We start from the raw sequence: 72,089 nt of genomic DNA on the forward strand, positions 1-72,089 counted from the left end.
GGATAAATTGATCATCACAGTAAAAACACAAGTCTTTTCTTCGACGCTCCTCCAAATCATTGGGTACAAAGATGTGTGAGATTATCTATTGGTTAGGCTGAGCCATCTATGCAAGTTGAGTCAGAGCAAATGTTGTCTCTAGTGGTCCATCGGCTTGGGCCATCTTTCTTTCTATCCTCCTTGTGGATCTAGTTCAACATCAAATTGGACTCCATTAGAACAGCTAAGGGGAAAGCCTCGTCAGAAGTAGTGAGCCTCAAAGCCTTGACCTCAACCTGAATGTCAAGCCTGAGCCCACTAATGAAGGTACTTTTTAGGGCCGAGTCAGACCAGTTAGTGACCTGGTTGCAGATCTGCTCGAACTCTTCATGGTAAGCTCGAGCTATTGTTGGCTGAGTTAGCATAGTCAACATGGCTTAAAGGTTCTCGTACTAGGTCGGACCGAACCGAGCATAAATCATATTCGCAAAGTCCTATCAAAACTCGAATGGTCGAGTCTGCTTAGCCAACTAGTACCACCTAATCGCCATGCCCTCCAAGTAGAATAAGATTAACTGGACTTTTTGGTGGTCAAGCGTGCCATGGTACATGAAAAACTGTTCCACTACATAGGTCCAATCGAGTGGGTCTACTCTAGAGAATTTTGGGAAATCAAGCTTGATAGTCCGAGCTTGTATCCCAAAATGTGGCCTATCATCGCGGGCCAAATGACTCATGGTCGAGGCTGGTCACATGGGACATGGGTCCACGAGTCCTGCTCATGTCGCCCATGGGCTACACGCGGGTTCAGCTAAGTCTGATGGCGTAGGCTCACTGGGTCATTCCACCATTCATCCTTGGGCTCATACTCGTGCTCGAGTCATGTTCATGGGTTTCAAACTTGTTCGCATGAGGTGATCGAACCGATTCTCAAAAATTTGGCCTGCCTCATAATTCATTTACTTCATCACCTTTATGTGCTTGCCCTAGCCTTAACCTTAGGGCTAAAATTGAATTTCAACCTAGGGGCGGCCCCACAAGCCGCTGTAGCCTTGGTGGTGACAAGTAGTCGCCATCCCAAAGGTCCACATGACAGCGAAACAGCAGTGATCCGCTGTGGAAGGCCAAACTCAAGCTTAGGCTTGAGTTGGTGTAGCAACAACCATGGCGGATTGCCAATGGGACGCCCAGCCCCTAGTGCTTGAGGAAGGGAGCCATGGCCCCACTACATAGGAGTGGCGACGGTGGGAAGCCGCGGCGGAGCACCCCAACATAGGGGTAGCTTCTCGTGGTGGTGGCTATCGGGTTCGATCACCCAATAGTCATCGACGGCTGTGGTGGCCACCGTTGGTCGGAGAAAGCCAGGTGTGGCCGCTAGTGGTTGTGGGAGCATCGGATCCACGGCCACCAGCCATGGGTTTGCTATTGCAATAACCGCTATCGTTGGCGGTCTTTCAGCGATTGTTGGTGTGAATGGAGGCCACATCCCGGGTGCGGTTGGTTTGAGGAAGCGAGTGGATGTGGCTATTGGGTTCGAGAGCGGCTGGATGGCTGTCGGTTGAAAGCTTGGGTTTGTGGCCCTAGTTCACACTGCGGGAATGGAAGACAACTTAGGGGCTAGGCTGTCTTTGTTGGCTGCTCCGGCATTGTTGCGGTGGCGGGCTCGGACTACAGGGACGGAAGGTGCTCCTCCTCGACTAGAAAGGGGTTTTGGCTGACGATTGGGTCTACTCTCCACCTCCCTCATGGTTTGAAGTTGATGGCCATGGTTAGGCTATTTTCGTCATGGCTAGTGATGTTGGCATTGTAGGGCCATGGAGGGCTGCCAGTAGGGCATCCGTCAAGGTTTGGATCTAGTCATTGATGGTGGTTTGGATCTCTCTTGCCTTCTTCTTTGACTCGACCAAAAGTTCTTTAAAAAATGCTTTTGTCCATGGTGGCAGCTTGTCGTCAACAGTTACTGGTGGTGGAGGGGGCGACGAAGAAACACCCACATGAACATAGATGAGTTCTTAGTCTTCCATGGTCGCTCCTTCCTTGTTCGTCTTGGATCACATGATAACCATTGTCTAAGGAACGTCGGCTCTAATACCACTGTTACAAAGCAACCAGGAGTTGCTCTTAATATGGATGGAGTGGCTGTTACCAACCACGTAATGAACATTGTCCAAAAGATTGTTTTTGACATAGGAGATAGCTTTCTAAGAGGAGTTGGCCTTGACAGTAGAGGACCAGAAGGAGGAAGACTTAAAAAAAGAAACAGGCTAGACCACATCATGAGACATTGGGTACACTGGGTCGAGCCTATTTATCTTAGTGCAGCCATTTTATATTTCACCAACTATTTTGTTGAGTCCTAAACACGGGTACCTATGAATTATGGATTCAGATTGTTAAATCGATTAATTAGTCTAGCCAAGCTGATTAAGTGGTTTAGTCAAGTTAATTGGTGTATTGAGTATGAGTCTTACTTGGTCTAGTCAAGTTACTTAAAATAGTAGGAGTCCAAGTTCGAGTTGGTTTAAAGTTAGTCTTTATATATACATGAATATTAAGGAATATTTGCATTGCCTCTATTATCTCTCCTTTCTCTATCTCTCAATTTCGTCCCCCTACCCTCCGTCATGTTCTCCTAAAGCCATTGATGCCCTTCTCAAAGAGGCCAAAGATTCTCTCCTTGATCACCGATCCACCCAATCCCTAGTTAGAACAACCCTAGCCTACTTCTCTGTCGTCTTCTCTTCTAAAGTATCGATCTATCTATTCATCACCACCATCATCAACCCTCCACTTCTCAAAGTTGTCCACCGATGGCTCAGGTGGAGGCTAGTTAGAGCAACCCCCATCTCTTGATATCTTGCTGCTGAAGTGGACAACAATGGCTCGCTTAGCGCTAGGGTATGCCTCAGTGGTAGTGGTGGACGAGCTGAATGAACAGGGGCAGCAGGACCTTTGCGATAAAGCCATTCAGATCCGTTATCTGATCTCCAAAAAAAATTGCTCACCGAGGTGATCTCGACCTTTTCTTCTTGATGTCTTTGGGAAAGGACAACGAACATGTTGGCCATGTCTCCCATGCTAGGTTGAGGTGTTGCTACCGATGGAAGAATCGGCCATGGCGGCGAGGTTAGATTGGGTGATGCCCTCGTGTCCATGACTTCTTTGGGGTCTCAACTTTGGCCTCTTGTAGGCATGGCTCTAGTCTTAATCATGATGTCAGAGGAACAATGGCTCTGATACCACTTTTTATGAGCCGTTCTCGGCTACTAGCTCAAGGTCTGGTGCAATAGTGCAGTATGCATAGTAGAAGGAGAATATTCACCAAATATTTGTCCAATGCTAAAAAATTATGAATGTAACACCCCAATTTAGATTAAAAAAAAATCCCATGATGCATGCGTCGAGCGCGTGCGTCACGGGTGCCTGCTACCCCCCCGTCCTCTCTTCTCTTTCTTCTTCCCCTCCCTTGCCGTGCACGCCACCTTCCCCATCTCCCTTATCTCCTTCCCATCACCGTAGCCATCCCGAACCCCCTCCCCCTCCCCCCCCCCCCCCCCCCCCCGCCCTATTTTCTCCTTTTCTCCTCCACCTCACTACCCCTCTCCCTCTCTCGTGGGTTGCCGACGCCGGAGCCGACGAAGCCGAGCGCGCGGATCGTGGATTAACACCGCGTGAGGGGGATTTTGGGATTTCGGAGGAGCCGGCTAGCTGACGAGATTTAGCATACTGTGGAGATCCCCCAGGCGAGTAGAGTTATACAAATCTAGAATAATCTAGTTACAGTCATTATACCTGTCATGATACTGTAGGAAGTGTCGGTATTAATACATGCATTTAGTATACCATGTTATGTCTTTACATATGCAGTTATTAATAATTTACTCATCATGATATTATGAGAATGTTAATGTAGCATAAACATTAGTGTGATGATGCTCTATATGTATATCTGTTGTGAATATAGAATGTAACGATCATGATGACTATGACATGTTTTATAAACTCATAGACACTGTACTACTTCCACCTATCATTAGTAGTCGGATTCTGATTAGGCAGTACCCTTACTCACTCAGCCCAAGGTTAAGGGTAGAGTGTATTTTATATGAATATACTATTAGCGGCCTACACCTGAGGTCGGGAGCCTTTGTGATATTCAGGTAGTTATACTACATAGTCAGGACTAGATTATGATGATAGAAAAACATGATTGTGAGGTGGGGATATAACTCTAGCAGTACCCGACGACGCAGGGTTAGGGCGTCTGTTGATAAGCTGAGGGCTCCTGATTCTCCCGCTGAGGGCGGTGATGATTTAAAAAGAGTGAGATATGGGCTTACGACCGGAGTCCTTAGTCTGATCGCCATAGACAACCGGTCACTTGTAGTGTCGCCATACGCGTGTAGGTGGCATTACCGCTAGATGTGTATATATCCCTGCTCGATTAATGAGATGATGGATCGTTATGTGATGGATGATTATTTCTTGAGAGTATTTACCGTGTGTGGTGAATAGCTCGGTGAGCGATGATAAGTATGATTAATGCTTTGATAGGCATGAGATGACTAAACTGCTCTTTTATTGCTATACATAGCATGTAAACACTATGATTGAGATGTGTACGAATAAGAGATTGTATCAAGCTTTATATCTATGTGGACTTATCTTGATACGTTAGGAACTAGCATGTTCTAGGATAGTGACTGATAATCTTTATCGATTGCATTGATTTAGTAACTCATGTTAAGCTATCTCAGCAAGCATATTGTTATTGCTAGCAAATATAGAGATATAATGTATATATACATGCGATTTCATTATTTTAGATGGTATGGATCCTACTCGCTGGGCTGTAAGCTCATCATCTCCTGGTGGCATTATTTCAGAGCTAGGGGACACACGTGCGGGTAGCGAGGAGTAGCTGCCTTTCTTTTTCAGTATGTCTATTAGTTGTATTAAGCCCCTACGAGGGTGTTATGATTGATGATGTATTTTGGACTTTAGCATTGTATTTTGGATGTATATTTGGAAAGCTTGTTGTGGCCTGTGGAACTTGTATCCGGACTCTTATGATTGAGTTTATTTATGGTGAATTTTTGTTGTTGTGTGCCTTATGAAATCCTTGTATTGACAGGTCATGTGATGCACCGCATGGGGGGATTTACCCACGCGGTTTACACGTGTATTTGAAGGTTTTGGTGTTTCAACTTGGTATCAGAGCCTAGGTTCACCATAAATCCGGCATGTCTTTCTAGATATCATCCAAATACATAGGAAATAGATAATAATAATGAATAACTAGGAGTAATGAATAATAGAGTCACTCACGACTTTTGATATACTTGTGAATTAAGATCTAAGCTACGCTGAACTGACCAGGAAAGCCGCCTAGACGTCCTCTATCTATTCGTGCGACTGGTCATGGACAGGCTTCAGGCCCCGTTGACGAACTAGCTACCGGTACTTCAACTAGCATTGAGGCTCTGGGACAGCTTGTCAGACAGCAAGAGAGGCTCATCGAAGAGTTAGTTCGGGAGCGCACGACGGCCATGTCTAGGATGCACATATCGAGGGAGCCGTCAGGGCATTTTACTCTAGCCGAGCAGACTAGAGGTGGGTCCGCGTGGTCACTAAACCGGTTCATGCAGCTTAGCCCCCCTTTGTTCAGCGGCACGATAGACCCCATGGAGGCTAATAGGTGGATGGTGGATGTGTGGAAGATCCTGACCGCTTTTGAGTGCCCGGAGAGTCGTTAGGTGACATTTGCCACTTTCCTTCTCCGCGGGGACGCGGAAGAGTGGTGGAGAGCAATTGAGCGCATGATGCCGGATCGCCGTGCTGGGGAGTACATCACTTGGAGGGCATTTTCGAATTCCTTCGACTAGAAATATTTCCCTGCATTCCTACGCTTCGAGCTGATGAGGGAGTTTACCTAGTTGAGGTAGGAGAATATGACAGTGGCACAGTACGAGGACAGATTCAATGCCTTGTCCCACTTCTGCCCTAGAGTTATACCTGACGATGGTGCTAGGGCTAACCAGTTCAAGATGGGCCTCCGAATTGGGATCCGTAAATAGGTGAACATGGTGAAGAACCTGACCTATGCAGAACTGGTAGAGAGTGCGGGACTTACTTGAGGAGCGCTCACAGCATCAGGGGCGGGCAATGGGTTGTACCAGCCACTTTGATGGGCGTCCATGTGGAGGCCATTCTGGTGAGACCTTCCTACGACCGAGGTGTCACCCCTATGCTGGTGGCGCAGGATCTAGTGCTACCCCGAGTAGACCCAACCCTCAAGGTTCAGGCAGGTCGAGTAGTCCTCGACCTTCTATTGGTGGTGGGAGATCAGCCGCAGTTTCGAGCAGTTCGAGCAGTGGTGGTTTTGCACGGCCACCTACCCCTGAGGGTCAAACTTGTTTTGCTTGCAGCAAGAGGGGTCACATATCTCGTGACTGCCTCAGTGCTCGCATTACTTGCTTCCAGTGTGGAGAGTCTGGGCATGTCAGCACGTAGTGTCCCTTGTTGGTCAGAGCGCCAGCCACTCCTACCACGCCTACTATATGTAGAGCATTGGGAGCCAGTACTGCTGCGAGTAGGGGTCGCGGGGGCGCACGATCGGGACCTCCTAGCAGAGGGCAGGGCGGACGTACCGGTCGGGTTTTTGCTATGACCCTACAGGATGCTGTAGTATCCAATGAGGTGGCCACAAGTAACCGAGTAAATTAATCTTGTTTTAAGTTTTACGTATGTCCTATTCATGCATAATATTAGATCCTCTTTCCTAAACCGGTGCAAATTTACATATTGTGAAAAATGTGTTTCCTATTTTAGTTAAGACTTATATACGCAATGGAACGTACTATGACTTTATTTGCACACACCGCTAGGATTTTATTTCTACATCCTTCCTAGAAAATGCGGATGTGGCGCTGGGACCTCTTGTGGAGCCCTCAGTCATAGCTACCCCACTTGGTGACTTTCTGGAAGTCCGCTATATTTATCGTTCTTGCACCTTGACTTTTGGCGAGTGGGACTTTAAGGCAGACCTCCGACCCCTCGAGATGCAGGACTTTGACCTAATCTTGGAGATGGATTGGTTAGCCGCCTACCATGCCAGTATTAACTGCTACAGCAAGGAGGTCATCTTGCAGCTTAATGATGGCATTGAGTGTCGATTGTGTAAGGATCGACAGGTGGACCGTTCATAGTTGGTGGCGATCATGTCTATCGACTCAACTGGGACCCAAACCGTGACTGACTTACTAGTGGTGTAGGAGTTCCCAGATGTTTTTCTTGAGGACATTCTGGGGCTTCCCCCAGACAGGGGAGTTGAGGTCATCATTGACCTGATTTCGGGGGCGGGACTAGTCTCCAAGGCACCTTATTGTATGGCTCCGAACGAGATGGAAGAACTGAGAGAGCAGATTGATGACCTACTAAGTAGGGGACTCATCCGGCCTAGCTCATCCCCTTGGGGCGCTCCAGTCCTGTTTGTGAAGAGGAAGGATGGCATCCTCTGTCTTTGCATTGATTATCGGCAACTGAACCAGCTGACTGTGAAGAACAAGTACCCCTTGCCTCGCATTGAGCACCTGTTTGATCAACTGCGTGGAGCGCGCGTCTTCTTAAAGATTGATATGAGATCTGGGTATCATCAATTGAGGATTAGGAAAGCGGATGTCCCAAAAACCACTTTTCGTACCCAGTACGGGTTTTATGAGTTCCTAGTTATGCCTTTCGGCTTGACCAATGCACCAGCTATCTTCATGGACTTGATGAATCGAGTCTTCCGCCCTTTCTTGGATCAGTTCGTGGTAGTCTTCAATGATGATATCTTGATTTACTCTGCCTCAGAACAGGAGCATGAAGAGCATCTTCGGTTGGTACTGTAGGTGCTAAGGAGCGAAACGTTATTTGCAAAGTTCTCCAAGTGTGAATTTTGGCTGGAGGAAGTGGTGTTCTTTGGGCATGTGGTCTCCGGAGAGGGCATCCGGGTTGATCAATCCAAGATCACCGCTGTTCTCAATTGGAGGCAACTAAGTACCGTCTCGGAGGTCCGTAGTTTCTTAGGTTTGGTCGGGTATTACCGGCGTTTTGTGGGAGGATTTTCAAAAATTGCTAGTCCCCTCACTAAGCTAACTCGGAAAGATCAGTGTTTTGAATGGACAGCTGATTGTGAGGAGAGCTTCCAAGAGCTAAAGAGGAGACTTACATCTGCACATGTCCTTATAGTTTCTCGCAGTGGAATGGGCTACCAGGTCTACTGTGATGCTTCATACTCAGGCTTGGGCTGTGTCCTCATGAAGGAGGGTGGAGTTGTCGCTTATGCATCAAGGCAGCTCAAGAACCATGAGCGAAACTACCCTACCCACGACTTGGAGCTAGCACAGTAGTGTTCTCTTTGAAGATTTGGAGACATTATCTCTACGGAGAGAAATGCGAGATCTTCACTGACTACAAGAGTTTGAAGTACCTATTCATCAAGAGAGAGTTGAACATGAGATAGTGCAAGTGGCTTGAGTTAGTGAATGATTATGACTGCATTATTAACTACCACACTGGGAAGGCAAATATGGTGGCTGATGCCTTGAGCAGGAAGTCGATAGGGAATTTGGCTAGTTTGATTACTCAGCAGCAAGACATCTTGCGAGATCTGCAGAAGATAGACATGCACATCATAGCTAAGGATGTGGGTACTGGACTGCTGGCCCAGTTAACTGTGAGGCCGACTCTAACGGAGAGGATCAGAGTTGCACAGGCAGAAGACCCACATTTACTACAAGTCCTCCAGCAAGTTCGTGACTCAGGTAAAAAGGGTTTTTGCCTTGATAGAGTGGGAACCCTAAAGTTTGGAGATATATTCTGTGTACTTGACATGGGCAGATTCCGTCGGGAGATTTTGGAGGAAGCTCACCAGACATCTTACAGTGTGCACCCTGGGGAGACGAAGATGTACCATGATGTTCGTAGATACTTCTGGTGGTCGGGATTGAAGAAGAGAATTGCAGAATTTGTAGCTCGATGCTTGATTTATCTGCATATCAAAATTGAACATCAGAGGTCGGCCGGGACACTCAGGCCCTTACCCATTCCTGAGTGGAAGTGGGAGCATATCACTGTGGACTTTGTGGTGGGTCTGCCGAAGACCTTGAAGAAAAAGGACTCTATATGGGTGCTTGTGGATTGATTGACCAAGTCAGCTCACTTCCTCCCAGTCAGTATTACTGATTGTATAAATCATCAAGCCACTTTATTCCGGGATGAGATCTTTGCTCGCCCTGGGGCACCAGTTTCTATAACTTCTGACCGTGACCCCAGGTTCACCTCTAGGCTGTGGCATCATTTTGCTACGTCACTAGGTACCAAATTGCAATTCAGCACTACCTATCATCCTCAGACTGACGGTTAGTCAGAGCGAATGATCCAGACCTTAGAGGACGTGCTACGTGCCTTAGTTGCAGACTTCAGACTTAGTTGGGACCGACACGTTTCCCTAATTGAGTTCACCTATAATAATAGTCATCACTCTAGCATTGGGATGCCCTTGTATGAAGCTTTATATGGACGAAAATGTTGGATACCTGTCAGTTGGGATGAAATGGGGGAACGAAAGATAGAGAGCTCAGAGTTAATCCAGGAGACCATGGACAAGGTATGAAAGGTACGGGAACACTTGTAGGTTGCCCAAAGTCAAGAGAAGAGCTATGTTGACCGTCAACGTCGAGATCTAGAGTTTCTGGTCGGGGACAAGGTCTTTCTCAAGGTCTCGCCGTGGAAGTGGGTATTTCGATTTGGGAAGAAGGGCAAGCTGAGCCCTCGATATATAGGCCCTTATGAGATCTTGGCACGAATAGGACCGGTTGCATACCAGGTGGAATTGCCATCAGAGCTATCTCAGATTCATAATATGTTCCATGTCTCGGTGTTGAGAAAATACCTGTATGGCCCGTCACATGTTTTAAGGGAAAAACCTATCCAGCTGAGGAATGACTTGTCCTATGAGGAGCAACCGGTACAGATCATTGACAGATGTGTGAAGACGCTACGAAGAAGAGTCGTACCTTTGGTCAAGGTCCTTTGGCGGCACCATGGAGTAGAGGAAGCTACATGGGAGCTCGAGGAGGAGATGCAGTCTACTTACCCTCATTTATTTATCGACTCAGGTGCGTAATTTCGAGGGCAAATTTTCTCCTCCACCTCACTACCTCACTACCTCTCTCGTGGGTTGCCAACGTCGGAGCCGACGAAGCCAAGCGCGCGGATTATGGATTGACACCGCGAGAGTGGGATTTTGGGATTCCGGAGGAGCCGGCTAGCTGACGAGATTTAGCATACTATGGAGACCCTCCCAAGCGAGTAAAGTTATACAAATCTAGAATAATATAGTTACAGTCATTATACATGTCATGACACTGTAGGAAGTGTCAGTATTAATACATGCATTTAGAATACTATGTTATGTCTTCACATATGCAGTTATTGATAATTTGCTCATCATGATATTATAAGAATGTTAATGTAGCATAAATATTAGTGTAATGATGCTCTATATGTATATATGTTGTGAATACAGAATGTAACGATCATGATGACTATGACATGCTTTATACACTCATAGACACTGCATCACTTCTATCTATCATTAATAGTTAAATTCTGACTAGGCAGTAGTACCCTTACTCACTTAGCCTAGGGTTAACGGTAGAGTGTATTTTATGACTATACTATTAGCGGTCTACAGCTGAGGTCGGGTGCCTATGTGGCATTCAGGTAGTTATACTACATAGTCAGGACTAGATTATGATGATAGAAGAACATGATTGTGAGGCGGGGATATAACTCTAGCGGTACCTGACGACGCAGGGTTAGGGCGTCTGTTGATGAGCCGAGGGCTCTCGATTCTCCCGCTGAGGGCAGTGATGATTTAGAGAGAGTAAGATATGGACTTACGATCGGGGTTCTTAGTTTGATGGCCACAGACAACCGGTCACTTATAGTGTCGCCATACGGATGTAGGTGGCATTACCGCTAGGTGTGTATATATCCTCCCTCGATGTATGAGATGATTGTTTCTTGAGAGTATTTACCCTGCGTGGTGAATAGCTCGGTGAGCGATGATAAGTATGATTAATGCTTTGATAGGCATGCGATGACTAAATTGCTCTTTTATTGTTATACATAACATGTAAACACTATGATTGAGATGTGTACGAATAAGAGATTGTATCAAGCTTTATATCTGTGTAGATTTATCTTGATACGTTAGGAACTAGCATGTTCCAGGATAGTGACTGATAATCTTTATCGATTGCATTGATTTAGTAACTCATGTTAAGCCATCTCAACAAGCATATTGTTATTTCTAGCAATATAAGCATACAATGTATATACAAATACGATTTCATTATTTTAGATGGTATGGATCCTACTCGCTGGGCTGTAAGCTCACCACCTCCTGGTGGCATTATTTCAGAGCTAGGGGACGTAGGTGTGAGTAGCGAGGAGTAGCTGCCTTTCTTTTTCAGTATGTCTATTAGTTGTATTAAGCCCCTACGAGGGCGTTATTATTGATGATGTATTTTGGACTTTAGCATTGTATTTTGGATGTATATTTGGAAGGCTTGTTGTGGCCTATGAAACTTGTATCCGGACTCTTATGGTTGAGTATTTACCCTGTGTGGTGAATTTGTGATGTTGTATGCCTTGTGAAATCCTTGTACTAACAGGTCATGTGATGCACTGTGTGGGAGGATTTACCCACGTGGTTTATACGTGTATTTGGAGGTTTGGGTATTTCAATGAAACTAGATGGGTTTGTTCTATAGCCTCCCAAATTCAATTTTTATATTCATGACCTTCCTTAGATTCAAAATATATTAGGGGCTTCGTTGGTGGTGTTGATGGACGGTGAAAATGATTTCAGGTTAGAGGGTTAGAGGTGGACTTGTAAGTCTATAATGGAAGTTGGATGTGGGAAGGATGGTTAGGGTTGATCTGAAATGAAGGAGGAAGGTTTAGGATGATGGTAGTGGCTGGGTTGGGTGGAAGAGAGGTCAGGGATGTGGTCTCTAATGGTAGCGAGGAGGATTTCGGGATTAATTGTGGTGAGTAGTCTCTAATGGTGTCCATGACGTGGTAAAGGTTTGGTTGATGGTTTAGAGGGTAGAGATGATGGTCTAGAGTGAGAGAAATAGAGGTAGTGAAAGAGTGAGGAAAGGCTAGAGGAGACGATGGTGGCAGTAATGGAGGTGTGTGGCCAATTGGTGGCAATTTCTAGTGCGGACCTTTCGATGGTGATTTGCGAATATCTACCTGTTGTAATCTCGTGAATGTGAGGTAGGGCCTATCCAAGTAGAGGTGCTCATGGACTAGGTTAGACCTAGCTCGGACAAAATAAAATTGGGCTTGGGCTTGAACAAGGATTTGCCCCATTCTATTCCTAAACTAGTATTGGACTGGGTTCAAGGTTTTTGACCCGATCAAGTCCATGCCCATGTTATTAGGCCAATTATGAGCGGACGGGCAAACCTTGTCTAAATGAACCGAAAAATTTAGAAAGAATATTTTTATTTGGTAAAAAATTTTCTAAATGACTCGAAAGAATGTTGTTTTTATATGATTCAAAATATTCTAAATGTTCTAACTTTCATAATTATTTCCAATCTTGACCAAGTTAGTCATAATCAAATTTTGTGACTATTGCTAATGCTCTCTAATGAGTATAGTAATAGAAATATATATTTAAAATATAAGCAATTAGATAGACTTTAAGGAATTTAAATTTAAATCTAATAAACATTGGTCAAACTAATTGTGGGGGAACAAACTTAAGCTAAAAAGATGGGCCATTGTTTACGGGCCTTAGTGGATGGGCTGGGTGTTACAGGCTCGGGCCAAGTCAAGCTTGGACATGGCTTGACCCCAAGCCAATCCAATAGACTTTTGGGTTGGGTCAAGTCGGGTCCAAAGCAAGCTTGGGACGATCTATAGCTTGATTTTATTAGGTTGGACATAGATAGGCTTCGGGCCCACAGGCTTTTTGAGCATCCATATATCTAAGTGATAGCTGGACATGGTAGGAACATATGGAAGAAGGGGGGAGGTGGTCGGGGCCTAAAAGGGAGGGGAGGTCTGATGGATGAGGAGGGAGGAGGCTAGCAACCCTTACTGGCTTACTCGGCTAGGGTTGAAGGAAGGTGAGGGAGGAAGCTAGGTTGAAGAGAGAAGGAAGACTAGGTAGGATAATTCTAATTTTCTCAAATCATGACTAAACCTCATAGCACTCCACAATATATATTATTGGTTAATCGGTTAACCTAAACCACTTAGCACTTGTTCACTTCAAAAATAACAAAAATCTTAATTCAAGAATACAACCTCTTATTCCCCATATTTCAAAATATAAACACTATTTATCAAAATTACATCTTATACCACATACTAACCCAATTACCAATTTATCATTGAATTGACTACAACTTCTCTTAAATATCTTATTATAATTTATCACTTATCTCTTATATCTTTCAACCATCTTATTATAATTCATTACTTCCCTCTCATCTCTCAAATATCTTATCATAATTTAACACTTCTCTCTACTCTCTCTCCTCTCTTTTCATACATTTTTTTTTAGTTTACACTAAATATTTAAATTTCAACTTAAACAACATAAATGTCAATAATTTAATTTTTTATAAAAATAAGGAGTAAAAACTATTATTATTACTATTATTAAATATTATTTTAATTGTATATACTTAAATATAGATATAAATATTATAATTTGTTTAATAATATAGTATTTAATTGATATAAATTTTTTTAATAAATTATCTTGTTATTAAAATAAGTTTTAGATGTACGAATAACATCAAAAGTATAATATTGATAAACTAATATTATATCGAATTAAATATTTGCTCATAGAAAATAATAACATATTTACTATTTAAACTATGAGGTGTATTAGATTGGCTTGGTTAGTACGAGTTACAACACCAAATCATCCTAACTTGTCCATTGGGTCCCAAGACTCATCAAAATTAATTTTAACACAACTAGCATTCGGGGTAATCCATCTACTCGATTGTGGTTTGCTTTTGGAGGGCTTGACCACCACCACTCCTATAATAGTTTTCGGTTGCCATTTGCAGGGCTCTCCAAACTGTATGATCAATTTGATCACTTAAAACCACTACATATTCTTGGCCTTTTAAACCATCCAAATAGTGGTTGCCATACTAGCAAGAAATCTAAAGATACTATTAGTCATAGGAAATCCAATTGCAGTCGAAGGAGATGCTCATGTTTTGAGCAATGACATCTCAGACCTAAAGCGCAAATCTATAACCAAAAAAGAGATGGTCCAATGTCTCCTCCTAAGGCCACACATTGGACATGATTTAGCTGGTCCAATGTGTAGGCTATGGATGAGAACTCAGGTGGGGAGGCAATCCCAAAACACCTTTCAAAGAAAACTTTTAGCTCTCGGGTTAACGATGAGCCTCCATATTTTTTTCCTACGCAGGGCCTTCAGGATCAATTCAAGGCCTAGTGAAGGAGTAAGTGGTCTAGCTGAGGCTTGTCCTTTTAGATCAAGCCACCATACCCACTTATCCTCGCCCAGTCCTTAAGGCTAGAATAGAATTACAAAAGGTCGACCCAAAAGCTTCCCTAGCTCAGTTCTCATCCCAGCATCTATAAGTCATAAGACCTAGACTAGCATATCATTATTAGTATCAATGATATTCACAAAAGATGGTATGTAGGCAAGAGGGGTAAGAGTAACCCAAGGGTCCTCCAGAACCTTAACCTTAAGCTCATGCTTGACCACATGCTTCATGCCATCTCTTATGTTTCTAGTTGTAACCATAAGGCTTACCAAGCCCGCAAAGCAATTTTCTTAGGCTTGGTAGCCTAGTTATCAAGAGTACCATATTTATATTTCATAAATGGAGACCCAAAATGCATGATTATCATTTAAAAATTTAATAATTTTTTTTTCAAAATTCGAGGCAAGCAGATCATTTATCATAAAGAGCATTTTTGGCCAAACATAAAGTATGTTATAGCAAGGCCAACCTCAGGTAGTCTAAAACCTAGGTAGAAGCCAGCCAATAGTTACAAACGAATGTGAGGGTAGAGTTAATTAAGATCTGCTTACTCACAAAGGATAAGATATCCCTTTACCAGCAATCCAGTTTGCTGGCAACCCAATTAACTAATTCTTTCTAGTTAGCAATAGAAATGCAATTAGAAGAGATTTTAGCTCCCAAATAAATGAAAAACAATTGACTGAGACTAATGTTGAAAATGGATAGCACCAAGTCCTTGATGCCCAAAGAGACATCTTGTCTAAAATAAATACTAGACTTATATTGATCAACCCATTGGTTGGTAAGGGCACAATACCTATCAAGAGCAGTCTTGACCGCATTAGGCGAGGCTTGGGTTGCCTCTACCACAATTAGGATATCATCAGCAAAGAAGAGATGGGTCAAATCCGAGTGACCATCCCTAAGAGGGAAGCCCTTCAAGTTCATTGAGGAGAGAAGTTACGATTGGGAACACATGATAGACTAATAAGGGGATTGGGGGTCCTCTTGTGAATGCCATACTATGGAAAGATCCACCCAATGGGTGTACCATTAAAAAGTAAGGAGAATTTAGGGGACTCAATACAAGCATTAATCTACTCACACCACTTACTAAAGAATCCCATGATAGCAAAGGCAAAGAGAATTGCCTTCCAATTAAGCCTATCATAGGCCTTTTCTGTATCAATTTTAATCAGTGCCACAAGGTGGTTTTTCCTTCCTTAGACATAGAATGAGTTAACTCTTGAGCGACAAAAATATTATCAATACTAGCCACAAAAGCAGGTTGTTCTTTGCTTATAAGGTTTGGAAGAAGGGGACGCAGCCTATTGGCCAAGATTTTTGCAATAATTTTAGAAGAAACATTACACAAAGCAATAGGTTGAAAATCTTTTAACATACATATGATATACTTTTTTTAGGATAAGAGTAATATAGGTAAGACCCTATTGCATAGGAATGCTAAAAAAATATGAAATTGTATCAAAAATATTTGGACCAATAATATCCCAATAGGTACGATAAACCTCAGCTTGAAAACTATTAGGCCTAGGGGCCTTATTGGCAACCATAGCCTAGAGGGCTCCATTGATCTCATCACTAGTTATTGGTTGTTCAATAAATGTGTTCTGATCAATCCGAGGAAGAGAAGGCCAATTCGAAGGAGACCCAAGCTCACCTAACTCAGGAGCCCACACTAAGATCCTTATCATCAACCCAAACCTTATTAGCATCAAATATTCCACTGATGAAATTCTTTTTACATCTAATGGTGGTAGAGGTATGAAAGAACTTAATGTTAAGATCCCCATCATTCTCCTACCAAACCCTAGACAGTTGGCACCATAAGGTATTGGTCTATCAATTTAGGGCAATCTAAAGGTTTTACAAACTTCTAATCAACCTCCAATCATCCCAACTAGCATTATCAAAAGCATCAAGGTTTTCAAGGTCATTAATCTAGCTCTTAACCCTAGCCAAATGATTACCAAGGTTACCAATACAAGTTTTATTCCACTTACCTAAGGCTCTCCGAGATTTCAATAAAGAATGGTCGAATCGGTGAAAATGAAGACTACCATTCCAGCTAATGGCTTTGTAGTTATTAAATTCCAACCAAAAGGACTCAAATTTGAAGGGCTTTTTAACTATATTGAATAATCGGTCCAAGATAATCAAGAGAGGAGCATGATTAGAGGTTGTTCATTCAAGGTGGGTGATCTTAGTGTTAGGGAACTCTAAGAGACAAGTCGGATTTGATAAGGCTCTATCAAGCCTCACCCAAATTTGATCCGACTCCTTCTAACTATTACACCAGGTAAAAGGAGTTCCAACAAACCCTAGATCACACACCCCCACATCATTAAAAAAATTTAAGAAGGCACTAACAATATTACTAGAGCATTTCTTATTATTAATAGATAAATAAATATTGAAGTCACCCGATAAAAGCGAAGGGAGACAAGTTAACGAGCTTACATAGCTCAACCCACAAGTCCCAATGTTCATCGGTATAGTTGCTCCATACACTTTTGACCACAACCAAGGCCTACTCGAGGGGTGACAATGATGTGGGCTGCAAGACATAATTTGAAAAGCATAGTGACTTCCTTGACGAGGTCCCTCCAAGCAATGATGATACCACCTAAGGCCCCAATAATTGAGATACAATGGTTTTCAATGTCATCCTAGCCTACAAACATAGTGATGTGCCTAACGACGGACTCATGAGTTTCAAACAAAACTAAGAAATTAGGGCTATAACATTTGATCAAGTTCATGCACCTTTCATAGGCTTCTCTTCTACCACAACCTCGACAATTACGAATGATTGTATTAATCATAAAAAAAACTATTAAGAGATAGAAGACATAGGACTTAGCTATGCTCTTCTTCCCCGCTTAACCGTAAAGGCATGCTCCTTCTCCATCGCATCCACCGATTTGGTGGTGTTGATCTCCATGAGGGCTTTCCCTTTGTCTTTCAAGTCATACAAGACCAAGGACGAGCTAGCATCAATCACCCCTTCCATCGGGTCACCAACATCATTCCTCTCTAACGCCTTCTTGCACTTGTCAACTGTCTCAGAGTGGTTAGCAGACTGGCTAGGATTAGCCGAGGGCCTTCCTAGGGAGGGTTGCCTATGAGGGGCCATAGGGATGGAGGCGAGCTTGCTACCTCCCCTTCTTGCCCCCAATCGTATGCACCATAAGAGACTGTCTGGCTTTACTAGCCACGAAACTCATCTCAACTACTTCAACTCTAACCTGATCAGACACGCCACCTTATTAGTGCCTTTAGCCATCACAACACCATTCGAAGCAGCACAAGAGGATGCCCACTATCAATAGGTCCTATCAAGGGAATCACAAATCATGAGAGATCCACATCAGGACAACATGTGGCCTGATTAACTTGTTTTGCACTGCTCAAGGCCATACCTCCCTTCCTAAGGTTGGGAATAGTCACCTTACTCAAATGACTCTTTAGGGCTCGAGATAGATGGAATGACTCTTTTGATAAGAGCCATTCGTCCTCCCTTTCCACGTCCCGAGGTAGAGAAGCCTCTGGCCGAATTCGATCTAACAAGGTTATTGCGCATCTGATTTGGGTTAGCCATCTGATGACTTTTGATTTCACTAAGACTAGCCCCAATCTGAGACCAATTAGTAGGCTCAGTTTTGTCATGATTGTTGACCTGGTTACGCCTAGCTCAATTAGAGGTGATCATCAGGCGGGCTAGGGTGGGCCGAGTTTCGGGCTGGGCTTTTCAAGCCAACCAAGCTTAAATATTTATTCACGGCCCGACCCACTAATCACTTGGGCAGGGCTAGGTTCGGGCCCTACTCATTAGGTATTGGGCTTGGGTTTGAGTATAATAGTTCTAACATAATGAGTTAAATAGAAAAAATATTATATATTATTGTACCAAGTTTAATGGGCTCATATGAAGATATTTTAGTTATCTTTCATGGAAACATACTTATATATTGATATATAGTTGACTAAATATTCAATATGGGACTAAAAAATTATAGGAATATATATGCATTATGGGTTAGGCATAGATGAGAGTAGTGGGTCGGGCTTTCGGGTTGGGCTGAGTGGGCAAACGCTTAGCCCATGCCGTCCATCTAGGACTTGGATTGGGCTTGGGCCGGGCTTAGCTTGATTAAAACTAGGTAGGTTTGAGCAGGTTGGGCTTAATGATCATCTCTAAGCTTGGTAGATAGGTTGACCAAACTTAGGTCCACTAGCCCACCTTGAATCTCTTGGGACATGCCCACAGAAGGAGGTTGGCCAAACACCACTGCCCCACTAAACATTCACCCAAGGGTCGTAAGTATTGTGAGCTTCCTTTTGATCCTTTTGATTGCTAAGCCGAGGGTGCTCTTTGGCCCCAACCCCATCCTTTACTAGTCATTCCCCCTACTTTACTGACGTTAGGGTCTTCGGTTTCTAGGCTGCCTTGTGCGACCTTCTTATCCGATAAGTAGAAAGAGCACTGGTCTAGCCGGTGCCCAATTACCCCATATTTATAGTAAAGTATATGAACACTTTCATAGATAGCCCTTTGATGCACTTTCCTATCCTTATAGAATAGATCATCCTCATGAAAAAACTGGAAGACATAATATCCTTCAGCCATATCCGAGACTAAGAAACTTGCTATACTAGACCGTATCTTGGCCAAAACTAGTCTAAGACTCTCAAGAGGTGGGGCTTTACCTAAGAACTGGCCAAATATGGTGAGCTTCCACCTTGTCCGACAACACTCCAAGACCTCTGACTTTAAGACCGCACAAATATCAGTCTCCTCTTTTTATCTTCTTAAGAACCTCCTTAGGAATGGTCCCCATTCCTCCTTTCAGCTTGTTTTCCATAGACTACCGAGGCCCATCTTCTCCCTTTTGATTGCATTTTAGGTGCCTAGTTGAGATCAAGTAAGTCCCCCAGAACCTCACTCACTTCTTGTGTTCCGATACAAAAGTAACTTAATCTTGACCATTAAAATATTCAATCTAAGTGGATGCCGCAACTGAGTGCAAGAATTTAGCTTCTTTTAGATTTAAATACTTTTCTTGTATTATTTTTCTACTCTTTTTCTTTTTCCTTTTCTCAGTGTTTGAATTTTAGGGGAAGTTGCATAGCAAAACATTATGCCATCATCTAATATAAAACAGAAGAGTCAATAGAAAGAAGTGAGGAAAGAAAAAAATAGAGGATAGATCTTCTTGCAATAAATCTCTTCTCAACTTGAGAGGATAATTAGAATTTTTACTATGGCCTATGTTGTAAGGCATTATTCACATGTGGAATAAGACCTATTTTAGAATAAGTATTCTAATTTCTAATACGAGAAGAAAGAGCTAATACCAATATAAACTATTATATTATTTAGTTAAATACTAGTATAAAGAGTAATAATTATATTTGATGCGACATAAAGTTAATATTAAAATATTAGAAAATAGTTGGAAATTTGTGATGTTTTATAAATGACAAAAATACCCTTGATTAAATATAAAGTAGTAGTAATAATATATATTTTCTAAAATTATAATAGTTTTTATTACAAATGTGGGCTTATAATACTCTATATATGCATTAGAACAAATGTAGACTTACAAATATATGACAATGTAAAAATATATATATCTAGCATATAATAGTGCAGACATATAGCCATGTAATGCAAGATATTGCAGACACATAACCATATAGTGCGTAATAGTGTTGACATATAGCTATGTAGGGTTCGCAGTGCGGACTTATAGCCATTTAGTGCATCACAATATGAACATATAGCTATTCAATGCATGGCATTGTGTTGCTATGCAGTGTATGATAATGTGTAGCTATGTAGTGTGTACCATTGCATAACAGTGCGTGGTAGTGTGGACTTGTTCTTTGTGCTATATTGTCGTACAAATATCATAATGTATTTATATAATATGACTGCTTTTCAAAGAAAGAGAAGAGAGAAGAAATCTCACTTGTAGCTGAAGTAATATGTAATTAAGTAATGTCTAATCTAGGAGCAGGAGCAATATAATAATTGTGAGTTATTATTAAATTATTTTTTAAAAGTTATATGAAATAAGATGAGAGAAAATAATGAATCAGTATATTAGATGAAGTTAAGTTGTTGCTTAGTTATGTACTATACTAAAATAATAAGGTCTATTATCGAACAAGGCTATTCTTATTCCACAAGTGAATAAAGAATAGGGGCCAAGTGCTTCATGCCTAGTCGATCTGTCTATATTTTCCTTAAACATCGGATAAAGTATATGGTTTGAGATTTGCTATCAATGCAACTATTCCGAAACAATTCTGCTCGCCAGTCGGGTCGGTCTGTGAACAAGGTGCGAGATCGTGCTTAAGAATTTGAAGCGGAGATGATGGTTGAGTTCTCGCATGTATGAGAATTACAACTTCCTATGTAAGGGATGGCGAGAGTTCTCTATGGCAGATAACATCAAAGTAGGAGAATTGCATCTTTGAGCTTGTACAAAGAATGTTTTGTGTGTCAAGTGGTTAAAGATTTGTGACTGTTTTATATGCAATAATCTTGGGGTTAGAAGTCGGACAGACTTTAATATCTTGCATTGTATCTGGTTATATGTTGATGCCTTTCAAAAATTTGCCAAGTTGTCAACTTGTGTCTCCTATCTCGTCTTTTTTTTTCAACTATTCAAATCTATTGACATAATGCTTACACTCGAGATTTTGACAGACAGAACTCTCAGTTCTCTCGTGTCTCCATTTTCTGTGCATTCTGAAAAAGGGTACTGTGTTAGAGATCAGATTGAGTCAACTTTTTATCTTCGTTTTCTCTTTCCAATAATTAAGTGTAAAAAAAATTATTTAGCAAATAATTATCAAGCTCTAAGTGCAAATATGGCGAGTTCCTTGAATGGCGTTATGCAGCTATATTGTAACTCTTTCTATCTAAAATCAACTGTGAAAGCATCAGTATTCTAGATGGATGGTGAAATCCATGAATGTCCATCAGACATTCAGGTTAAGATGTTAGAGAATATCAATACACCATTTGTAAAGTTTGATAGAGTAGGTAGTATACATTGTTTAATTAGGATCATATGTGGCGATTAGAGTGGATTGACTGTAGCCAAGAATGCAACAGATAAGTGGACTTACCACTACTAAGGAAAGAGGCAATGCAAACTCAAAAAAACATAGAAATTCACCTGTAAATATTTATGGATTTTGGCTGCTCAAATGGTAAGCAATGAAGAGTTCACTTTCCTTTATTATTAACAAGGGAAATATTTATCCTACCTAAGCAAAGAGGTAAGTTTGTTGTCAAAGAATGAACAAACTCAAATGTCAAAGAGTAGGTTTTAGTAGAAAGAGGGCAATTCCTCGGCACCCTTGGTTAGAGAAAGCCAAATGTGAGCATGTGCATAAAACAAAAAGGCTTATCAAATAAGCAATCCAGTGGTGCCATTTTAGCAAGATGAAACAATCACTAGGAAAATTTATTGGAAAGAAAGTCATCAAAACATAAAATACTGCATAATATTTTGCATTTATTGGTCGCATGTAATTGCCAAGAAAAATATATTTCGAGCTCACGTCCTTTTCCTTGGCTGAAAGGATAATCACTTTTGCTCACTGTAACGATGGATGCCATAAATGTCAATGATGCCCGGAGGGAATGCTGGGTCTGCTGCAGCTCTTACAGCAACTTTTGCAACGCCTGTGACATTCACTGGAGGGATGAAAACAGGGCCGATGATTGGTAGTCGACTAAGTGGTTTTGCATGTTGAAGAATCTGAAATTGAGAAAAGTTCATTATTTAAAATCTCAGAAATAGTTGATCAGTTCGCACATAAGAATATCTATGGTCACTCAAATATAGGAGAAGGTTTTAGGCCTAGGAATTAAAATAAAAAAAAAGGGAAAGAAAGAAGGAAAAACCCATGATCTGCACAAACCGCAAAGGAAAAAAAAAAATACATGATCTGCACAAACTGCTTATTCATGAAATCATCCAAAAGAAATAGCGCTATCATAATCATACAAATCTTATAACTTTAATGCGTTGAAAAGGTCTGAAACTATGGGTACTTACAAGTAAAGTTTTTCAGAATTCATATCCATAGTGAGGTTTCCAACTTTGCAACCACCATAGTTGAATAGATTCATGCATGCATACATATATTATATATACGTACTATAGAAATAGAGAACTGAACTACATACTTTTCATTAAAACATGAACATTGCATTAACATTGAATATTACTAAAGGCGTGATATAAATTGTTGACGTATTACCTAATTTTAGTGATGTTAAAACGCATGATCCACATAGTTGGTACATTACCTAAAGTCTTAAGCTGTTGGGTCAACTTACAATTTTCTAAATGTCATTGGTTCAAACTTTATTGTCCCACTTTTCTTCCTGTATAGTGTAGTCACTGGACATTAAAAGGGATGATAGTATATCCAGACGTAGTAATTGATATACGGGCTAAATGTGAGGAAACAAATTTAAGGCATGATATGTATCATTGATCTGTTACGTAGCAACTTAAGTTTTTTAGTCAATTGATTATCTAGTAAAGATCAAGACAGTTATGATACAAAACACTTTAATAAGTGGCACATTGAGGAATAACAACATAGATACTTATGCAAGTGAACTATATGACAGTAATAAATCAGTGACCGTCCCTAGCTATCCAGAATTTAGGAACATGAAGTTTCATAAGAAATATTTGTCACAATACACTTCCACTTATCCATCAAGATGGTCATCAGAAGAAATGTTTCTTCATGATAGATTAACTTTTTAAATAATTTAATGTTGCAGTATGCAAGTAGGTTTTTATATGTATAATAATATAAGTGGAAAACAAAGACCCTTGATTTAATTTTTTGACAATATGTTTTAGCCACTAGGTACAATTGAGATGTTGCATACACATATATACAGGGATATGTACACACTGACACATATACATAGCATGTGTGTGTGAGAGAGAGAGAGAGTACTATTCACCTGGATCTAATAATTGGAACTTCCAATTGCTAGATCCACTCTGCTCAACATGATTTGACACATATAATGTCCAATAACCTGAATATATGTACTTTCAACTCTCAAGTTTCGACTTTCAAGAGATCTTGACTATGAATCAGGTGGAATAAAGTAAAAGGTCAAAAGAATAACTGCATAAGAAATAAGACAGCTTCTTAAAATCCAAACGACAATTTGATCTCCATTTAACAATAAGAGAATAAACTGATTTGGATAATTCTACACTATAAATTTAATGACAATGATGCAATCTCACAAAAAGAAAATCACTAATTTTAAGAGAACTTGGTGATAGATTTATGACGTCCAATGTACGTTGTTCTTGTATCAACCATAATTTTGATACTCATATACTATGATGAACAGCACTGATCTTGCATTCGGAAGCTCCATGATGCTTATGAGCTGAATGCTTCAGAACAGTGGAACAGTAGAATGCCTAATTATATTATGGTGTGTGGGATTGTTTATATATAAACATAGAAGCAATCTTGATAATCTATATTTTTATTGAAGTCCAAAGAACTAGGTGACAGAATAAAAATAAGATATAAATCTAAGATGCTGTGGTTTATTTGTCTAAAATATAAACTACCGGAACCCCTATGCCCGTAATATCAACCATCACAAATAAACTGCAAAACTAGAACAGCATTTACAATTATTTTGGGATTTATTGACGCAAGTGTAACACTGTTCAACGACCAATCAGTATTAAAGACATTTCCTACATATGCACATCCCCACATACAAAAGTACATGCATACGTGTGTAAGTGGTGAATTTGCATATTAAACATAAATTTCTGTGTGTGTGTATCAGAGGACATGATTTTGACTTTACCATCTCCAGAGGTGACCCAATAAGGCTTAAAGGTATTTTCATGCTTCCAACTTGTCGAGTCCCATATATAAAACCTGGCCTCAGTATTACACCTGCAAGAATAAGGGTGTGGCAGTCACCATTATTGATCATCTATATGTAGGATACAATAATTTTGGATGTAAGACCTAATGGAATGCCACTTGAGTAAACAGATCGCAAAAAATGCTTCGCATGGACTCAAGTTAACAAAATTGACAAAACTGACCTCCATAAGTAAATTTTGATAACAACTCAGCTTCAGCAGCTTTCTGTATGAGAAACAACATTATTTTGTTATAAAGAACACTAACCAGAATGACAAAAGCTATACACAAGAATGTCAGATGCAACATGTTCAACTTCAAGTAAGATTAAAACTCAACTCCTAAAAAGACAACTTAAAGAGAAATACACTAGTAAAAACTAAACAGGTAAGAAAGTGGAGAACCATTATTACTTTTCACAGTTTCATACAGCAAATAAATCATGTTGCCTGTGAACGGAAATCTTTAACAAAATGTATCAGCCTATACTGTTTGTGTATAAATCTTTCCTTTACGTGGCTGCAAGTTAAAATAGGAACACAAATGATTTTAGATTTATCAAAAAATATAAATCTTCTGCAAGATAATAGTGTCTGAGCTGTCAAGTAATCTAATGCTTTACCTGATCAAAATCAAACATTTCTCCAGCCTAATTGGTTATGCTTCAAATTTATTCAATTACACAACATGTTGGTTCTTAGACTATCACAAGGAACAAGACCTTTCTTTATTGCAGAGATATTACAAAATTAGCAGCAAAGCCTAGCAGCTTGTCATGTCTTTCTAATATCTGACAATGAAATGTTTAAGAAACCGCTCATCATGGATGGTCGTGCACTAGTAGCTTCGCTGCTCGCCATCTACCTCGTTGTTGAGCTTGCCGTCACCGATCGTTGCTCGCCGAGTTGTCGTTGCCGCTCGCCGCCACCCAAGCTCTCGCCACTCGCACCCCCATCGAGTGCCCTAGCCCGAGGGAGGAAAAAGATCCTAATCCGCAACAAGTTTTTAACGAGCTAAGGCACCTGACGGGGGGTGCGAGCGGTGACAAGCAACAACGGCAACTTGGCGAGCAACAAACGGCGAGCCAACGATGGTGAGCGATGAAGGGTGAAGGTGAGTAGTTCCTTACCTTTTTCTCTCCTTCTCTTATGACACATGTTGTGCTGTGCTTTGCCGGCCGGTGGTCGATACGATCTGTGCCTTATAGGTATCAAGCATTATTTTTTTCCTAATTTCTTCTCTCTTTCTCCCGACTCTTTAACTTTCCTTTTCTTACTATTGTACAATAGTAGTGAAAAGAGAAATCTCTCTTCTTCTCACTCAGCACTTTACGAGCATATGAATTTATCAAATTTAGCTAAGAATTTATCACAATTTTGAGTGAACTTTTTCTTTAATTATTGGAATTCATATGTAACTAATTTTTATTTTCTTACTTTGTTATGTTTTTTAAATTTTTAAAAATTTCCCTACATAGAATTTTATGTCATTAACAAAATAATATGATCTGATACAGATAACTGATACAGCCGACATATATTGTTTTTTTAGCAGCCAACTTTGATCGGAACCTCAACTTAGCCTAGAATGTTTCACAGATATTGTTTGAACGGACCAGATACTGTTTGAGCATTAGAACCATGGTTCATGATGCCCCCATTTTCTATTTTCTCTCTTTTCTTCTCTCTCTCTCTCTCTCTCTCTATTGACGGCAGCCATCATAGATCTCGGCGAGCTCAATGTCTAGCGATGTTCTCCAACCAAGACCTGGCAACCTCTAGTGATGTGGTGCCTTGAGTCAATGATTTATGTCAAACAGGAGTGAGTGCTAAATTCATGTGATAACTGCAATCTAAATTTTTGTCAAGGCACCACATCTAAAGATGAGCATCAGCTTCTAGGCTTTCAGTAATTTGATGGGTTATATCTAGTAATCTCTGACACATTTCAAGGAAATGAAAATTCTAAATATAGACAAAACTTTCATGTTTGAAGACTGAACAGTTCCATGTTCAAAGCAATTTGACATAAATCATTGACTCAAGGCACCACATCTAAAGATGTCTGAACAGGAGTGAATGATAAATTCACGTGATAACTACCATTCCCTCCAAAGAGATTAGATCTAGGTCTTCAAATTTTAGAGCACTTCAATTACATTGAAAGCATATAATTAAATCCTTATATTTTTTTTCCTATTTTAATGATAGTACTACCAGGTAATTATATATGCAATCTGGTCTCTAATTAACAGGTAGCGTGTCAAAATCGAACAACAAAATTATAGTAGCAGAAAGGGCTTTGCTCATTGTCTAAGGAAGCTAGTGCTTACTTTTGGGGAATATGTCAAAAGATAATATGAGATTCCTCCCCTTCCAAGTACTAGAAAGAATACCATTTTCTTTAGTCAACCATTACTTGTTCTGAGGCATCAGGAGCAACTCAAATGACTGAAACTTGTAAGGATAGTCAGCTATCTTAAAGCCCTGGTTTTCTTATATTATAAGCCATTTAAAATGAACTGACCCTCATTTGCTAAGCTAATATATGGATAATACAGAATGATCTGACAAATTTGAAAATATCTATACCTTTCCCTCATAGTAGCCTCGTAACAAGTAATTTGCCACACCAAAATCAGCAGCTGAGATATATACAAATCTTTTTACACCTGCAGATGTGAAGAAGTTGATAAATGAAATTCTATGTGGCTATGTATATCTAAAGATGTACTATAATATAAGTGTTTCATACTGAACAGCAACTTGAATTTAAAAATGCATATCAAGTTATCAACAGAAAATCTTAAAGAGAACATAGCAAGCTATTTACACTATTTCATCATCCAATAAAGTATCAAAATTGTCACTTTTATCTTTGATACCACATTAATTGTAATAATGAGAATGTACTATCATTCTGTTTTCTAACATTGCTATGGTATTATTTATCAACTGAGAATGCTCATTTCCATAAGTTGCACCACAATAGCCATCTTGTGGGTTGCAATAACACAAGCTAAGCAGTTATACAGTCCAAATTAGCAAGATATAAGCAATGAATGCAATAAATAAATTATTCTTTCTAAAATATCCATGATAAACGAAGAAATAAACAGCTCAGCCATTGATGAGAATTAGATTTTCTTTTATTTTTTATTTTCAGAATATTTTTTATCTATAAATTAGATTTGTTTTTAAAGTGTCATATTTAGTTAAAACTCCTAAAATCTAGGAGATTGGATTGTTATTTCTTTTTAGATATGTTTTGTCAGGATTTGGTTGATCTTTAATTTAAATAGAGTCCTAGTTTAGTTATAGATTAGATCAAGGTTCCAAATATCGCATTCAGGCTCAGGATCGGCCACCCAATAAAATAATATTAATCGGCTGAATCAATAGTATCGGCTGCCTATATCAGACAATACAGTATGGATTATTATTTAATTATGTAACATTTCAAAATTACTTACAAATTTGGAAAATTTCTAAAATTTAGAAAAATAATAATAAGAGAAATAAGAAAATAAAAAAATCACATATCGAATCTAAAAACTAAAAAAATCCTTACGTTTAATATTGAAAATTTTTATAGGATATCCCAAGTATTATTCTTTACTAATTACTTACGGGAATTCGAATTCCCCTCCGATCACTCTGTTCTCCCGTTTTCATTGGAGATTTTCTCTCTTTCTACTCTCTCATCTCTCCACATCTACCCAAAAGACCCATCATATCCCCTCCATCTCAATAGTCCATCGCCCCATCATCAATTTCCAAATTACTCAAATATGTAGGCAAAATTTTTACTCCCCAAATCTACTCCTTCAAAACCCTAACCTTAGATCTCCATTACCGTCGTTAATGGCTCCTCATTCGAAAGCTTAAAACAGTGTGCCTACACCAAGAAAATCCGAAAGGGAAAAAAAAAAAAAGATAAGGGGGAGAGGAACTAGGTTTTGAATCATCGTTATTGAATCTCCACTGTTCTATCTCTCTCCTATTAAATTAACCTATTAATAAGTCGAAGTTCAAAAGAGTATCAACTTGAGTGATCGTCTTCTTCCTCAGAAGATCAAGCTCCTCAAGCCCTCCACCACGACAAACCCATCTCCTCCACAATTAAGGTCCACCTCGTCCGCCCCTCGACCGCTGCAATAGCTTCCTTCACCTCTCCTTTACATCAAAACAACTACTAAACGTTCGCTCTTTGCTGCCATCTCGCCGAAATAGCAAAAGTGAGCCCAATACGAGACAGGATCAGCCGATCTGGCCGATCCGACACCAAAAGCAACCAATTCACTGGGATTGAAATCAGCTGAGATTGGGAACCTTGAATTAGAATAGGAAAGGTCAAGATAAGTTCAAATTATGATTTGATGTAATTTTCTCATCTTTATATATAGAAGCGAGGGAATTTCAATAATGAAGAGAGAAAAATGATGAAAAATAAAAAATTATTATTCTTGTGGAGGATTTCATTTTTATCCCTTTCTCGTTCTCTCTCTTCTCCTCCCTCCTCTCTTTTGTGGTGGATTCTTCCTTCTTTTCCCCACAAGCTAGGTGGGTTGTTTTGGTTTTTCCCCACAACTAGGTGGGTCTGATCTTCTTTCCCCATGGCTTAGTGAGTTATCTTTTAACTTTCTTATCTATCTAACCATGCTAGTATAAAAAGTGGTACTTGGAGGAAGAAAAAGAGATTCACAGAAGTGCTATCTGTTCTCCTTAGGGAATGATGTAAGTACCTCATTATATTTTTCCATATCAATATATTTTCTCGTTCCTAGGTCACATTAGCTATTGCACAATCAAAGATTGACCTATTGACCGGCACTTACCCTGCAGATGAGGGCACAACACTTGGCACGTGATGTGCCAATCGCAAAACTGTCGAGGCATACTGGTTGGCATGGAGGCATTCCAATCATCATGCCAACCTGCATAGATGCGTGCCGAGCCGACACAGCAAGTTTGTCGAATAATGATGGGTCAAAAGATATTTTAGAGGCCTCCAATAAGCCAATAATCCATTAAGGTGGTGATGCTCTAAAGCCTCCAATAAGCCAACAAATTAATAACCCATTAAGGAAATAAAGGTTAGTGATGATGCAACAATAAACCAATAACTCATTAAGGGTTAGGTTTTTGTCTCATTCTTTGTTACTTAGGCAGCCCACACTTTACTAAATTTGGGATGAAAGTGATAGAAGGTGAGAGAAGGTGAAAGAGATGTGAAAGGGAGACGAAAGAGGACATTAAGGAAGAATTTATGTTTTCTTCTTTAAATCCTACCTCCATTTTGCTAGATCTTCCATTTGTAAAGATCTCTCTACATAGATCTAGCATTTTGATGCTAGATCTATAAAAAATACCTTTAAAATATAGGAATCAAAGAAAAAATTAGATTTTCCACAAAATTTTCTCCAAATATAAAAAGAATGAAATTAATATATCAAATTCATTCAAATTTAGTTCAAAAGTAGTATAGAAATATATTGGATTACTTTTTTATGGAAGGACTTCAGTCTATAGGTAACAGGATATCAGGACAACTCATAGGATGAGGAGTTCATCATTATTGCCATCATATCAGTTACCAGAGTCACATATATTCAATACCCACAATATGCAACCTGCATATACTTATGGTATGCTTGTACTAATGCCGATCATTTTGATACATGTTCAATATCCATTTTGTGTCATACTAAAATAGCAAAATCCATATTTGTATGAAGATTACATGAGACATTACAACAAGTATTGATTTTAGTTATTGAACTATTTGTGAATTAATAAATGTGTTCAATCATATTATGTGTTGAATAATGACTCTACTTGATTATTGTTATATCCTTAACAAAATAGGTCATTTACAAAATTAATCAATGGATAAAAGACTAATCAAAAACATCTCTAAATACCCTAAAAATATATTGGAGATGTATTAGGCGTGCTAGTTGCACACAGCGTGCCAACCGGTGGCACGACACATGCCTTCCGTACGAGGATCCTTAGTCTAAATACGAAAAATATATATCATGGTATTACCAAATCAATCTCTCTAGTCTAGTTTCATATTTTTCAAATATCACATGAATATTTGCTAGTTATTTTTCTAGAATTATTTTAAATAGTAAATTCCTATAATTCAAGGACTTAGGTTAAAGTCAAAGTCAGACTCAACTCAAACTTGGACCATAAAATTGTACAATCCAAATAATTTTTAAAGTGTAAAACAAAAAAAAAAAAAAACTCGAGAGAATGAAAGAAAATATGTAATATGATGAGATTAATAAAAGAAAATCTTAAATTATTTCTTAATTTCCTCTCTTTCCCCTCTTTTTCCCACTCTTTCGCTTCTCTTACCTTATATCACTCTCACTTTCTTAATTTAGTAAAGTGATTTCCAAATAAAGAGACCAAAGGTCTCTTTGAATAATCTTTGGTCCAATCTATGTCGGTCGAAACGGAGTCGGCACAGAGCTATGCCACTGTCACAACCATACTGAATGCCATGCCCTTATTAGTAGAGCAAGTGCCAGTTGGCACAGCATTTGCCAACTGACGAGGTCATCCTCGGAACAAACACACTATGACTAAATTCCCAGCAGCATCATCAATCATAATTACTTTGGATAACTTTCATGTTTCTCAATATTCCCTTAAAGTGATAAGGAGAGTACTTGGGAGGGAAAAAGAGTCATCTATCCTTGTCATAGATCATTATCCTCTCTCCTTATTCCTTATAAGAGCATATGAGTCAAACAATCTGATCCCAAAATCCCCCTTCACCGAAATTCATTCATCTTTCCACCGAAATTCATTCATCTAAAAAAGAGCGATATGCATAGGTAAGCGTCCCTTGGTTGGGAAACTACACAAGGCTCTCAAAGTATTCACAAGGTTCTGGTTTAAAGACAAGTTTTTCTTTAGTTTGATAAAGGAGTGGGAATTTACGAAAAGAAAAGCACACAAGTTCTATCATAACCACTTATTCTAATAAATACCCAAAGTAAAATAAAAATAAGATTTGAAGGGGAAAAAGGTCACTAAGAAAAGTAGAGAGAAAATAATTTAATATACCTTGTTCGGCGGCAGCTCTGATTGCATTGATGTTTGCAGTCCCATTAATCTTGTACATATGAGAATTCGACCCAAAACCTCCAACACAGGATATCTGCAGAAGTATTTAATTTTTCATATGAATTTTACACGTTTAAACTGTAATATAACTGTCATTAGGATTATGTATTTATGTTACACATGCAGCACTGATTGCCTAAAATCCACATAGATGGTAAATTTAAGTACCTCAATAAGACTAGCAATTGCAAAGACAGTGATATAGCACTCAGCAACATCTCAGACAAATTAATTTGTTCTATATTTTACCTTCTAGATAATATTAGGTGATATATTTTCCAGCTTAAAAGGAGTCAGAAGTTTGCGGGATAAATTTTATAAAAGAAAGCAACACTAACTCTCCAACATCCTCAAAAGCAAATAAAGTCTCCAAAATACATCAGCAGCAAAATACCAGATATAAAAGACCTGCACTGATAATCATGCAAGAACCAACAAGACAGGTATGCCTAGACAGATCTTTTGCCATATATGTTCTTATTGAGTAACCTTTTCAACTAGAACTTGGAACAAGGGCTACAAAGTATGTCCAAGATAATGCAGTCGGTTGATGGCTCACATATTTCTCTGGACCTTAAGCTACAGGCTTAGTAAAAAAATTCAGATCCAAGCAGGGTTGGAGGTAGGGGGACGAGGGGGGTGCAGTGGCACACCACCATCACCACCCCAACCCCGGGAGGCAGCCCAACCCACTTATATTATTACTTTATTTTATTTTTTTTCATCCAGTACTTTATTTGGTGAATTATCACGAGTGGGAAGTCCCACATGGAAGGTTCTTATTCCTCACCATAGATCCACTTCAAAAAAAATATTTCTTGGAAGTTATAAATTATAATATTTTATTTTATTGTTTTAATCTTGTGATTACTCATCATGATCATAAATTTGAGTTGAAAAATATATCAAAGTTAGTTTTGATTTTTTGCCTCTAATATTGTTGGAGCTTCATTTTAATTATTAAATGGTTAGTCATATAGAAATTGGTGATAACAAAACTAAGTTTTTACAAAACAAAAAGAAGTCATTGAAAGATTGACACTAAAACCATGGCTCCCAAAATCAGCCAATCTTGAGTCACGCCTGATCTTGATTTTATTGTTTTCGGCCAATCTGTCTTAGCCATATCAGTTGTATCAATTAGAACTCAGCAAAAACTACTTCTTTTTTTTAATTCAAGTCAATTCTAAAAATAGATCTAACCTAGGAGACATAATAATTAATGTCCCTAGCTAGCTTCTTTTCAAGTTTTTATCTTTTACCATTTATCTCTTACACAAACTCTCCTCCCACCCTTCATGCTTCATCGAGCTCATCCAGCAGCCAATCCAGTGAAACCTTTCTAGTTAGTCTGCACTTTAGTGAACACAAGGTGAATCTTTTATTTCTCTTTTGTTTTCCTTTTCAAATTTCTCCTCTCTTTTTCATCCACTTTTTAATACCTCTTTTTCTTACTGTTGTAAAACAGTGAAAAAAGAGATTTCCCTTTACTATTATTTTGCAACAATAATTTATGAGTATATAAATTTACCAAATTTAAGTCAGAATTCATCATGATTTAATAGTTTTTCTTTAGTTTTTAGACTTTATATAGGACTAATGTTTATTTTCTTATTTTTCTATTATTTTTAAAAAATTTGCTACATTTTTAAGTAATATTTAGAATTTTATAATTAAAAAATAGTCTAATCCGATATGACAAATCAATACAACCAATACGTGTCATTTTTTTTAGTGGTCAATTCTAATACTGATCTTGATACCGAATTTTAAAACTTTGATTAAAATTATTGAGTCTTGGATCAAGAGTTATAAATTCTTGTGAAATTTAAGCAAAAAAGTAGTATTTCACTGATCATGAATAGATATAAAACTTTGTTAATAAATATATTCTTTTAGCATACTAACTACTTTAAGTATAGATCATAATAATTCTGCCCCCTCTAAAATAAAATCCTGGCTCTGCCACTGGTTCCAGGTTCGAACTCAACAGAAATAGATGCAAAGCATTTAGCAAAAACCTATATAATTATTGCAAGAGATCTCATGGATTCAAAACAAAAGGTACTGGGGAAAGCGACAAAGAGACAAATTGATGCAGCCCTTCATTAGGTAATGCTCAAACTAGTGATCAGAAATCTCTGCAAGTTAATTAATGCATCACTTTAAAATAGAAATAAATAAATGTATTACTACAAGACGATTTCTGTAAATTAGGCACATGATTATATTATTATAAGAAGCATAAATTACAAAATTTAATAAGAAAGAAATTTCGTTATGTGTTTCCAATATTATCTGTTATAAAGCAATTTCAGCATTCTCAGCAAAGAAGTAAATGAAACGTAGAAATAAAAATAAGAAGATAAGAATATAAAAAGTGAGACAAAAAGGAGAAGGAGAAATCCTGAAGTCTGAATTTGCGGAATAGAAAACTCTTCCTATGCTTTCCCATCTTCCATGACAAAGTCAAAAAGGACAAAAGGAATAAGAGCTGAATATACTTATTTAAACAAAACATAAGATAAGATCTAAGTCCTGCTGAAATAGAAGAAACATATAAATAGTATTGCCCTTCAAAGTTGAAACTCTTCTAATCATGGACCAAGATTAACCAACTTCGACTCCATAACTGACTTTCCTCCTAAGGACTTTCTTTCTATTTCGATCTGTTACGTAATATCATTCCACAGTAGCACTTTATGCCTGTTATCTTAAAATTTCCAAGTTCCTATTTAGTACTGAAACAATAAAAGATTAAACCAAGAATGAGTTTGCAGAAAAGAGAGAAGAAGAGAAGAGGATTTGGTGAATTTATTTTATAAAATGATAGAGGGGGCCTTGGCGTATTTATACAAACTCATCATATATCAAAATAAATAAATAAAATATAACATAATAACTCTAACATAGCGTGAGATTATGAAAGCAATCTATTCTAGTTATTTCAAATCATAAGTAGTCCATTTCTTGTAATTGCATGTTCCTAATGATATCAAGTCATCCAATAAAGCAACAAGGAGCAACTTACCACGGCAGTTACACCATTCATAGCATCCTTCCATGAATCAGGTACAAGAAGGCTACCTATCAAAAAAGGAAAGCTCAAATCCAATTCCAAGACCAAAAGAATCAACGAATAATGCTCTTTTATATGTTTAACCTTGGTGCCACACGACTTTATCAGCCCAACTTTCACGTATAGATGACCTACCAGATCTGAGAAACAAATAAAGACACTTATTGAATCTGAAAGTACCATGTTAAAAGAATGTGGAGTTAAAAACTGCTGGGACATGAAATAAATGAATATGCAGATAAGTTTTGAGCCTATGATTAGCAGGATCGGCCAAACCTGATCGTGATCCAAACCCGAACCTGATCCAAACTCTCTCTTTCTCCCTTTCTCTCTTTCTTCTCACTCTCTCTCTCTCTTTCACTTTTTCTTTCTCTTTTTCTCTTTTCACCATATAGTCACTGTTTCTCTTATGGAGAGGTCTAGCTCCGGTGAACTCCGGCAACACAGATCTAACTCCGGCGAACTCCGATATATATTTTTTTAATATTTTTTTATTTCTCTCAGTTTTTTTTTTCTTCTACTCTCTTTTTTTCTTTTTTCTTTTTTCTTCTTCTTCTTCACTACACCATAGTTTTTCTTTCTTTATTTTCTTTTTTTTTTGTCATTTTTTCTAAATTTTTTGAAATTTTTCTGTATTTTTAAATAATATTTAGAATTTAGATAATTAAAAAAGTCTAATCCAATTCAGGTGACCAATATGGCTAATACAGCCGATCCGGCGGATAAGTATCATTTTTCCGGAAGGCCAATTCCGATCCTGATCCTGATTTTTCAAACCTTGTTTGAGTCTAAAATTGGTTGAGTAAGGTAATAGGATTAGCAAAGGAGAAGAGTTCCTTATAAGGACATCATATACTCGGAGAATTAAATTTACAACTTTATTGTAGCTTTCATATATTTAGTGATCTTAAACCCATTTGATGCTTTAAGTGAGCACATATTATTTACACTAGTCACTAGATCTACTCATATGCTTACCAGCTACAACATTAGTTGGATAAATATGGATTTATGAAAGTTGTGATGATTATTCAGTTGTCTTCCAGATTCTTTGGATTATAGTGACAGCAATTGCTTGCCAATCTCATCTTAGTTTCTTCATTGCCTTCAATCAATCCTTTGGTTCTGAAAATATTTGGCTTCAGATCTCATCATAATATAAGAAAGAAGCAATAGAATTCTCTCATAGTCAAAAAGTTAAGAAGTTAGAAGAACAACAACAATGTCCAAGAAAAAGCATACCTGCTAAGGCTAGAAACAGACAAGCCCTGATCCAACGCTTCCTTGCAAACATGTGAACCAACAAAACCATTCCCACCAAGTACAAGTAACTACAATGACACATTAGGAAATGGTCACTCCAAGAAAAGCAAAACAGTAGATTTTTATTGGTTGACCAGGACTTGGTTATATTTATTTTGAATTTTCCAATTCCAGCATTCGGAGGTGGTAAACGGTAAATGGACATTAAGTTAAACACCGTATGTTGACCCTTTTCAACCTTTCCTCTCTCTAGAAATAACTACAGTATCTTATTGACTGCATTTGAAATATTATACTGCCTAGACAAAAAAGGAGCTGGTTAAAGTTTAAATGTATTATTTTTGAGAAACTTAATGAATACTACTGCTTTATTATATCAAAATCTTCTTTAGTTTCTTTTCCATTATGGGACAATGTACCCAAAATTACTCCATTACCATTAAAGCACTACCTCTTGCTGATTTTCAGAAAGAAAGAAATTTTCAGACAGAACTTTCTGTATAAGATTTATTAAATCTAAACAGAAAATAAGAATAAGAATTTCAAAGCATAAGAAGGTGCAATAAGTCACTACCTTATCTGATGGAGGTGCTGGACCTTTTACTGTCTCTGCTTCCTCCACTTTAAAGGGCTCATCCACACAATTGGGATCATTTGTAGTACCAGTTGTAGTATCAGTCGAGAATCCCCTCCCATTTCTCAATAAATTTGATGAACTGTACAGCATTGATATTGCAAAACATAAGTCAGAGAGCATAAAATATTTCACATAAAATAACATATGCATTTTTTCTTGGGTTAACCAGAAGAAGTTCAATATAAGTTTCAAACCCTAATTTTGATCAAGAATCAGTTTGAAGTTGTCTCCTGCTTATGCATTATTCTAAACTTCAATATATAGTCCCAATTAGGGTTCCCAGTTTCGGCCGTTTCGGCCAAAACCCGATCAGTTTCGGTCGGGATCAGCCGATCCCGACCGAAACGGGTGGGAACGGGTCGGATCCAACCCGGATCCCCACCCCCCACCTGCCTCTCTCCCTTTTCTCTCTCTCTTTCTCTCTTTCTCTCTTTCTCTCTTTTCTTTCTTTCTTTCTTTCTCTCTCTCACGGATCTCTTTCTTTCTCATCGGTGACTGAGTAGTGAGTAGATCTCCGTCTCTCCGGTGACCTCGACCTCCGACGACGTTCTCCGATGACCTCAATCTCCAGTGACCTTGGGTAAGTTTTTTTTTTCAGTTTTTTTTTTCCGTTGTGTAGCAGCTGTAGCAATGCAGCAGCTGTTGCTGCGCACCATGCTGCTAAGCACCTGCTGCAGGTGCTGCAGCAGAGACTTCTCTGCTACAGCAGCACCTGGTGCTGCTTATGCATGCCTCATAAATTTTAAATTATTTTATATTTTATTTTAATTTTTGTTTATATTTTTTAGTTGCAGTCTTGCAGAGCTAAAATATCAATGGCTCCAAAAGAGAAGTCATATGATACCGATATTGGGTGGCAACATTGTACCACATTGTAGAATATGGGGGCAGCAGTTCTACCCATAGGACTCCTGGTGTTACAGCAGAGTCTGAAAATATTGGACCAATAGATACATATCTTCAAAAAAAAAGGGATCGTACACAGACTTCAATCAAGACAGCTCTCAAAGGAATTAAAAATGCAAAGAAACATATTGGTAGAGCTATCTTTAAATTTTTCTTCTACAACAATATTCCTTTCAATGTAGCTGATAACCCTTACTATCATACTATAGTGGATGCTATACAATTAGTAGGGCCTGGTGTTTCCCCTCCTAGTTCAAATGATATTGCTACTAAATATCTTGACTCAGAGGTAGATAAACTTCATACTTATATTGAGACATTTAAACGGTATTGGGATGAATTTAGTTATACACTGATGTGTGATGGGTGGAGTACACAAAACAGAAGAAATATAATTAATTTCTTAGTGTACTCTGGCATGGGGACAATATTTTTGAAGTTTATGGATGCTACTGCTTATTTCAAAAATGTAGATTATATTTGTCAGTTGATGGATGAGGTGGTACAAGAAATCGGTGAAAAAAGAGTAGTCCAAGTGATTACTGATAATGGGGCAAATTATAAAGCTGCTGGAAATTTACTAATGATTAAAAGACCTTATTTATATTGGACGCCATGTGTTGCACATTGTATTGATCTGATGCTAGAGAATATTGCAAAAGAGCCTGAAATTGATATGGTCATATGTGAAGGTCAGAGGTTAATAAATTTTATATATAACCATGGTTGGTTCTTAATTTACTCAGGCAGATGACTGGTGGTAGGGAGATCATCAGACCCGGCGTCACTAGATTTGCCACTCACTTTTTAGCCTTGGAGAGCATCATGCGCAAAAAGGATAATATTATGCGAATGTTTACATCACAGGAATGGTCTATGAAAATTAAGAATATGAACCTAAAGATAAATATTTAGATGAAACTTTGAAAAATATGGCTCTTGAAAATACATTTTGGGATAATATTACAATTGTCACCGCAGTATTTGAGCCTCTTGTCAAAGTATTAAGACTTGTAAACAGTGATAACAAGTTTGAGATGGGTTTTTTATATGAGGCAATGGACATAGCTAAAGAATAAATAAAAAAAAATATGGGCCAAAGTTACAAACAACTACATAGAGATATACACGCTGCCGGTAAGCATGCTTTTAAGTTTTAAGTTTTAATTTACTTTTATTTATGAATATTTAAAAATTTGAATGCTTACAAATTTTAAATTTCTACAGGATATTTTTTTAATCCAAGATTTCAATTCTCTAAAAATGTCAATAATGATAGTAAAGTCTTGTTGGGGGTTAGAAAGGTAATCAGCAAGCTTGAGCTTGATATTCATAAACAAATCCTGTGCGATAAAGAAGTAAGTTATGATTCAATTAAATAATTTTATTATTATTTATTTAAAGTTTTAACTTTCAATAATCAATATAATCAATAAGCTAATAATATATTTTTGATTTCAGATGGAGAGATATAGATTGAGAGCTGGGCAATTCAGTACTGCTAAAGTTGCTGCAGTTATATCTCATAACACTCCAACTGAATGGTGGTTTATTTATAGATGGGAGGAGGCACCAAATTTGACGCCAATAGCAAAGAAGATTTTAAGTCAAACTGTGTCTTCATCACTGTGAAAGAAATTGGACTACTTTCTCCTTAATCCACACAAAAACACGCAATCGATTGACAATGGAAAGATTGGAGAAGTTAGTTTTTTGTCATTATAATATGAGATTGAAGGAGAGAAATTTAAGAAGAAAGGCAGAAAATGAACAACTGATTGATTTAAATCATGTTTTTGATGAAGAAGACCCCACTCCATGGATCAGAGAAATAGAGGACAGGTTATTAGATGACAGAGATAACCCATGGTTAGATGAAATATTGGGAGAGACCATGACGAGGGCAGAGGCTAGTACGAGTCTTTCAGCAGCAAGAGATAGTATACCTACTAGTAATAGTCATAGTCCTGATGATACATATGGTGATGAGATCATTCCATCTACATTTGTTGAGGAAAGTCAAGGAGGCATAAGGAGTGAAGACAGAGAAACTGAGGATATATATACATATCAACGACGTCGTCATGAGATGCATTGGTTCCTATGATTATGGTACATCGAATATTTATTGTTTGGAGCTATCACAAGATCCATATACTAGTTATTATCCTCTATATCCTTAGTATTCTCAGGCACAAGATCCAAATGCTGGTTATTATCCTCCCCAAACGCAAGTCACACAACAAGATCCATACAATATGACTAGTATGATGGAATCACTTTTTAGAGCATCAGGTCCCAGACATTAATATTTACAAACTTATGGTGATTATGATGATAAAGACTATAGAAATTTACGAAAACCAACTCGATATTCAACGAAGTTTTAAATTTTGAGTAAGTTAATACATTTTTTAAATTTTTAGACTTCATATGTAAGTAATTTTTGTTTTCTTATTTTTTATCATTTTTTCTAAATCTTTCTGTATTTTTCTGTATTTTTAAATAATATTTAGAATTTTATATAATTAAAAAATAGTCTGATCCGATACAAACGGCCGATAGGGCCGATACGTATCGTTTTTTTGGACGACCGATATCGATCCCGATCCCGATACTGGGAACCTTGGTCCCAATAGAAAAACTTCAAAAGATCTAGGAAGAATAATAATCTAGAAATCTGGAATACCCACTAGTAAATGGAAGATTAAGGACTTATGGTCGAAACAAAAGAATAACACTAATGGAGATTACAATGGCCATGCCGAGGGCACATGTCGTGCTGTGCCACTATTGGATGGGGCATGCTGACCAACATGCCTTTAACCTATTTTTAATTAAAAATTTAGTATATTTATTAATATTTTGGGGTCTTTGGCACGTCAATCTTTGATTTTTTTTTTTAGTTTAAATATATGTATTAAAACTAACATTAAAGTCTTTTATCTTTAGATTATTTTTATAAATAACTTATTTTATTAAAGATATAGCAATAGTCAAATATAAATATTGTCAATACATAATATGATTGAATATATTTATAATGCTGACCAGCACAGCCATCATTGATAGAGAACAAGGTACAACAAAAATAAACCTTTTGAATCTATAATATATGATTCAATTGCCTTGTTTGGTTTGAGGTTAAGCCCCGAACTCAATTAGTTAGTCTCATTCTTAGTCTTGATTTTTTACGGAGTAAACTTAGTTAGATATAAAAAAGATAAAAAAAAAATATTTGATCACTGAATCAAGTTAGAGGTCCCTCAACTAGTTCAGGGGGGGTCCCTAAACTCAAAGCAAACAAGGCCTTAGGGACTAATAAAAAACAAGAATTTAGTCAACACCCAAACTGCATTTGTCCAACTTTATCAAGTTCAATTGGCTTTGGAGTATATGGTGGCCAATTATTCTAATTTAAAACTTCAGAAAAAATTTCAATAGTTAACTCCTACTGTAAAAGTATGTATTTAAATGTCTAGTGAACATCTCTAGACATGTTTATCACATGAATTGCTACGCCGACTAGCACGAGGCGTGCCAGCAAAACATATTGTGTCGACATATAGAACAGAGTGTGGTGCCAACAACACACTCCCTTCTGCCTCGTAACATCAATTTACAATAATATAGGGCCTATTTAGAGGCAGAGGAGGGACAGAGGAAGCTATTTGGGAAGAAAAGAGGCAGAGGAGATGGAATCATGGGTGGGAGAGAAGAGAAGTTGTGGTGGTCAAGGTTTGAGGAGCTTAGGTTCACTGAGGAAGATGATCCAATAAAGCTTATCGGTTTTATTTAAAGTCAGGCACAGACTCATTTATAACGAATCTTTTATAAGTTAAGATCTGATAAGTGAGTGAGCTTTCAAAAGTCAAAACCCACAATCCTTCTTCTCTTTTCCCATGTGGAGAGAAAAACTAGGGCATAGCATAGGAATGGCACGGCGAGAAGAGACATTAGGGAAGTGGTTGGCAACAAAGACTCGATGGTGATGTTCTTGCAATGCAGTTAGTGCTCTCTCTTTATGTACATCCTCCTTTGCATTTTTGCAGTTACATATTGTCGAAACTGTGTTGACATGGCACATCAGCATGACACAAACTGCAACAAGGGAACCTTAGCTTATCAACTTTAGCTTGTTAGAAAGCCAAGTGCTGCAAGCGAACAAGTACCTTTGCTAAAGGGAAGTATTCCAATGTTCATTTTTAATTCACCCAAAAGCAACTTACATATCTTGTTAATTCAGTAAATTAGCCAATTAGGCTTTTTAAAAAAAAAACTTACACTCACAATGATAGTTGTAGCAACCTTTGTAGGGCAAAGTAGGTGCAGAGGTCTCATATCTGATAACAAAGGGGAAGGAAGGAAAAAAGAAAAAGAAAAGTTGAGAGGAGAAGAAAATACTTGGAAAAAAACAGAACTGACCTAGTTAGGGAACACCTCAAATGGAGCCTTCAACTTATTGCACTACATCCAATTAACCAGATCTATGTTGAATATGTTGAATTAATCTCCTATTAGTTGGGTTCCTCATGATTATAGCATTCACACGTGGTCAGAGAGAGAGAGAGAGATGGGAAAGCATCTTCACATATGGGGCATCATTTATTTGAAGTTCAGGGTTGGATTTGAGTCAGATCCAACACAAAATCAGACTCACAACTCTGAATAACATCACTCTTCCCATTCAAAATCCTCCACTCATTGTCTTGACATAATAAAGATTTACTCTATGTACTTAGCTTTAAGCCCATTTATCCTATATCTTTTTAACTTAACATTCTTCTCCATAATTATGAGTTAAGAGCTTAAACTATCCAAAATTCTTCAATTAGCACCATCAAAAAGAAAGTGAGAAAGAATTATGGTCCTCATTTTAAGCATGGAAACCTAATCTATACAAAAAAAAAGAAAAAAGAATATCTTATTTAAATAACTAAAATGCAAAAGAAATTGAGCACGTTAGATGATATATTTTATCTTTGTATTCTATTCATAAAATAAAACAATGCTCAATTTGGCTTTTCATTTGTTTATGCCTACCAGAAGACACCCATTACACACTGAAAGACTTAAAATTCTCCTTGGATAATATTTTTTGTCTAGAGGAACAATGGAGACACACAAGTAGATCAAAACTTGCTTATTCATGATTAAAGTTTGGGTAAATTACAGTTTATTCTCCTATGGATTGACTTGGTTTCAACTTACTTCCACGTACTTTCAATTTAAGCACTTAACCCCCTCCCCTCCTACGGTCCATGCTAAGTTGCAATCATTAGTCAACCATTAATGAGATGCAAACATTAAAAAGATTTAATTACTCCCATGAAAATATAGTTTGATTTAATGATAGAGGTAGTTTGGTCATTTAGCAAATTGCTTATTAAAAAAAAAAAGATTAGCGCCGATGATGGTAAGGGTAGTTTGGTCAATTAATACCATTAGTTTTGGATGAAAAATAAAAACGAATTGGTCTTAGATCACAGGGGTTAAGTTGTAAGTTTGAAGCACAAGGTGTAAGTTGAATTTGGGTCAAATCACAAAGGGGTAAAATAATTTTCCCTTAAAATTTTCTTCCAACAATGATGCCACAAGGACAGATTCTGCAATGACATCAATGTTTGAATAGGTAGAGAATTGTCTTTCAAAATAAAATCAGGTTATGGCGTTACCAAGAGGGAACACGAGTTTGCAAGAAGAAGAGAAGCATGCTTCTAATTAGAAGAAAAATTACAACCAAACATACCTATAATTGAGGACAATTCTTAGCTAGTTTTAACTTTTAGTCATTAAACTAGTAATATTTTCATTCTGGAAGGTTATAAATCATAGACAACTTCTCAGTATATAACTCAAAATTCTATTCCATTTGTTCAGCTGTGAGCAACATTAGGTATATTAAAATTTGTAATGTCTACTATCAACATTCTAAATTTGAGGAATTCATCCTTTATTTAAACTAGGTTAGAGTTCTACTTCTCCATTAAATATTTGTGCAAGACGTAGCAAAGGTAGTTCAGTTAGTTTTCTTTCATCTTTCAGTAGATTGAATTTTCTCTCTTTCCATATTTTTCCCTTTAATTGTTGATGACTCTTGCCAAGGTTTTATGAGCTGCCAGCAGAGGTTATGTAGATGGTCTGACAACAAGAGATGTGCCAGGAGCAAAGAGATTGTTTTGGAGGTGGCATGCTAAGGACAGAAATGAGACATCTTGAGACACGCAGAGGAGGCGAGGTAGCACAAGAGGCACTACGGATTATATATGCCAAGAGGAGAGAGAGTCTAGAGAAGGAAAAAGGCACAATTTATCAAACAGGGGAACAAGATGAAGATTTGAATATGGAAAACTTTCCTTTCCTTGAGATATACATATTAAAGATCAACCTTAAACAGTCATGACTGATAAGATCCTTATTATAGAGTGTATGATATACTCAATATTTGGTCAATCAGGAAAAAAAAACTGGCCTAGATATCTACAAATGCCAAAATTTGTGTGAAGAACTTGATGATCAGTTTTTCTTCTACAATCAACATTTGATAGATTAGAGCTTTATAAGTATCGTTCCAAAATTGCTAATTTTAAAATTCTTCTTATTTCCAACAGTTGAATCATATTCTTTTCTATAAATACTTCTAAAGGCTTGCAACAACTTGGCACAAGTAGTCCACTTGAGCTTTATTTCAATTGATGGAGATGTGCTATCCCTTTTCCAACTTCTCTTTCTTCAATTATTGATGTCTTTAATGTGAAATATTTGTTCTAAACTAACAAGTAGGAGATGGTTTTGCTTCCAATGTCCATTCACAAATCAATAGATCCTAAATAAAATATTCCCTATGCTTCCTAGGAAGGACCTTGGATATGCTAGCTTAAATTACCACCATAGGTATGTAATATTGCTTGTCAGCCAATCATATATCTTTATTGGTAGGAATGTAACCAGTTCCAAATTATCCAATACTGAATTTGCTCCAAATCCGATTCACTCATACATGAATCTTAATTTTCCAATCCATATAATAAATGGGTCGGATTCGGTATAAGTAGTTTAGGATCCGATCAGCTTTAACTAATGGATATATAGTTCAATATTTAAATTATGTAAATAGAAGCCTTGAATTACTCTAATTCCTATATAGTCTGAATTATCTCAAGTCTCAAGAAAAAAAACCTCTGTACTACTATTACATTTGCTTAATTTGTTAAATTTGTGCCGTTCTGGATGACATGATAGAGGTATTATGCTCAAATTTTTAGCTATCAAATTATCATAATTTAGCGCCAAAAGTTGAGACTTGTTGTTTTGGAATAATATTACTGTATTTTTTTTATTTCATAGTATACTAGTTATTCGTTGAGAATCCAAATTCAGTCCCTTATACGATTGAATTTGAATCCAATTCAAGTTTGACATAATCCGATAATAAATGGTCTAAATATGGATATTGCAATTACATTTCCATTTAAAATCTGATTCGAATCCAAAATCAACAAAATTAAATGGATATGGATCCAATCTTTGTACATACCAAACCAAATCCGATTTGGTCTCTCTCTCTCTCTCTCTCTCTCTCTCTCTCTCTCTCTCTCTCCTTTCTTTAACCCTCTTCCACTTCTTCCTCCTCACATGTACAATAACAAAATCTTTTATTTTATCTTTCTTGATGACAAAACCACCTCACCAAATTGAAACAACAACTTTACCTTAAGCCATTACTCTAAAGAAAGCTATGAAAGTTACAATGATTCTATTCAATAAAAGTCATGCCGCTTTCTAATTTTTGACCAACTTGACCGTTCTCTTCTTTATTGTCCCTTTTAGCAACATTCAATTATTTTCCTCGCAACAAGATTTAAGATGTAAATAGCAGAGATGTCAAGGCTATTTTGCTAGGTGTCTTGGATAAGATATCTAGGCATGCATATGTGAATCTGCCATCTACCAGCAAAAGCACAAAAATCAAGTCTAAGTCAGATGTTCTATGACTAAGCTAGATGTCTTAGATTGCTATAGATCACAATAGAGCAACCCAATCTGCATTTGCAAACTATATAAACATCCAAAAACCATCTCAACCTCTCATAGAAAAGTACCCGTTGTTGCATATGCTTATGCCCTTAAAATAATTATATAGATATGGATATGATATACGAAAATTTCAGGCAACTAGAAGGCAATATATCCAAATATTGTTTCACATAGAAGAGGATGTTGAGGTGGGTTACCACTATGATTACAAAAGATGACTAAGAAATGACTTCTAGGGCTTCACGAGGCTCCTAACTACACAGTTTCTGTGGAGGGAAGATGTACACAGCTTTACCTTCATTTATAAGGAAGTTGTTTGTAAGACTTGAACCCACGGCTCTTAGATTCAAGGTGAATTCTTTACACTCCCCCCAAGTGACACCCTCGGAATAAGAATGAACATATCAAACGCCATTAGTGGTATGTTAAGTTATATAATGGGGATAAGTTATATGAATTGATAAGACAAACTTTTGGGCATGAATCTTTTACAATCAACCACTTATTAAGGATTACAAGGTAATTGCAAACAAAGATCTTAATTTTAATTTCGATAGGAACTCTTGCATGAGTAGAAAATCCAACTATTCAATGACTGAAGACTTACTACACTCGAGAGATTAGAGGACTTACTGCAATCGCGATACGGGAGACGACGAGCGGATTAGTCGGGTAACGATCGATCTCATCTCGGAGCTCCTTTGGCTTCTTCGCTTCAAATTGATGGGTTTCTAAATGGTTCAGAGTGGAGAGAACGGAAGGAATCACTTTTGAGCGAGAGAACGCTTTGCTTCGATGCTTCTTGATTTCTCTCTAACAACGGGAAACAGAGCGACCCGTGCAGAGTTTTAGTGCTAGCTCTGGGTTTGGGTTTGGTTTGTTGGGGAGGGGGAGGAAAGAGAGGGGTTTTGCTCTGAGGAACGCGTGGCATGTAAGTGAGACAAGTCTGGTGGGGCTACGTGTGGCTCTCAGTAAGGAAACGCAACACCGTTGCAAAGCAAAGGCTACGTATAGAAAGAGAGTTTTCACCGTACGAAAGTCTTTTTTATTTTTTTAAGGGTTATTTGCAAAATAAATAACTTGGTTTTCTTTTGGTGAGTCAGGCAGCTCTTGGGTTGGTCCAAGGCCTAGCACGAGCTTGCTTGATGTCCAAGCTCATAATAGGTAGGTATATCAAAATAAATGAGCGGCTCAAACTTGGCTCGACTTGAATTGGCTGAGCCTGAGGCATAGAGCCTTAACTTTATGCTTAATTTAAATTTCGAACAGATCTTGAGTCAAAGCCGGCTTGCTCAAGCTCGGCTCTATAGGCTCAATGTAAATCATCTTCCAAAATCTAAACCCTAACTTAGCATTTACAAACCCCATCTCCAAACCGATTCTTATCTCCTCTTCAAGCTGCCAACCCACCACGTCCTCCTCCTCCTCGATCGATAAGTTCGCGTTGCCTCCTCCTCCTCCACCGTCGGCAAGTCTCCTCAACCACCTCCTCAAGCTGCTGCCGCAGCCTCTACTACCTCCTCCATCGTCTACAAACCTCCTCCACCACCTCCTCCTCCTCCTTAAGTCGTCATTGCCTCCTCCTCTTTGATTAATTAATGCACTAGAGCTGCTCTATACCATTCTCTGTATTCTCTAGTACTGAATACTAGGTAGCCTGGTTATTGAGAACATTTTTAACTATAATTTGAGTTCTAAAGAAAAGATAGAGATGGACACAATATTATAACTCTATCCTCTTAGTTGTCTTAAATAGCTTGTTGTTCTGTGTCAATTGTGGGAAAAAAGAAGCAATGGGTGATATTATTCAAAGAAGGATCTTCTACATTCATTTATGCTGGTAACATGTCAAGAAATGGTTTTAATTGTTTAGTCAGCACCTTAACCTTCTCATCTTATTGTGGTTGACTGGTTTCAAGCTTGGGCTCAACTCTGGCTCGGTCTGACTAGGCTAATGTATGGCTTGATAACAAGCTTGATTAAAGCTCAAGCTCAATTCGGGCTTGGTCTGGTTCGACTTGAGCTGAGCTAAGCCAAACCTGATTCTCAATATAAGCTCAAGATTAATTTTTAGGTGAGACTGAGCTAAAGCAGGCTTGCTTAAGCTTGGCATATTTACATCCCTTTAGCCCTTTATACTAGAAACAAAATTAAACACAAGGGGGTCCACGATCACTAACCAGAGAAGAGGATGGAGTGATCGGAGGGGTTCGATGACTCACTGACAGTGAGAGCTTTCCTTCAAAGAAAGACGAGAAATTGGAGAGAACAAATAGAGAGGAAGAAAATTCTATCGGTAGCAATAGAGAGGGGAGAAAGAGGGAGAGAAATATAAATATGTTAGGGATTATGTAATAGCAAAATCTAAAATATTGTCTAAGAATTCATATCAAATCCTATCAGAATAGAGATGGGAGGAAGATGGCACTATAGCACAGGTGCACCTTAAATTATTTTAGGATGTAACACTTTATATTAAATCAAGGAATATTTATGATAATTTTATAAAAAACTAAAACGCATTCTTCTTACCTTTTTCTTCACTTTATATTATATTAGAATAATTATAATACCTTTATTCTAGAATACAAATAAATATAAAAATAATTATTCATATTTTGAAGATAATAAAGAGGAATACTTATTCTAAAATTGATCTTATTCTTAAATTACACAAGATCTTAAAAGTTTATGCATTCTTTGGAGTGGATGTTAAACAAAGTGTCTGCATGTAGTATGAATTTGTAAATTATGGGAGAGGTCTGTTGAGCCCCAAGTTCGGAGCTCTCTTGATGTTGGCATGATGTGAACATTTGATTTTGTTAGCCTGCCTACTACCATACAGTCCATACTAACCTCTTCTACTCTCTTAATTATATAATTAAAGTGGACATTGGTGGTACAAATTCCATCGTACTTAGTATATGGTTCATGCAAGTACAACACAATACCAACCACTTTTACTCTCCTAATTATATAATTAAAGTGGACATTGGTGGTACAAATTCCATTGTACTTAGGATATAGGTCATGCAAGTACAACTCCATACCAACCTCTTTTACTCTCCTAATTATATAATCAAAGTGGACAATTGTGGTTGAAATTCCATTATACTTAGGTTATGGGTCATGCAAGCTGTCATGCGATAAATTTTATTTAATGGATGACAAGGAAAGAATAAATTTTCTTTGCAGTTGGATACAAATTAAGTATTCTATATTTGTCTTCATCTTCTCAGTTTTAGTATCTAACTGATGCAAAAAAGAAAGAAAGAAAGAAAAAAAATCTCCTTTTGTTTGTTAGTTGTATGATTTTGGAAAATTTACATTTAACATAATTCCTTTTCACCTATTTGCTGCAAAAGAGCCCTATTTTTTTTTATCAATTATACGTGGAAAACATCCTATTATTAGTTCTATTAATTAAACTTAATTAAATCTTAGGTTAAATTAACTATACTAAAAAAAGTATGAAAATATCTTCACCCAAGTTATACTCAAGATACACCCATCTCATCTCACCTAAGAAAGAAGGAGTATGTGTTGATCCAAAGAAAATTAAAGTTGTAGTGGATTGGCCTACCTCACTAATAGAATTAAGTAGTTTCTTGAAATTAGTTAGATATTATAGAAGATTTGTAGAAGGTTTTTCTCAAATTTCTCTTCCACTCACACACTTGAAAGAAAATGGGTGAAATATGAATGGACCAGATTATTGTGAGAGCAGCTTTCAAGATCTCAAAACAAAATTAATTCCAGGACCAATCCTTTCACTTCCCATTGTGGGTGGCAATTTTGTCATTTATAGTGATGCTTCACGGAATGGATTAGTTTGTGTACTTATACAAAATGATAAAGTCATTGCTTATACATCCCCATACTTAAAGCCTGATAAAAAGAATTATCCTACTCCTGACTTGGAGTTGGAGACAATTTTTTTTGCTCTTAAAATTTGGCATCATTATATTGCTCTATCTATAATCATAAAAGCATTAAATATATATTCACACAGAAAGAGCTAATTTTTAGACAACATTGATAGTTGGAGTTGAGAGAGAACCCCGGAGTATCACGGCCATTGGATATGCGGCCTCTGCGCCGAGGCCATCAAGGACGAGATCCGCCGCTCCGGGTGGGCGATCTCGACGGAAGATGCCATGGATCGCCACCGGCGCTTCTTCAAGCAAGGATAATTCCACCAGGCCCAATTGCAAGTGAACCCATTCGACGAGCAAACCACTATGGAGACCACCTTGGAGATCAAGATCCGTGGGCGGGTCAATACGATCCGGAACCACGACGAGTTAATCAAAACCGAAGAAGAGATCATCAACCCTTCATGATGCATCCTCCCCTGATTAGACAAGGATTTGGACATGATCCAGAATGAGACAACGTCATCCGTGGACAAGCCGTGCGTTTCGAATTCCCCAAGTTCAAAGGTGGTGACCCGATCGATTGGTTGTATAGGGCAAAGCAATTCTTCGCATACCAAGATACAGCGGAAGAATACAAGATGACGCTTGCGAGCTTCCACCTTGAGGATGCGGCGCTTCATTGGTTTCGAGCAGCCAATGTCATTGAGGCTATCAAAACTTGGGTTGACTTTTGCGTCGATATCACATGGCGATTTGGAGCGTCGGGGTATGAAGACTTTGATGCTCTCCTCTTAAAGATGCGGTGCTTATGGAAGACAAACATAGGGCCATGAAGATACACCTGAAATAGAGTTGGATGAACCAAGGGAGCCGTAATCAAGCTCAACCAACGATAGCGATGGGAAATATTACTAGAGTACCGAGAATTGCTGCTGTGATAATGCCTCCTCGATCACCCTTGAAGCCATCCCAAGATGTAAAGTATGCACCTAGAGGTCCGGGATGAGCATTCACATCTACTCAAGTGGAGGAACGAAGGGCCAAAGGCCTATGCTTCCGTTGTGATGAGAAGTTTATACTCGGGCATCGTTGTGCTAAACCGATGGGATCAATGATGCTAATCGATGGATTGGATGAGGCTGAGGATGAGTTTGTAGCTGAAAATGCAGGTGTGGCTAGGCAGCAAGGAGGAGTAGCTGAGGAGCAACCCGTGGAGAACATGATAGCTGAAATCTCCCTCCATGCCTATTCGGGGATAGCTGCGCCAAAGACCTTGCGAGTGAACTGTGTAGTCAAGAAAACCACAGTGAGAATCTTGATTGACACTGGGTCTACCCACAACTTTATTGACAAGAGACTTCTTAGAAAGATTGGGCTTGAGTCGGAACCCACGGAAGGGTTTGACGTGACGATTGAAGATGGCACCACCTTGCGAGCGGATTTTATTTGTGGAGGTGTGGAATTGAAGGTGCAAGGCCAAACATTCACATTGGATTTTTATCCATTGGCCTTGCGAGGAGCCGACATCGTTTTGGGGACTTAATGGCTTTAAAGCTTGGGGCCCGTAACATTTGATTTTTCAAACCTCACACTAACATTTCGGAGTAATGGACGGAGGGTGCTATTAGATGGAAATCAACCGCGGTAAGGCCCAACATTGCAACCACTTGTGGGTTTCCTTGTATAGGGGACCGAGCTCTACTATTGCAAATGGCTGTTGCTGAACCAGAACATCCACCACCAAGGGAAATAAACTTTGACATGCAAGAGCTGCTGTAGGATTTCCAGGATCTCTTCGAGGAATCCCGAGGACTGCTACTGACCTGTCGGCACGACCATCGCATCCATATCATTCCAGGGGCTAAACCAGCAAATGTCCGACCCTATCGGTACCCGCATGTCCAAAAGGAAGAGATCAGTAAATTGGTGGTTGTTACGATCCTTCCTCGGCTATAGGCTCTGATACCAGATTGATACGAACCCTCTTTTGGTGCTATGGCTCTGATTCAAGATTAATACGATCTTGCACGGAACTTTGAGATCAGATCCCGAAATATCCCGCCGTTGGATCGCTGTGAAATTTTGATATGTTGTAGGCCCGGAAAAGAGCTTTCCAACGGATCTAGTTTCAGGCGAATCGGAGATGGGGATCTCAAAATATCGTTCGTTTAGTGGACGAACGTCAGGATACTCTGTTTTGGATTCCGTGGATGAAGGCACGAAATCCTAGATAATGGTGGATTGTGGAGGGCCGGTGTTGATGGGGTGGCACCGGTGTAAAAGTGATGGTGGAAGGGTTATGGATGATGGAAAGGTTAGGGATAGCGATGGATAAATTGGAAGAAGGGGGAGAAGAGGGCCACTCCTAAGGGACTAGGGTGATTGGCCTGTCGAGGGAGATTAGAAGCGGCGTCGCCGGGGAGATTGAGGGAACAGGAGCGAAGAAGATGAAGGAGGCAAGGCAAACTCAATTCTCAATAATCAATAATAATTTTGGTTGCCCTACACATACTTTTATAGGCTAACCAACAACACAATCTTATCCTAAAACTCAATCTTATCCTAAAACTCAATCTTATCCTAAAACTCAATCTTATCCTAAAGTAAATCCAAACTCGAGACGACGTCGGTGAAGTCCGAATCGTATCAATCCACCACGCTTCCGCAACCTTGTCCTCAAGGTTTGAAATTTGGGAAGCGATCCATGATGTCTGTCTCTAGCTCCCATGTAGACTCGTCAGTAGGTTTGCCCAGCCACTCAATCAGCACTTCAGTCTCTAATCTGGATCCTTGGCGTCTTCTCCTACGACTTAGGACTCGAACCGGCTCATTGGAGCCATCTTCCTCCATTGGTTCGGGTAAGGTCGAACCCACTACATGGTTAGGCCCGATCTGGGCCTTCAATGCCGAGACATGGAAGACGGGATGTATCCTGGTTCCTTCAGGTAGGTCCAATCGGTAAGCTACTGGACCGATTCGTTGTAGCACTCGGTACGGACCATAGTACTTGTATCCCAACTTTTGGTTCAAAATGGGTCTCAATGTGGATTGTCGATACGGTTGAGCTCGAACGAACACCAATTGATCCACCTCAAATTCTCGCTCACGTCGGCCTTTGTCATGCGTTTGCTTCATGCGGTTTTGTGCTGTGGCTAGGTGAGTCTTGAGCCGTCTCAATGTTTCATCTCGATCAGCAAGCTCCAAGTCAAGCTCAGTCCTATCCGTCGCCGCGAGTCTATCGTAGGCACGCAAGACAGGGGGAGTGCGCCCATAAACCGCCTCAAATGGGGTCATGCCAATGCTTGAGTGATGAGCGGTATTGTATGACCACTCAGCCCAGGGAAGAAATTTGACCCAATCCTTTGGTCGATCCGCCACAAAGCATCGCAAGTATTGCTCTAGTCCACGATTCACCACCTCGGTTTGGCCATCCGTCTCGGGGTGATAAGCTGAACTAAGATTGATTTGAGTCCCTTGCAATCTGAAGAACTCGGACCAAAACTCACTTATGAAGATGCGATCCCGGTCTGACACGATCGTCCTAGGCATCCCATGCAAGCGTGCCACTTCCCGAACAAAAATTTCAGCAACCCTTTTTGCTGAAAACGGGTGAGACAATGTTATGAAATGTGCATACTTGCTCAATCTATCCACCACAACAAACACCACCGATTGTCCTCGAACCTCCGGCAGCCCCTCAATGAAGTCCATGGAGATATCCTCCCAAATACGCTCTGGTATAGGTAGTGGTTGCAGCAGCCCGCTAGGCTTGAGTGCCTCTGATTTGGTTCGTTGGCAGATTTGACATTCACGCACATACTTCTTCACGTCCGTCTTCATCCCAGTCCAAGTACAGTTTTGGGCTAGCCGCTTGTAAGTACGTAATACCCCTTCATGACCTGCTATAGGAGTATCATGGAAGTGTGACATCAATAGCCTCCGTAGCTCTTCGTTTCGGGGTACCTTGATTCGCCCGTGCTCTAGTACTAACCCATTGCGCTCCTCGTGCTCGGGGTTGCTTGAGGGGTTCGCTCTCAACTCCTCCATGAGTCGAACCAGATCACTATCCTCTGCACTGGCTCTTCGTAGATCTGAAAAGAAAGGAAAAGTGGGTGCCGAGAAAGAAGCGAGCTCCCTTTCTTTTGAAAGTTCAAGCAGCGGTTTACTTCCATCCAACAACACTCTCTGATCATCTCTCCAAAAGGTCAATGTGAGGCTTATAAAATCAAAGGTCACGGGCCCCAAGCTCCGAAGCCATTGGGTCCCTAAAACAATATCGGCACCTTGCAAGGCCAATGGATAAAGATCCAATGTGAAAATTTGGCCTTGCACCTTCAATTCTGCACCTCTACAAATAGAATCTGCTCGCAAAGTTGTGCCATCTCCAATCGTCACATCGAACCCTTCCGTGGGTTCCGACTCGAGCCCAATCTTCCTAAGGAGCCTCTTGTCAATGAAGTTGTGGGTGGACCCGGTGTCAATCAAGATTCTCACTGTGGTCTTCTTGACTACACCGTTCACCCGCAATGTCTTTGGCGCAGCTGTCCCCGAATAGGCGTGGAGGGAGATTTTGGCCATCGTGTCCTCCGCGTGATGTTGCTCCTCAACTTCTTCTCCTCGATGTCCAGCCACATCTGCACTTTCAGCTGCCATGGGTGGAAGATCGTGGCCTTCTCCTTTGAGTGGTAGCTTGGCAGGGAGCTGCAACGTCATCGCTGTTTCTGTAGGGATCAGGAATGGTGTTGCCAGCACTTTGTGGTTTGTCGACGAGGTCTCCGGTATATGGGAAGATGTGGAGGTTCCGAGGGCTGCTACAATGGTTGCGGATCTCATTGTAGTTGGTGGCAGTTCGTTGCGGCTGACCATAGGTCGAGGTGTAGAATCTCGCTCTTGCTGGATAGCCGAACTTTCCCCTATTTTTGTGATGAACGGGGAGGCCGTGGAGGATGTTGGGTATGTTGTGGAGGGTTCCCAATGCTGTCTTGTGATTGCCTTGCTTGTTGAAAAAGGTTTCGTCCATGCCCGTATTTCCTGCATCATCTCCATCATTATTTGCTTGTTGATGGCAATCTGTTTGGAAATAGACCCCAACATGGATAGAACGCTAGGTTCTTCCGTATTCCTATTAGATCGAGTGATCGTCATTGGAAGCGCTTGTCCGAGGAACGGTGGCTCTGATACCAGCTTGTTACGATCCTTCCTCGGCTATAGGCTCTGATACCAGCTTGTTACGATCCTTCCTCGGCTATAGGCTCTGATACCAGATTGATACGAACCCTCTTTTGGTGCTATGGCTCTGATTCAAGATTAATACGATCTTGCACGGAACTTTGAGATCAGATCCCGAAATATCCCGCCGTTGGATCGCTGTGAAATTTTGATATGTTGTAGGCCCGGAAAAGAGCTTTCCAACGGATCTAGTTTCAGGCGAATCGGAGATGGGGATCTCGAAATATCGTTCGTTTAGTGGACGAACGTCAGGATACTCTGTTTTGGATTCCGTGGATGAAGGCACGAAATCCTAGGTAATGGTGGATTGTGGAGGGCCGGTGTTGATGGGGTGGCACCGGTGTAAAAGTGATGGTGGAAGGGTTATGGATGATGGAAAGGTTAGGGATAGCGATGGATAAATTGGAAGAAGGGGGAGAAGAGGGCCACTCCTAAGGGACTAGGGTGATTGGCCTGTCGAGGGAGATTAGAAGCGGCGTCGCCGGGGAGATTGAGGGAACGGGAGCGAAGAAGATGAAGGAGGCAAGGCAAACTCAATTCTCAATAATCAATAATAATTTTGGTTGCCCTACACATACTTTTATAGGCTAACCAACAACACAATCTTATCCTAAAACTCAATCTTATCCTAAAACTCAATCTTATCCTAAAACTCAATCTTATCCTAAAGTAAATCCAAACTCGAGACGACGTCGGTGAAGTCCGAATCGTATCAGTGGTGAAAATGCTCGAGCAAGGGATTATTCAATCGAGTAGAAGTGCCTACTCATCGCCGGTGCTACTAGTTCGGAAGAAAGACGGGAGTTGGCGGTTTTGCGTCGCCTACCGAGCCTTAAATGTAATTACTATCAAGGACTGGTATCCAATATCAGTGCTCAAGGAGTTGCTGGGTGAGCTCACAAGGTTGGTCTACTTCAACAAACTTGATTTAAGAGCTGTAATAACCCAAGGTAAAAAAAAATATTTCTTCACTGCATGGCACAACAGCTTCGTGCCATGCAGTGGCAGCTAGGAAGGGCGCCACGCGCCCCAAACGCTAGCCCGGCCAACCTGGTCGGGCCAGCTAGCACAGTGGGCCCCCACCGCCGCCGCCGCAGCCTCCCTCCCCACCGCCTCTCTCCCTTTTCTTCCTCTCTCCCTCTCTCTCTTTTCTCTTTCGAGCTCTCTCTGACCTTTCTCTCTCTCTCAAACACTCTTTCTCTTTCTCTACTCGCTACCGTCGACACTTCGTCGGCCTACCGCTGCCGCCGCCACCTCCACTAACGCCGGTGAGCCTCCCTACTTCTCTTCCTCATTCTCTCTCTCTCTCTCTCTATCTATCTATCTCTTTTTCTCTCTTGGTCGGCTTTCTCTCGTGACCGCCGGAGGATTGAGCCGTCGGGGAGAGGCCGCCTGCTGAGTGGCCACCAGCGGCCGCACCCCTCCTCTACGGCCCAACCCTCTCCTTCCTTCCGCGTTCTTCTTCTTCTTCTTCTTCTTCTCCTCCTCCTCCTCCTCCTCCTTCCCTTCTTTCTTCTTAGACTGCCCAGGGCAAGGCACTGGCTCGGCCCAGCACCCTTGCAGCACATGGCACTAGGCTCGGTCCAACGCCCTGCTGTGCATGGCGCTGGGCTAAGCCCAGCACTATGTGTAGTTTATATATATATACATATATGCACATTTCTATTTCTAATTATATTTGAGTATGTTATTAGTTATTCAATTAGTTTAGTTAATTTAATATATTTAATTTGTATAAATTAAATATAATTATATCATAGTTATTAAATAATTCTAATTATATCATGTTTAGCAAAACATCTGCAATATAAATTACTATTTTAAATCCTAGGTAGGTAATAGTAATTATTAGGGTTATGTACGTATATTCTTACATAATTATTTGTAGTAACTTAATTCTTATTTTCTTAATTATCAAGGAGAATAATAGGCAGATAATTATGTTTGAAATACACTATTAAATAATATAATTATGATTAATAAATAATGAAACAAATATAGAAATGAAGAGTACATAATTACAACAAGAAACTGTCTTTTTGTCGGGTTAATTTTAATTAATAGAAAGACTGACATATTTGTTATAAATAATTTCATATCCCGACCCCCCCGTTCAAGACCCCGTGGACTTAGCTATTGAGGCTTGATCGTTATCGTAGCAGCGTGAACGAGTGGTGGTTTGGTATTTGCAGTTGGGTGAGTAGTCTTATCCCCTAGATCCCTTTCTCAAATTAGGTTATATTATATATTATGTACATGCATGTTTTGGCCTCCAGTATGATTATATGATTTTATATAGAGATGATTTCAGTCGAGCATATTTTATCATGCATTTGATTAGGCTGATCTGGGATATGAATACATTGGTGATATATAGAGATAATTGGAGATGATTATATTGTTCTGATTTTATACCGGAATGATCTCTAGCATGAGTGTGCATGTGATAAACTAGCAGGAATATGCATGTGTTAGATTTCTATCAGCTAGAAGGGTGCCCGGTCTGGATGGATGTTGATACCCTTGGCGGATAGCAGGGTATGGTTATATTTGAGATACTCTTTGCGGATGGTAGAGTATGCTCTGAGCCTTCGGGCATGATGTTGAGACCGGGTACCGGATATTGACTATGCACAGTGGTCTAGTATGATGATATTATACCGAGATGTTGGTGATGATCGTGATGTTGAGAAATGCATATGATTTCATTATTATCTGACATACCTCATTATTGAGTAGTCAATATACATCATATATGATTTCATTTGATATCATAGCATTGTCATGGTCGGCATGCATCATATATCATATCTGAGAGAGAGTTATGATGATCATATGACGTGGTGAGCTGTTTATTCATTGTCAAGAATTATGTATTTTTATCAGTTATGACATGTTATCTATATTTCATTTATGTATTATTGATGACACATTCATTTACTCATTCATGACATGATACTCTTTCTGATTCATATTATCCAGTACTTGATTTATTCTCTATTTGGCATCACTGAGCCTTTAGCTCATGACTCTCTTGTTTTCTCCTTTCCAAAAACCCAGGTGAACGAGAAGAGCAGGATACTCCCTTAGAGGTCTTGCCGGTGAGTGAGGAGTAGAATATGGTTAGTGTTATATGCCAGACGAGTTATCTTATTTGATGTACTAGTGGACATCCTCTAAAATGTATCTGTATCCTTGTCTTATATTTTAGTAGGTGACATTGTACTTGTATAATTATGTATATACTACCGTTGTGTATATGTAGTTGTGAAAAGCTCTTGATGATATGTTGTGGCTTGTGTAGAGCCCATGTAGGGTTATTTGTATGCTGTTGACAGTTAGACTTGAGTTATTCTTAGTTTAGATGTTGTGGATAAAATTATGATGTTACTATAGGTTTATTTGATTGTCAGTATATAACCAAATGGTCAGGTGCTACGCACGTGCCCGTGTGGGCTCGTGCCATGCACGTGTTTAGAGTTTGGGTGTTACAAGAGCGGGGTACCATCAAATCCGAGTCGACCATGAAGATGTGCACAATGGCCACTATGAATTCAGCAACATTTCCTCTATCTTCACAATGGCCACTATGAATTCCGAGTCATGCCGTTTGGGCTCACCAATGCACCGGCCACCTTCCAAGGGCTGATGAATGACCTTTTTCGCCTACTCTTGCATCGGTACGTGCTCGTCTTCTTTGATGATATTCTAATGTATAGTAGGAATTGGAGTGAGCACTTGCGGCATGTGTTGGAGGTATTAAATATCTTGAGACAAAACCAATTAAAAGTCAAGATGAGCAAGTGTCTTTGGAGAGAGCCACGAGTAGAGTACTTGGGGCATATAATCTCAGCAAAAGGAGTGGAAGCCGATCCAAGCAAGATCAAGAATATGGTGGACTGGTCCTACTAATCAGTGGGAATTGAGGGGATTCCTTGGGTTGACGGGGTACTACCGGCGATTCATTGCCAACTATGGCAAAATTGCTGCCCTGCTAACCTCCTTACTCAGAAAAGGTGGGTTCCAATGGACGGGCAAAGCGACGGAGGCCTTCGAAGCCTTGAAGACAACTATGTCTACCGCTCCGGTTTTAGCACTACCGGATTTCAGCAAGCCCTTTGTGGTGGAATGCGACAATTCAGGTGAGGGCATTGGAGCAATTTTGATGCAAGAGAGCAGACCCATGGCATATATGAGCAAAGCATTGTCAAATCAGTCACGACAGCTATCTACCTACGAGCGCGAAATGCTAGCGATTCTATACACCGTCACCAAATGGCGACCCTACTTGATTTGCCAACGGTTTACTATTCACACGGACCAGCATAGCTTACCCTACTTCATGGAGCAACGTGTGCACACCCCAGCCCAACAACGGTGGGTCATGAAACTCCTTAGGTATGACTACGAATTAGTCTACAAAAAGGGATTGAGAATCGAGCGGCCGATGCTCTTTCGCGCCAACCGGACACAAGTGAGCTTGCCTCTTTTTCAATACCAACATTTCCTCTATCTTCATATATGTGGGGAACCAAAGCAGAAGATCATACCATGGAGGAGCTTGAGTTAGAGTTCAAAGATCGCTTCCCAAATTTCAAACCTTGAGGATAAGGTTGCGGAAGCGTGGTGGATTGATACAATTCGAACTTCACCGACATCGTCTCGAGGATGGATTCACTTTACGAGTGTCTTTGTTTCTTGCTTTAGTGTTTAATTTCTAAGAAAAATAAGTTTTCTGTAAGTCGCGTTTGAACGCGGGTGGAGTGAGTTCAAACGCTGTTGTGAACAGGGTTGTGAATGTGAGTGAAGAGTGTGCATTGTGCGTTCGAACGCCTCGTTCGAACACACTGTGAACACCTGCATCGCGTTCGCAAATCCAGAGAAGTGGGAAACAGGCATGTTCGATCATGCGTTCGAAAGCCTGCATCGCGTTCGCAATTCCAGAGAAGAGCGACTCGGTGCGTTCGAATGCGGTCGAGCGCGTTTGAACGCGGTCGGCGAAATTGTATTGTTTAGGGTTAATTTTGAGTTGTTGGTTAGCCTCTAAAAGGACGTGGATGGCAACCAGAGGTCATTATTGATTATTGAGAATTGAGTTTTGCCTTGCCTCCTTCGTCTTCTTCGCTCCCGTTCTCTCAATCCTCGGCGATGCCAGTTCTATCCTCCCTCGACCGGCCAATCACCCTAGTCCCTTACGGGCGTCCCTCTCCTTCCCCTTCTTCCAATCTATCCAATACTTGCCCTAACCCTTCCATCGACCATAACTCTTCCTCCACCACTTTTTCACCGGTGCCACCCCATTAACGTCGGTCCTCCACCAACCACCATTACCTAGGATCACGTGCCTCCATCCATGGATCCTAAACAGATCACCTTGACATTTGTCCACTAATCAGACAATATCTCGAGATCCCCATATCCGATTTACCTAAAACTAGATTTACTGGAAAGCTCTTTTCTGGGGCTACAACATATCAAAATTTCACATTGATCGGATGGTAGAATCTTTCGAGATCTTATTTCAAAGTTTTGTGCCAAATCTAGTCCAGATCAAAGAATTGGAAGAGATCGAACCTTAGCCTAAGGGGAGATCGTATCAGAGTTAATCAAAGTTTGTGATATTTAGCATCAACTACTACCCAAGCAAAGCAAATGTAGTGGTAGATGCTCTAAGTAGGAAGTCTTCAGCGGCACTTATTTACAATTCAACATCACCTTTTAGAGGATCTCAAACGACTTGAGGTGGAAATAGTACGGCATGGTATTGAAGCTCTATATGGCCAACTTACAGTTAGACCTACACTGCTAGACCGCATCAAGTTAATGCAAGAAGAAGATTGAAAAACTCTAGGGCAAACCCTAATCTCAACTATATAATCTTGAACGAGAAAACTTGATGATAAATAAAGAAAGCTAAAAAGTAAGCAACGCAAGCACACACAATTTACATAGAAAAGCCCAAACTAGGATAAAAACTATAGATCATTTATGCTAGGATCAAATCAACCACTAATCAAAATCAAGTACAAGAACTGCTTATAGATTACCCGCTGAAACCCATAGCTATATCTAAAGATTTCTTACTCGCTAGACCCCGCGATAAGTTGCTTCTAATGGTTGATTGCACTAATCTCTTTGACCCTTGAGATGAAATTGAATCTTATCTCAATAACTCTCGAGACAAGTTGCACAACGCTTCAACGATCAAGAACAATCTTTGAACACTCAAAACCTGTAGCTTCTTGATCAATGGAGAACTTCTACTCAAATCTTTTCAAAAGCTTCAATTCATGTTCTCTAATCTTTTTTTTTATCTTCTAGGATTTTAAAGACTTATATAGGTTTCCAAGGATAGATAAGAAACCTAGTTTAAGTTGGTCTAGAATTGATCAACTTCGTAAATGCGTTCGAATGCACGAAGAGCCGTTCAAATGCACATAGCAAAAGTAGTCCAAATAGCTAAGGTCATTTGAACGCCCGCAAGGGACGTTCGAATGCCAATTAAAGCCCACTTCTCTTAGGAACACGTGTTCAAATGTTTCTAGTGTTGTTCAAACGCCTGTTGAATGCCAGTACTCTTGGTATAACATGTTCGAACACTTCTAGTTCCATTCGAATGCCTATTGAATGCCGCTACTCTTGGGAAAACCCATTCAAACGCTTTTGATGTCATTCGAACGCCTTTCAAAATTGCATCTCTCTGTATATTGTGTTCGAACGCTTCCAAAGACCATTCAAACATCAGAATACTAGATGAAGGTATGTCTTGCAGGTGCGTTCAAACGCCTAAACACTAGAACACTATGTTTGTGACTTTTAAGTGATTCAATTGTATAATACTCTTTACAAAAATCTATCAATACAAATTTGTCTAGTCAATTACCAATAAAATAAAGTTACAATCTCCCCCTTTGGAAATTTAGTAACAAAAACCTATAACTTTTAAAACAAATGTCTAAAATACAATAGCCTATAGAGCATGATACAAAAAATTCAAAATTAAACAATTTGACATCAGATGTCTCCCCTTTTTTTTTACAGAAGTGCTAAAATCAGGTCATCGCTAAGGAGGAAAATATCGATACATGTCACTACAGAAGGTCTGAAGATATGCAAACTAACATTCTTGCTCAGTTCGAATGTTCTGAAACCTGAGCTATCATGTTGGCAGAGAAGGTATCAAATTTTTGCTCGAACAAATCCAACCGAGTATTAATAGCAGAAGACTCCTTGGTTTCTATAGATTCATGATCAATGGGGAGGCTGTTAGTAGTCATAGAACAATGAGAAAGGCATGCAGAGTGGACTGTGCTCTTGCTGAGCATAGCAAGTCCCAATGGACTGATATGGATCGTGCGTCCATTCTTGACCAAGCTCGGATGTAGGGAAGCAGTCCACGCAATCGAAGGAGAATAATCTTAAAATATTCTCTCATAATCCAAAAATTATGAAATTAGTGGTGATTATTCCATATCTTCCTGATCTACATTTTTTATATTCATCCCTTGACAGATTCTGACTGCACCTGAAGAGAAATATGCAATTTTGTAGTGAAGCCGGAGATGACGGGTGATGGTGATGATAGTAATAAAGGTGGTGATAATGGTGATGGATTTGGGTGGCACGTGGTGTTGAAGGAATAAGGATGAAGGGGGACAAGTTGGTCGAGATTGCAAGGAGAAGGGAGAACTCGACAGTCGAGGGGGATTAGAGGTAACCGACGACGAGATGACACACAGCTAGGGCTTGAATTAGGAGGGAGAAGAGTTAGGGTAGAGAAAGACATGAAGAAAATTCAATATTCATTCATAATCCTCCTTTAGGTTGCCATCCACATCTTAAGAGGCTAACCTAACAAGCCAAATTAACAAGTAATAACCCTAGAAATAATATATTCTCACCGACGCGTTCAAATGGGGTCGAGCGCATTCAAACGCATAATTTGCGTTCACTGTCGATAAGAACATATGTAGGCGTTCGTACTTGTGTGCATTCGAATGCACAGTTTGCATTCTCTGTCGATGCGAACTTATGTAAGAGTTTGCAAGGGGCGTTCAAACGCGATCTCCCCGCGTTTGAATACGACATCCATAATCCTTATTTTTCTGAAGAAAATAACTAAAATAAAATAAGAAATAGACCCCATAGGTTGTATTCATGCACGAGATGACTCAGTGTGGTCTGAATCACATCATGGACCCAAAGGATGGACCACAACGTCGAAGGGATCAAAAAGCACGCCATGTTGGATACACAAATCTATAATAAAAAATGCCGAAAGGGAAACCCTCCATAGGATCCAAGGACTTGGTGCAATCTCAATACAGCGATACATCACATGAGACAAATCAACAGGTACGACTATACCAATGGCATGTATCAGATATGCACGTTGCTTGTCAAGTTGATTTTTTCGAGTCTTAGGAGTAATATTAAAAGCACATACTAAATTCAAAACTCTGTACTTCTCATTTAGTGATGCCTGGCTTATCATATTTCTGTCCCAATCCATATTTGGTCCCACAATTTCCTTAACCACATCCTGAATATCTGGTTCTGAGTTATTTGCATAAGGAAACCTGCCCGAAAGTATAAGGAGAGAGAAAAAAAATCTGTAATGGTTCCTAAATAAAATACAAATTCTATCCCACAAACAATTGTCTTAATTCGACCTGGCACCACAACATTTGTGTAAAATTCTCAAACAATCTTAACACAAGCACCAGACGGTTTGCAAAGTATTTTTGAAATCTTTCTGCCTTTTTAGGAGAGAAAAATCTTGGTCTTTTGAATGAAGACCCAGTCCGAGCACTCTTACCAAAATGTTTTAAAGCTAACATCTTTGCTCTAGGCATGATTCTAAAAAAATGAATGAATGGTAGAGAATAAGATACTAGTGAATACAATCAGTTAAGTATGATATGCAATTTTTTTTTAATTTAAGTAAATGATGTACCAAAAAAATAAAAAATAAAAAAAATGAAGAAGATCTAGCCTGCATGATCAACAAAACAATGACTCACAAACCTAATATGTAGTCAATTAAAGTGATAATCATACTTTAATATGAAATTTTTTGAATAGAAGAGTAAGATCAAAATCATGAAACCACCCCCCCCCCCCCCCCCCCCCCCCCAAAAAAAAAGATAATGGAATTGAAAGAGAAAGAGGGGAGATCTTACCTTCCCAAGAATTCTAAGAAGTAAATCGCAAGGATTCGCAAACAAAAAAATCTTCGAAATCGACAAGAAAGTGATGAAGGAAAGAAAAATGAAACGTAAAAACCTACCTTTGGGGATATAAAGTGAAAAGATAAAGTAAAAGGACATCCTAAGGGTTTCATTTTAACCCTGGGACCTTCGAACGCCTAATACTGCGTTCGAACACCTCATAGGTTGGTGTCCACTCAATTTCAATTATATGTTTTTATTAAATATAAATCAATGTAAATTGCATTTTTAGGAATTTGAAACAAAGAACATTGAAAGGGTTAATGTAAGGCAATTGTAAAAACTAATTCAAAAGAAATAATTTGTGCTTGAAAATTGGATCTCAGCCCTAATTCATATTTAAAACAAAGATCTAAACATAAGCATAAGTCAAATCAAGATAAGACAAAATAAAATAAAAAATACCCCTAAATTTCTAAGATCAGTTTTTTTTTTTTTTGCTTTCACTCTACATGAGAGATAGCCCTTTTATTGTACGAATAATAGAGATTAGTTCTCTCCCTCAAGGGCACCATTGTTTTTGAAATAGAATGTCAAACTAGACATAAAATAAACAAGACAGCTATTACACTCTTCACTAGGTAGCCTTTTCTATTGATCTACATTGTCAAACTGGACAATATTTTTTTTAAAAAAGCTAAATCAGAGGATTAAGAGAGTACATAATACATGACTGCCCAAGATAGCTCATGTCAATTATGTTTAAATCAATGAGCAAATATGAGTAGATCTAAGTATTGAGTAAGTTTTGCAAAGTTGATCATGGATAAGAAGAGTGTATAAAAGAAATTTTGCCCGAATTAATCCAATAATTGTTCAAGTTCACAAATTAACAAAAAATGCAATCCACAAGAAGGAAGTTTCATAAAAAAAAAACCAACCAATTTTTTTTCAAATAAACAAAATAAAATAAAATATGCAAACAGAAATCACTGAAATATGCAAACCCCTAGAGATTTCCTAAGATATTCAAATCTTTGGACATCTCGAGGTTTGGTGAAAATATCACTGAGCTATAACTTTGTTTGTATATATTCTAAAGTAATAATTTTCTCCTCTACCAATTCACGAATAAAATGATGCCTAATGGCAATATGTTTTATTCTGGAGTGCTAAACTAGATTCTTAGAGATATTAATTGCACTCGTGTTGTCACAAAATAAGGTCATGGTTCCTTGGTCAATCCCGTAATCTTTAACCATTTATTTCATCCATAACAACTATTTTTTACTATGCCAACCAACTAAATTATTTTCAACGTACAAACACCCATCAGAAGTGCTTTTTCTATCATCTAAAGAACTGGCCCAATCTTAATCTGAATAACCAATAATTGAAGTTTACCAAATTCCAAAATCTGTTGTTCAATTCACATATTTGATAATAGATTTAACCACAATCAAATGAGATTCTTTAGGACAAGATTGATACCTTGCACAAATTCCAACACTGAAGGATATATCTAGCCTACTAGAAGTTAAGTAGAGGAGACTCCCTATCATAATTCTATACAAGGTTTGATCCACGTTTTGACCAGAATTGTCTTTGCAAAATATTGTGCTATACTCATTGGTGTTCTCACATGTTTTGAAGAAGTCAACCTAATTTTTTTCACCAAATTTCGAGCATATTTTGATTGGGAGATAAAAATTCCATCATCAGTTTGGACAACTTGAAGTCTTAGAAAGAACTTCAATTCCCCATCATACTCATTTCAAATTTCATTTGCATTAGAATGGCAAACTCTTGAGCAATATCAATACTTGTAGCACTAAAAACAATATCATCAACATAAATCTATGCAATAATAATATTTTGTAAATCCCTCTTAATAAACAAAGTTTTATCAACTCCACCTCGAGTGAACTCAGTTTCAATCAAATATTTTGTCAGTTTTAAATACCAAGCTCTAGGTGCCTTCTTCAATCCATAAAGGGCTTTCTTCAATTTGTAAACATGTGAAGGGTAGTGAGGGTCCTCAAATCCCTTAGGTTGTTCTACAAAGACTTCATTTAGAGTACCATTCAAAAAGGCAATTTTGACATCTATTTGAAACAATTTAAATTTTATATGGCAAGCAAGAGTAAATAAAATTCGTATAGATTTTAGTCTTACTACGGGTGCAAAAGTTTCATCAAAGTCTATACCTTCTACTTGAGTATATCCCTAGGCAACTAATCTAGTCTTATTCTTAATGATTATACCATTTTCATCGGTCTTATTTTTGAAAATCCACTTGGTACCTATTATGTTCACATCATTAGGTCTAGGAATTAGCATCCAAACATCACTACACACAAATTGTTCAAGTTTTCATGCATACCATTAACCCAAGAATCATTGTTAGGTTTATTTATACTTATGTAGTTGACAAATTGTATTTCAAAACATAATTTATATTCATATAATGTGTCTATATTTTATATATAAGCATATGCACAAAGTATGAAATATTTGATGAAGAATATTAAAGTGGAAGATTAATTTTAAAGTCAAAGTATTTGAAACGATTTTAGAATTACTATTGAAGTGCTTAAATGGTGTCATGATGGTTAAAGAAGTACGAGATTTTATCTAAAAGCATAAGAACAAGCATTCTGTATTCAACTATTTAGTCTGCTGTTTGAAAGGTGTTCGAACGCACTATAAGCACATTCGAACGCACCCTATAGCCGTTCACACCGCATTTACATATATAGAGAGCTTGTTTTAGTCGTTCGAACGCACCTTGCAGATATTCACACATACAGTAGTGATGTTCACATATACAGAGATTTATATTTTGCCGTTCATAATGCGTTCACACTTCACCTTGTTCAAATACAATTGGGCCGCGTTTGAATTTGTAGTTATGTGAGACCTTATTTGACTTAGATTTGACTTTCTCTCTAAGAGGTATTTATCCTATCTCTAGGAGAATTCGTGGAGAATCTTTGAAAAGATATTTACTTTATCTCTAAGATATATTTATCTTATCTCTAAAAGATAATTATCTTATATCTAAGAAGTATATGAATGGTTTAAATTTAACCTCAAGAGAAAGACCGTCAAGTATTAAATTGGAGATCATCTTTTAGAAAAGCCTTGTCGTTCATGATATAGAGATCATCTTTTGGAAACCACTAGAGATCAATTCTCAGCTTTAGATGGAACATGCTAAACCGTTCTCAAATTTATGCATCTATATCAGATCTGGAAGAACTACATCTCTAGGGTCACTAAGATGAAAGGATCAACGTCGAGGGTCACTGAGGTTTGGAAACCTATCACGGGAAGTAATGTGCAACGGAATCTAGCAAGCAAGGTTGGTACATATTAAGTCGTGGGAATCGACAGGTGATATGTAAACTTCTTGTTAATTACTATAAGTTTTAGTGATTGGTTTCAATCCGAGTTTGTATCTGTGGTTTTTTACCTGATTTTGAGTTTTTTCACGTAAAAACTTTTGTTTTTGCGATGTTACAAAATATAAAAAAAAAAGATGGTTTGGGAGGTCACACTAAGTGTATGTAATGTTTATAAGTCCAATCACTTTTTATGTGGGTTTTTGTAGCCGGATCTAAAAATATAATAATAATAATAATAATATAAATTTAAATTTAAAAAAGAGAAAAAAAAGAAAGAACGAAAGAGAGAAAAAATTTGTTATTGCATGGCATGAGCTAGTGCAATGCAAGGTTTGGGCGTGCGCTAAGGGTCCCATGCACGTCCCACAACTGCCGGCCTGGCTAACTAGGCCAGGCCAACTGGCTGCGGCGGGCCCCGTCGTCGCCGTAGCTGCCGCCGTTCCCCTCTTTCACCGCCTCTCTCTCTCTCGTCTAAATCTCTCTCTCCCTCTCTTTCTCGCTCTTCAATGCCGGCCTACCGCCACAGTCGCTGCCATCACCGCCTCTCTCTCTCTCTCTCTATAGCTCTCTCTCCAACTCTCTCTAACTCTCTCTCACTCTCTCTCTCTCTTACCCTCCTCTCTCTCAATCACCTCTCTCTTTCTCTCCTTCTCGCTGTCGCCGTCGCCGTCGTCGTCACCATCGCCATCGTCGTCGCTATAGCCGCTGCCTTCTCTCCCTCACTGCCTCTCTCTCTTTATCTTTATAGCTCTCTTTCTCTAACTCTCTCTAACTCTCTCTTACCCTCCCCTCTCTCTTAATCATCTCTCTCTTTCTCTTCTTCTCGCCGTCGCCATCGTTGCCTCCTCCGCCGCAACCACTGCCTTCCCTCCCTCACCGCCTCTCTCTCTATAAGTATCTCTCTCTAAACTCTCTCATTCTCTCTCTCTCACTCACTCTCTCTCTTACCCTCCTCTCTCTCTCAATCATCTCTCTCTCTCGACCTCTCTCTTTCTCTCCTCTTACCGACGCCAACCTGCTGCCGTCACCGTCACCATAGCTGCCGTCACCGTCACCATAGCTGCCGTTGCCACCGCACCCTCCTCACCGCCTCTCTCTCCCTATAGCTCTCTCTCTCAAGCTCTCTCACCCTCCTCTCTCTCTCTTAATCACCTCTCTCTCTTGAGCCCTCTCTTTCTCTCGTTCTCTTACCAACGCCGACCTGCTGTTGTCGCCGTCGCCATTGCTGCCGCCACCACCACCACTGCCGAGGTGAGTCTCCCTCCCCTTCCTTTCTCTTCTTCTTTTCCTCTACTTCTTCCTCTCGTCGACCTAACTTCTTCTCTGACAATAAGAAACCTATCTAAATCACTTGTTTTATTTAGTTAATCTAAATTAGATTTTTAGTTTAATTTTTCAAGAATAGATATATTTAGTAACATGGTTATTAGATAAGTGTAATTAGTGTAATTTTAGTTAATTATAATTATAAATCTGTGTACATAAATATATTTTTAACTTCATATATTTTTATTAGATTAATACATGTCTTTATATAATTAGGTGTATATATATACAACTTATTATACATTATTATGCATGTATTAAAATAGTAGGCTTACTTAATGTTTATATTACATGATTAAGTAAAGATTATTTTATATACAACTCTTCATTGATTTAGTAAGAGTAGTAGTCACAAAATAATTAAAGTATAAATATATAATATATGTACTTGTATTTTAAATTATATTATTGTACATGTATCTCTTTTACGTTTTTTATAAAAGGGGATTGACTATTATATACTTAATATATAGTTAGCAAACTATGATTTATAAATAAATCTACAATTAGCATCATAACATATTAATGTTATTGTAATTAAATATATGATATAAATCAAATTATTTAATAAAAATAAAAGAAGAAATTCTAAACCTAATAAATCATCATATGTTACACAAATGGATCCTAATTGAATAAATAACTAACTTTATATTACTTAAATATTTTCAGATCTCAACCCCCTTATTTGAGACCCTTTGGACCTTGCTACTAATGTGTGACGATTGATCGATGGATGTGAGGAATATGTGGTTCGTGTCTTCTGATCAGATGTGAATAGCCTTATTCCCTAGGTGCCTTTCTCGAATTAGGTTTTATTATATATTATGTACATGCACATTTTGGCCTCCATCATGATTATGACTTTATCTAGAGATGATTATGATCAAGCATATTTTATCATGCATGTAATTAAGCTGATCCTAGATATGAGTATGATGATGATATATAAAGATGATTAGAGATGACTATACTAATATAATTTTATGTTCGATGATCTGTAGTAGGAGTATGCATGTGTTAGATACATGGTTGGAATCTATATTGCATCATCTTTCTCTCGGCTTTTTTACCACCTAAATTTCTAAGTTGCATGATCTATTGTAGTATTGGATATATGTATATGATCTATTGTAGTATTGGATATATGTATATGATCTATCATGTATTAGAAAATTATGAAAATACGTGTGTAAGTGATATGATGGCTAGAACGGTATCTGGTCTGAACTGGTACTAGACATATTCTTAGCGTATGGTAGAGTATGGTAATGGCTGATGGTTGTACTCTTAATGTATGATAGGGTACAACTATCACTGATATATCCTTAGCATATAGTAGGGTATGATTATTTACTGAGATACCCTTAGCGTATAGCAATGTATGATTTATCTTCAGAGATACTCTTAGCGTATGGTAAGGTATGATTTATCTTTAGAGATACTCTTAGCGTATGATAAGGTATGCATTGAGCTTGTGGTGTGATGTGTATTGAGTTTGGGGCCGGGTATCGTAGTCCAGCACGGTGGATGATATTTAGAGTTGAGACGAATGATTATGATAGTGAGAGATATGTGCATTGTATCTAGCTCTGACATATACGATTATGTAGTGATTGGCATGCATCATGCATCATCATTGATGTAACTAGTATCACTGGATCATGATTGTTATACATCATATGTTATTATATTCAGTGATATTATACTATAATTTTATCATGAGATATATTTTTGGTTGATGATATAATATGCTCATTCATGTGATAATCTTAATTTCATTTATATGTATGTCATCGAGGAAACATATATACATGCTTATACATGGCATTATGCTTCTTTTTTATTTATATTATCTAGTATATGATTTACTCTCTATTTAGCATCCCTAATTTGGGGTAAGGTCTATTCACTAAACCTTTAGCTCATAAATATCTTTATTTTTTTTTCTAACCCCCTAGATATTAGGGTACGTGGTGACTTGAGATATCCTTATGAGAGCGATGATGAGGTGACTATTGATGCGAGACGGTATAGATGATAGTTTATATAGAAATTGAGTTGTACAATTATTTGATATTTGTACTCTATTGTACTAGATGATGTTTTGTATAATACAGGTCAGATTATATTATACTCGTGTGTTAGTGGTTATAAGTTGTATTTTGATGGTTTGTCGTAGTCTATGTGGGCCCTGCTAGATTATGTAGCTGTCTAGTATGGTTGTTGTGAATATAGATATGGATATATTACAGATTCATCTGATTGATAGTATGATTTATTTGGTGATGAATTATGTGAGCATGGATATATTAACAAGTTTTATTTAATAATGTCATGATTATATGTGCACAGGAGTATATCTGTGCGTGATGGGCCATGTCTGACCTATCGCGCGTGCTGTGTGGGTGCGTGGGCGTGCATATACTTGTGCTAGGTGGGGGCGTTACAGTTTCGAGGAATTATTCTAGAATCTGATTCTGTATAAAGTTTACGTTATAGAAGAAACAAAGTATATGTAATACAAATGTATATGTAATATTAGATATTCACTAGTTATAGAGCCCCTATTTCCTATATATAAATAAGCTCTTATACTTAACTCAACTTATACGTATATCTATTATCAAAGGGGAGTGTTAGGTTTTTTATTTGTTGGCAATTTTGTACAAAATATTCTAAGTGTATTTTTTCATGTATATGAGCTTTACACAAGTCTAGAATATCACTGGTGTGAAGAATTGCAAGATCATTGGAGAAAAGCCGTCGCGTTCTCACCGCGTTCACAAACGCGTTCGAACGCGAAATCTGCGTTCACACAGACAGAGAGCCGCGTTCACAAGCGCGTTCGAACGCGGGCACTGCGTTCACACAGACAGAGAGCCGCGTTCACAAACGCATTCGAACGCGGGTACTGCGTTCACACAGACCGAGAGCAGCGTTCACAAACGCGTTCGAACGCAACCTGAAGAATTCAAGCTGTCGCGTTCGAACGCACTTGGGCCCGTTCGAACGCACCTGAGATTAAGTCAGGCCGTTCGAACGCACCCGGGCCGCGTTCGAACGCACCTATGAAGTTTGCAATTTATTGGATTTTCGTGAGTACGAATATGACTTGGATTTGGCTCTATCTTGGAGATCATATATAAGGATAGTGTTGCCCTAACCTAGGGCAGTTGAAGAAGATTATTCAAGGAGACTTTTTGGAGGCTACATCGATTCGTCAACAAACAAGGCCCTTCGTATCTACAAATCTTAATCTTTCATCTTAAGGGCTATCTAGACGAAAAATCAATCTCGAGGGCTACTAAGATTGGACTTCAATCACAAGAAATAGTGAATCGTGGGTTCTAGCGATTAAGACTGAGAGGAACAAAGTCGTTTGGATCGACGGGTTGTTTTGTGAGTCAGTCTTGTAACTGCTACTATCATAGTGATTGGTTTTGATCCGA

The 72,089-nt window shown here is 38.7% G+C and overlaps 2 protein-coding genes across 2 annotated transcripts; one reads left to right on the plus strand and one right to left on the minus strand.

Annotated features, from left to right (window-relative positions):
• The first annotated feature begins 8,551 nt into the window (after nucleotides 1-8,551).
• Nucleotides 8,552-10,150, plus strand: LOC140766874 (uncharacterized). Its single transcript, XM_073106540.1, has 2 exons — nucleotides 8,552-9,151; nucleotides 9,659-10,150. The coding sequence occupies exons 1-2, from the start codon at nucleotides 8,552-8,554 to the stop codon at nucleotides 10,148-10,150; spliced, it is 1,092 nt and encodes a 363-aa protein (XP_072962641.1).
• An 11,678-nt stretch (nucleotides 10,151-21,828) lies between these two features.
• Nucleotides 21,829-46,528, minus strand: LOC140767893 (uncharacterized protein At1g32220, chloroplastic). The gene is made up of 10 exons (XM_073107975.1): nucleotides 46,261-46,528; nucleotides 36,622-36,763; nucleotides 36,027-36,115; nucleotides 34,869-34,924; nucleotides 34,737-34,792; nucleotides 31,646-31,739; nucleotides 27,152-27,231; nucleotides 24,743-24,785; nucleotides 24,496-24,587; nucleotides 21,829-22,381 (listed from the first exon to the last, which is right to left on the minus strand). Exons 1-10 carry the CDS (start codon nucleotides 46,314-46,316, stop codon nucleotides 22,208-22,210), a joined length of 882 nt encoding a protein of 293 aa, XP_072964076.1. The 5' UTR covers nucleotides 46,317-46,528; the 3' UTR covers nucleotides 21,829-22,207.
• Between the last annotated feature and the right edge of the window lie 25,561 nt (nucleotides 46,529-72,089).

This window comes from Typha angustifolia, chromosome 9 (assembly GCF_048772165.1).
Source record: "Typha angustifolia cultivar Huaian chromosome 9, ASM4877216v1, whole genome shotgun sequence".
Taxonomy (NCBI): domain Eukaryota; kingdom Viridiplantae; phylum Streptophyta; class Magnoliopsida; order Poales; family Typhaceae; genus Typha; species Typha angustifolia.

Coding starts and splice junctions, on each gene's coding strand:
- LOC140766874 (XM_073106540.1), top strand. CDS start 8,552: ATGGTGGCTGATGCCTTGAGCAGGAAGTCGATAGGGAATTTGGCTAGT. Junction 9,152..9,658: donor AGAAAAAGGACTCTATATGG/GTGCTTGTGGAT, acceptor GAACACTTGTAG/GTTGCCCAAAGTCAAGAGAA.
- LOC140767893 (XM_073107975.1), bottom strand. CDS start 46,316: ATGAGATCGATCGTTACCCGACTAATCCGCTCGTCGTCTCCCGTATCG. Junction 36,764..46,260: donor TCTCCCGTATCGCGATTGCA/GTAAGTCCTCTA, acceptor AATGCTGTACAG/TTCATCAAATTTATTGAGAA. Junction 22,382..24,495: donor TTGGGTCACCTCTGGAGATG/GTAAAGTCAAAA, acceptor TCTCAATTTCAG/ATTCTTCAACATGCAAAACC.